At 38.4% G+C, this 72,089-nt stretch overlaps 4 protein-coding genes across 7 annotated transcripts; 2 read left to right on the top strand and 2 right to left on the bottom strand.

Moving 5' to 3' along the window:
• Positions 1–2,519: 2,519 nt before the first annotated feature.
• LOC105057527 (ethylene-responsive transcription factor FZP) lies at positions 2,520–3,852 on the bottom strand. The gene is given in 2 exon segments (XM_010940177.4): positions 2,520–3,625; positions 3,628–3,852. Coding segments are annotated over 2 exon segments (1,092 nt in total). The 5' UTR covers positions 3,770–3,852; the 3' UTR covers positions 2,520–2,675.
• Positions 3,853–27,592: 23,740 nt separating this feature from the next.
• Positions 27,593–38,362, top strand: LOC105057524 (zinc finger CCCH domain-containing protein 5). Its single transcript, XM_010940176.4, has 7 exons — positions 27,593–27,957; positions 28,154–28,299; positions 28,563–28,628; positions 28,778–28,897; positions 29,032–29,316; positions 29,425–29,745; positions 37,279–38,362. Exons 1-7 carry the CDS (start codon positions 27,891–27,893, stop codon positions 37,663–37,665), a joined length of 1,392 nt encoding a protein of 463 aa, XP_010938478.2. The 5' UTR covers positions 27,593–27,890; the 3' UTR covers positions 37,666–38,362.
• A 3,166-nt stretch (positions 38,363–41,528) lies between these two features.
• Positions 41,529–51,904, top strand: LOC105057523 (uncharacterized). Of its 3 annotated transcripts, XM_010940172.4 has the most exons (15): positions 41,531–41,783; positions 42,156–42,228; positions 42,415–42,436; positions 42,798–42,876; positions 43,132–43,164; positions 43,420–43,568; positions 43,658–43,814; positions 43,955–44,195; positions 44,712–44,953; positions 47,821–48,084; positions 48,186–48,296; positions 50,066–50,290; positions 50,392–50,595; positions 51,189–51,365; positions 51,523–51,904. In XM_010940172.4, the coding sequence occupies exons 1-15, from the start codon at positions 41,553–41,555 to the stop codon at positions 51,730–51,732; spliced, it is 2,418 nt and encodes an 805-aa protein (XP_010938474.2). In that variant the 5' UTR covers positions 41,531–41,552; the 3' UTR covers positions 51,733–51,904. The 3 variants fall into 3 exon arrangements, with proteins under 3 accessions (XP_010938475.2, XP_010938474.2, XP_010938477.2); XM_010940173.4 differs by lacking the exon at positions 48,186–48,296 and having other exon boundaries at positions 41,529–41,783; XM_010940175.4 differs by lacking the exons at positions 41,531–41,783; positions 42,156–42,228; positions 42,415–42,436 and adding an exon at positions 42,491–42,674.
• A 995-nt stretch (positions 51,905–52,899) lies between these two features.
• Positions 52,900–56,726, bottom strand: LOC105057522 (uncharacterized). 2 transcript variants are annotated; one of them, XR_834002.4, is made up of 7 exons: positions 56,572–56,726; positions 54,887–55,047; positions 53,679–53,740; positions 53,531–53,608; positions 53,392–53,460; positions 53,204–53,332; positions 52,900–53,143 (listed from the first exon to the last, which is right to left on the bottom strand). XR_834002.4 is itself a non-coding variant. In XM_010940169.4 (6 exons), the coding sequence occupies exons 1-6, from the start codon at positions 56,679–56,681 to the stop codon at positions 53,297–53,299; spliced, it is 516 nt and encodes a 171-aa protein (XP_010938471.1). In that variant the 5' UTR covers positions 56,682–56,726; the 3' UTR covers positions 52,900–53,296. The 2 variants fall into 2 exon arrangements, 1 of the variants encoding a protein (XP_010938471.1); XM_010940169.4 differs by having other exon boundaries at positions 52,900–53,332.
• Positions 56,727–72,089: the final 15,363 nt, after the last annotated feature.

Raw genomic sequence — 72,089 nt, forward strand, 5'->3', positions numbered from 1 at the left:
TAATTTTATCGTAAATAATAAGTATTTATGATAAATTTTTTTCATCACAAATATGAAGCTATTTGCGATGAAAACTAATTTTTATTGTAAATATTTTATTATTAGCGACGAATTTAATTTTTCATCGTAAATAGTCTTATTAACGGTGAAAATATTTTCATCGTCAATAAATTCATCGTAAAAATTTTATTTTCTTATAGTGATTCCATCAAGAATACAGCAGAAAATTGACTAACATGGCAATATAGTAAATCATATTTCTATACCAAATAGACCACATCATTTTGCATATGAAGAAAATAAAATTTTTCGCATACCTCTACTTTGATCAAGCCTCCTCACTGCAACGAACGACCCGTTCTATAGCTCCGGGGTCCCGCCATCATCCGCCACCGTCGATGGCCACCGTTGAATTTGCCACTGGCCACTGCTGATATTCGGATTTCTAGTTTGATCGTGATCGCATTGAGAGAGATAAGGAGGTGGAAGTGGAGGAGGAGGAGTAGGGGTCCTCAGACTCGGAGAACACTTGGGCGACAGAGGCCGGAGCCTCGTCGATTGGCAATGCTCACCGATCAGGTAGGCAAGAGCCAAAGGGAGAGGAGGAGGAGCTGGCGAGCGTCGAGGCGAGTAGGGGTAAGTCGGAAAGAAGTAAAAGCAAATTTTGGAAAGCAAAAAAAATTTATTTTCCACGTAAAGCAAATATTTTTGATTTTTAATTTTTACTTTTTAAATTATTATCAAATACTATTTTTTGATTTTTATTTTTTAAAAATTAAAAAATAGAAAAAAATATTTTTTTAGGAGCTAACCAAATGCATCCTTGATCAGACGTTCAATCATAATGAAAAAGGATGTGAAGTTTAGAAGAACGATAGATTTGCGCGCGTGCGTGTGTGTCTATATATATATATATATATATATATATATATATATATATATATATATATATATATATATATATATATATATATATATATATGGAAACACTTCACATTTGATGTACATGTAAACTTCACCTAATGGTCATGTACTTGCAGCTCATTGGTGTAAGCATAACCAAATACTTGGAATATCCTTAACTATAATGTAGTTGTATCCATAACCAAATATTTGCATTAAGATTATATGATGTAGTTATATCCTTAACTATAATGTTGCTCCTAGAGGTTAAGTCTCATAAATCCCAGAACTTAAAAAACCTAATCAGCAATGCCATCCAGAGAAACCATGCAGAACAACAAGAATGCTATGGTTTGCGGGGGGGGGAGGCGAGAGGGGAAGAAAAAGAGAAGAAAAAATATACATGTTTCTTGGACGTACCATATAGATTCTTTAAACTAAATGATCAGGTATAGGCATGCAATATTTTACCTGCTTAATCACTTTCATCTACTCCACTATGTTTCCACATGACCTATGGTTGAAGATGGTCAAAGATTAGCATATATTGAATTTCAAGCCTCAATGTTTGGTTTTGGTAGCAAGGTGACTGCTACTACATCAAGAAAAGATCAAGTTTAAAAGTGTTAGTAAACTTTCAAGCTGTTTTTTTTTTTTTTTTAAAATACATTAAGAATTTAAGATAATATATGTTGGAGTTTTATTCAAAAAAAAAAATTATCTCTAAATTTTAGTTGTTTAAAAATCTTAAAACTCCTTTTATTGTGATACCTCTTTCTAAAGAGTTGGGATGTTTGGAAAAGAATATTGATTTTTGAATAAATATAATATTTCTAAAATATCATATTTCTTCAACCTTCTCGGTCATCCAAACAGTGTCAATAAATAGGGTGCGAATCTAACTATTTTAGGCTTATTTAAAATATTTTTTTTTCTTTCTACTTATTGGTATTGTATTCTGGGAGATTTTTTTTTCTTTATTTTTTTGATTTTTTTTCTTTTTTGGGCATCCTAAAGTTTGGGTGCGATTCGAAATTGATTTTCTGCTCCAGCCTTGATGCTAATTATCAGGTCAGACATTTGGCCCATATGCTGGCCCCCTTGAAAACTTATGACTATTTGTTACGCGCAAGGTAGTCATGTGAGTCAAGTGATCGTTCTCATTAAATGAAGATCAGAGCCAGTTTTTGTTTTATCTTAAGGACGAGATTGCTATAGACCCACATGAAGGAACAAATCACGTTCTTAAGATAGTATTTTTATAGCCTCGATTCAGGTAAGTTCTTTTGATTTTCAGATTTTTGTCATGAGCAGTTTAATTCTTTATAATCTTGGTTGAATATCATTATATAAACAACATAAGAATTATCTAGGAAAGTCAATCAATTTCGAGCAATATATGCTTGTAATAAGACCTTAAGATGGTCCAGTAGCTGAACCTACACCATATTAATAGTGTGATGTGATCCTGTGTTTTTGGTAGACTAGGACGCGATCCTCTGTTTCCCTGCAATGAAGCCTTAAGCAAGAACGAAATATCTCAAGACTCCAAGATACACATAGAGATTTTAAAAGGCCACTCAGTTCAAAGGGAAAATTAAGTTACCAAGGCAACGGCTAATACATACTACGATCCTGAACAGCTAAGCCTTTCTCAGGGATCATGATTTGCATGGAATCAAAATAAAAAGAGAACAAAATACGGCCCAGAGATGTCTAATGCCAGTAAAGACCTAAGGTTTAAGCCACAAAGCAAGCATCTCCCAAGGCATTTAGTACCTAATGCTCTCAATAAGGGAGTAGCCTAAGTCAAAAACATTAGATAGTGAGGAAGTTGATGGAGAGTACGACTCTGAAGCCTGAGGCAATGACACACAAGCTGGACCTTGCATCAAAGAAGTGCTAAGATCCCCCATGCTGCTAGCATTGCTGGCAGGGAACTCACATGCACTAAGTTCCCATAATGGCTCATCCACCCAGAAATCACTGTTCATTTCTGTGAAGCAAGAGAAGTCCTCTGAGCTCATTGCACCCACTCCACCATAGGCATCAAAAAATGCCCCATTTGTTGCAGAATAAGAGGAGGCACTACTTGATCCATGACTCTTAACTTGGTTAGGAGGGGAAAGGATTGGAGCATTCAACTCACACGAGATGTTGTTATGCTGGCTGGGGGAAGAGTGTCTTGGGGAGGACCTGAGGCAGCTCTCAGGGATTATACTGCTCAAGTAACCAGACCTACTGTCGTCGGAGAATAGGAAGTCTTTATCGATGCCGGTCTCCACCGATGAACCGAAGGCAGGGGTGGTGCTACTGCCGCCACTCGGTTGGAAGGTGAAGCGGCTCATTTGGCTGTGGCTTGGCATACTCTGATTGGTAGTTTGCATGGATGCAGTGCCAATGAGGTGGTGTGGTTGGGTTGGAGGTGGTGGCATTGGTGGTGGAACGAAGGTTTGTGAGTGGAAAGGAGTGAGGAGGGAATGGAAGGTGGAGATGTGGGTGTCAGTATAGATGAAGTTGGTCCTGGCTTGGATGCCTTTCATGGAGAGGGCAGCCCTGTCGTAGGCCAGGGCAGCCTCTTGGGCAGTGTCAAAGGTCCCAAGCCAGTGCCTTTCCTTGGTCGTGGGGTCCCTTATCTCAGCAGCATACCTCCCCCAAGGTCTCCTTCTCACACCAAGGAACCTCCCTGGCTCTGTGGGCTTCCTCCTCCCTCTCCTCTCAGTGGGGAGGTGACTGTGGTTGGTGGTGATGATGAGGAGGAGGAGGATGGTGAGTGTGATGGCTTAGCTTGACAGGAGCCCACTAGGGGTGGGTTGTGGCCTTGAGATATCTGTGCTGTTGAGTCTAAGGTTTTTGAGGAAGACATTGGTTGGAAAGGTGAGGAGAAGAAGAGAGGGAGAGAGAGAGGGGGAGGGAGCTAAAGAAAGGCAGAGGTGGTTATGAGTGAGTTTGTTTGGGTTTGGAAATGGGGTGTGGAGGTGAGAGAGGTCCAGGGGATTTAAATTGGGTGCTGTTGGATGTGTTGGGAGGGAAAAGGACACTGTAGATGGAATGAGAGATGTCATGGATTCATGACCAACTTCACCAATTAAATTAATACTTTTACACTGTGCTCTTCTTGGTTTTTGTTTTCTTTTTTATCTTTCTTTCTTCTTCTAGTTGTTATGAATCCAAAATTAAAAGGAAAAAAATAGTCTTACGATCTCCAAATTTACTAGATTTTTGTCAGCTAATATTCTTCATTTGTTCTATTCAAGTAAACTGGCAGTTCCCCTATTCAGAGTTCTTAAATTAATCTTTCTACTGCACATGGACATACCATGCTTTGGAGTGTAAAAGATAGCATAGGATTTTTGTGGGTCCTCCACCTATTAGCTGCTTCACATTTTTAATTTTGTATTACAAGTTTCCTGAAATGATCAATATAGTATCATTGGATATCCTGCAGTACCTAATTTCCTTGTGTAATAATCAGATTGAGGTTAGATTTACCTGGGATTATATTTCTATGAGAGTTTTAATCTATAACCAAGATTTCTATGTATATAATTGCAGTCCTATAATATATGAACAACGTGATGTGAATAAAATTGTCATCAAGCCAAGTAGAGAAGGTGGAGATTGATATTTTAATCATAAGATTTGCATTCTTATGGCCATGTGGCATCCATCTCTCAACATTTGAATTTAAAATCATAGTCTTACCAAATGTTCTTTTCCGACGTAAGATTTGCCATAAGCTTCCGCATTTTAAGCAAAGATACAAACGGATCAAATTGCTGAGGAGCATCTTGTCTGCTCCAAAGTTTTCAAATGGAGCAGTTAGGATGGTCTTAAAACTAATATTGAAAATTCTCAACCAATCAAGACATTCTTTCCAGTAGGACTGTCTTGTTATGTGGGGGCAATCTATAGCTTAAGTGAGTGTCACATGAGAGGGATCCTTAGTAGGCCCCATGAGTCTCCTCCCTTTGACTCACCTTCTGTTTGTCTGCTTCATGTGCTTCAAACTCAAGTGAATTATTATCATTGTCCCTCCAAGCCTATAGGATTATGAACTTAGATTATAAGAAAAGATTAGTGCATGGGTGCGGGCTCGTTTAAGTCCTAACTACAACAGTTCAAGAGAATCATATCAAACTTAGTTAAAGAAAGAGAACTATAGATTTCATGTCTTTTCAAAAGTAATTTGGAAAGGCAATGAGGAAATTGAGGGGTCAAAAAGAAAGAAAGTATCAGCACATATTTGCTTAATCCAACAACAGAGACTATTTAGTGGGTCACATATGAATTTGATTAGTAGAATAATAACAAGTGGAAACAGGGGTGTGTCCATTGCATCCTTTTTGCTTAATCTCATCAAACCTTAGGTCTTGACAACACCATACTCCAAATTCAATCCAACGGCCGTACTACATCTTCTTCTAGTTTTTGGCAATCCATAACCAAAGAAACCTAATGCCCCACCAGTCACTACCACAGTCTTAGTCTCATTACAGAAGAACATCATACTAATATATTACATCAGAAAAAGAAGAACAAACATCAAGAGGCTTACCTGAGGTTGCACAAATAATTATAAGTCCATTGGATTTAAAATCGCTTGTGACACGACATGGTCGGTCTTGGAATCTATGACCCTTGACTTCTCCACTTAAGGTTTTATTTCCTTTGATTCATATGATAAGGTTCTTTTTATCCTCTTCAATGTTAGAAAAAAGGAGCAGGCTCCACCATAGAAGAAGTTTATGAGAAGTTACCCTTCTTCTGTGCCTAGTCTACTAAAGAAGCATTTCAGGCACTGCTCCAGCCTTAGCATTGTCTGCCTACTCTTTAGTAACAGAACAAAAGCGTCCACAAGCTAGGAGTTTCTAACAATGCATAACAAACTACAAGAAGGTTGATCTTTTCCTTGGGATTATATAAGCTGGATAAAATTTTGATCATATTCACTTCTATGAGATTGGTAATATAAATTGGTAAATGTAGAAAATAATAGCTACAGCAGGAGAATCATGCTCATCTAAAAAGGTGTGAGGAAAGGTAGTCAATGTGGGGATATAATGTGATTGAATAAGAGAAGAAAATAATGAGGGTGGAGGGACTCATTAAAGGGGTGTGAGATAATAAAATTTAAGTGGGGAGTAAGTTTTTCTTTACCAAATTGTAGTAGAAATGGAACTGGGCACAACACCCAAAACTCATGCTTTTGTCCACACCATAGGTCGCCCGGGATTTGGGGGATGTCTTTATTCTACTTTGACTTTAGGTTATAATAGGGGGGAAGCAGTGTGGGGAGAGAGACATGGTTGGTGGTTGCCCACCTTAATCTCCTTAATTAATTAACATGATGAAACAAATACTATAAATTATAATGGGGGAAAGAAGTAGAGAGAGATGGCTGGTGACTGCCCATCTTAATCTCCTTAATCAATTAACATGATGAAACAAATACTATCAAAAAAGGGTAACGAGGGATATTGTTGCATGTTCATGGCTTCACGCATCTCAAAGTCTCAAAGGGCATGGGTTGCCTTCGGTAGGTCATGGATGCTCTCTCTCTCTCTCAAAATTAACTTGGCCAGGCCAAATTAATTCAGCCCAAGCTATGCTTCCGATCAGTATCAGACCAATCTTGAAATGAAGTAGGTAAGAATGGCTAGGACTTAGGGTGAAGTATTTTAGGCCTTGCTTTATGTACTGATAAGTTCAGGGGACACACATGGCTCAGTCAAAATATAGTACATGATAAAAGGAATCCATAAGTTGTTTGGATTTTAGTATTTGTCAGATATCATGTGTTACAACGTAATTGACCTTAATTTAGCACCAGGATGTTTAATGACGACGTTGCCTATCAAAAGATTAAAAAAAAAATAATGGTTATTGGAGACCAATATCACATTCATTAGCAAACTAATTGAAGTTTATCAAAAGCAGCCAATATAGGCCCAGCACTACTTCAAGTTTCCATGAGCCTGCTTTGAAACCAGTTCATTCAGTCCATTATCCTGCAAGCTATTAGTTGGTGAAAAATTTGCTCATTCCATAAACTCGCCTAGGGAATGGTAGTTATTTATTAATACATGAACATATTCTCGTGTTAACTAGATTTCTGTGTCGATTGCCGTCTTTCTGAGCAAAAAGTCTCATCAATCTGTGAGCAGGGCACGAGTTAAAAACAAATTAGTTGCCAGATCCATTTGATTCGAGATAATCTGATATTAAAAAATATATTTTTTATCAAATTATTATATTTAATATAAATAATAATAATAAAATAATGAGTTCTATGTCTATATTTTGGAGAGATAAGATAAAATAAATATTATAGGAGCATTACGGATGTAAACTACTAGTAGAAAAAGTCATAAAAAAAAATTGACCCATATATTTATATATTAAACTACTAGTAGAAAAAGCCATGAAAAAAGTTAAAATTGACCCCACAACATAAGAAAAAGTTAAAATTGATCCTACTAATTTTATGAATTGATTCCATATCTCATATATAATTTAAAAAAAAAAAAAAAAAAAAAAACATCAAAAAAGTAATTATGACCTACATGTTTTTCTTTAATGACTCACATATCCTATCTCCTTTTTCTTCTCTCTTTCTCTCACACCACTTTGACATCTCTCCTTCTTTCTCTTTTTTATTAATTATTTTTTATTTATCTTTTAATACCCCATCTATCCATCTCTTATATTTAAACCCATATCAATTTATTTTTATATTCTAAAAGGATCACATTTATTTTTTATTATAAAAGATATTTAAGGTATTGTATATTATCATATTTTATATATTTTATTATTTTTTAAAAATAATATTTTATTATTATTTTTTTCTTTCTTTTTTCATGGCTTCTCAGCTTCTTTTATTATATTGACCCCACAAAATAAAATTTCTGAATCCGCCATTGCATAAGAGGTTGATATTTTATGAATTTTCGAATGATAGTAATCCATACTTGATAAAAATACTCCTAATAAAGATATATATGTAATCATTAAATTTATTTGATATCTTTTCAAATTTATTCAATAAAAAATTTTTACAAAAAAAATTAAGATAGGGATGACACTATATAAAGGGCTATGTGATTATAATCATTATATAAAAACTAAAAGAAAATAATAATGCTATCCTAGTATTAAAAAAATATTTTTAATTGAAGAATATATTTGTAAATTTGATCGTATTCCTATATAGATTTACCTCTAACCAAACATAATAATCTTTTTCTATTATTATTTTTTGAAATAATTTTTTCACCAACCAAGCATAATAAAAATTATTTTTTTTTGCAATTATTTTTCTAAATAAATAATTTTTAAAAATTATCAAATTATCTCATAATCTGACATTACCCAACCAAACGGATATTCAGCTATAAGAAGTTTAAAATCTTAGAAAACCATGAATATAGAGAATTTGTTCGATAATTTAGATTTTTATGCTCTTCTCATGTGGATTGAAATAAAAGATGGTAGAACTGGCTTCAAAGAAATTCTTTTCTCCAACTCATATAACCGTTATATATTTTAATGTGTATTAAGTGTCAAATTATTCACAATGCTACTTAGGGGTGGTTTCTATTGTAACTTCTGCCCATTGAGAGCTCTGAGACAGGAAATATGATCAAAATACAGTCAGCTAAAGGTGTACTCAAAGGTAATAATATCAGCATCTTGTTTAGCATTTGGCTGTCCATGCCATTTGAAGAATTCATTTAACAAATGCATGATATATATGCCCATCTTGCGAGATGCATAGCAACTAGCTGATGCATTCTATCATACAAAAAATAAGAGCAAAGGTAAAATAAATTATAAGCCTAATAAGCAGTACTTAAAATAAGATTAGGTATTTAATAAAATCTCCACAAATATGTGGTGCTCATACTGCAGTTTCTTTGAAGTTGTAAGGTTAATTTACTTTATTGTTATAGTTGCATAACATTTTTCACAAATTAAACACACACCATGCATATGATGCATGACTAGTTGAAAAGATGCGTACGTATTGTTGGATTAACAACATGAAACTACTTTGTCATGCTTTGAACTCTCTTTATAACAACAGTTAACATTCATGATATGAACGTTTATGAAACTACTACTCAGTAACCATATATCCTCAATTATTTCAACAAACTCCTCACTATTGTTCTCATTACAACTGCAACTCTCTCTCTCTCTCTCTCTCTTCTTCTCTCACAAACACGTACACGCACATAGAATTGGCTCACTGGAAGAAGTGTGATCCATCATCCAAAGGAAGTGCTGAGGAAAGAAAGAAACAATGGAGGAATGGAACAGTGGAGAGGAGGAGATGAGCAACGACTGCAATGCTCGATCTCCTACTAGATCGTCCGTAGGTACGTGGAGTGGGAGATCTGGAAGGCGTACGTACGATTTCGATCTCCACCGAGGTAGGGGAGGGTTCTCGATTACGCTTGCTACAGGGAGAAACGGCGACCGAGCTTTGATATTTTATATAGAGTAGAGATAGCTCACAGAGAGAAAAGGAGATCTTTGTGGCCGGGTCTCCAGGATTTGACGTGTCCCATAATCCCCTTAGTGGCAGGAGGAATGGTTGCAGTCTTAACTAGAATATCCTCTCTTCTCTTCCCGTATAAATGCGAATGAAAGAAAGGTGTCACTGTTCCGGTTCTACGTACTCCCTAGCTTTTTTTAAGACTGGCTGTTGGACCGCAGGACTTGTTTGACTTTGTACCATGGGTCTTGCACGAAGAATATATAGAATTTGACAAAGAAAAATGGTTATTGACCCTTTTCTCTCTCTCCCTGTCGTCTTTTAAATATTAATTAGTCAATGTAAAGTAGGCTTCATATTAGGTTGAGTGATTGTAATAATTCAGAGCGCAAGATTTTCTGCTGTGCGCATCGTATATCATTTATCGTATGATGAACGATTATAAATGAATAAAAATTATACAATATCTATCACATGCAGTCACATGCAGCCGTCCATCATATGATGGACGGTGCATGTGATGCACCATACCATATAATATATTACGGATATCGCAAAAAATCGGCACTCATTAATTTCTTATATAGCACATTTGTAAATTAACTAGATTAATTGTTCATTGCTCGACTAAACATGGTCTTCACTCTTCATCATGGATGAGGAATTGGAATAATATGTGTCAAATGTATCTAGAGATTTTGGCTAATGTGATGTATAGATTGGTCAAGATTTCTAATATTTTTATATTTAATGTTACTGCAGTAATTAATTAATCTTGTTCCCAAGTGATATTTTGATATCTTGATCATCATATTGATTGAGATGTGGGACTATCTTGATTCTATTACAATTTTTCTAGTCCTCCATCTCGACCAAGACAAATCAATATCTTGTTGATCTTGATATCATTCAATCTTCAAGACAGCTATGATATTGGCCTTTGAAAACCTTGGGCAAGCTCAGGCTACATAATGTTCTCTAACTTGCACTCAAGCTAGCTTTAGCCCTATTTTTGTAGGCCCATTTTTAGTAGATAATTGACTAACATGCATGGCCTCTTTAATAAAGAAAATCTAAGTTAATTTAATGTACCAAACATTAGATGTTGCCCTTGTGCTTATATATAGATTATATATTAATTGAAAGCAAGGGACAAAAGATCGCATCAATTATCTGATGAATATGACCATATGAATGGTTGTGACAACATACAAGAGAGCATTGACGGCTATGATTGTTATCTTACATTTGATAATCACACTATTGACTTAGCTGTTGCACTTTTGTCTCTCTCCTGTAAGCCAATCTGGAACTAAATACATCGTCGTCAAAAAAGGTATGTGTGGGCTGCCTCATTAACTGCCAGTGGAAAATGGGGACTCTCAGGGACCATGCATCAAGGATGAGAATAACTTACGCTGTAACTAGCATGGTGGCCAATGCTCGAACTTATTGATTTTATAAATATAAAAAAATAACTATCATAATAATAAATTTTAATATAAAATAAATTATAAATATAATAATTTAATTTGTAATTGAATTGGAGTAAACAAGAAAATAAATCAAACATTCAAAATAATAGTTTAGATCAAAATGAACTGAACCAGTAAAATTTTTAAAAATTAATAATTTATAGTGTTTAGAATGTAGTAGATATGGTAAACTATAGAGCATAATCTTAGAATCTTAACATATAATGCTTTATTTCAAATTATTCAATCTTCATCAAAAATATGATTACGTTCTTAGTTATTTGAATGTAGTTGATGAGTGTCATATAATCCTACCATCAAAGAGTACAGAAGATATCTCATATGATCAACTATCATTCACAAACTTCAATAACAATGGAGTACCTATGTCGATTTAAAGCATGCTAAATGATAGGCACAGATACTTTTATCAAAAAAAAATGGTAGGCACAAATACAATTTACATTAACCTTCACAAACTTGTAAGTTTCAAAAAATAGAATGAACCTATATGCTTAAAAGAAATGCAATATGTTAGTACAAGCAAACATGCTAACTAACAACAGTGATAAGTACATCTGAGATATCTGATAGAAATTTTTGCTTTCTTTTCCATATTTTCATCCAAGGATTCTCGCTAAATCATCAAAAGATTCGTCTCAGATAACATAATAAAATAAAACAATTGCACATCTATGCATTCCATAAAAAAAATCAGATATATCATTGTCGCCCACTATATCTACATGCTCTGTATAAATAATATAAAACAAAATACAACATGCAAAAAAGTAATTTGAGTAAGCCATATATATAATAAGTAACATGCATGGTGATATATCAACAACTAATTTATTTCCATCTTTCCTTTATTTTCGTTGATTTTTCCTTTGTTTTTCCTCATTTTTCATCTATTTTTTCCATTCTCTCTCAAGTGCAACTCAAAAGCCCATCTTCAAAGATGACTCCAAGATCCACAAGAAGCACCGTTGGTGGTGGAAGTCCGCCCTCCACTTTTGGAAGCATGCCAAGGCCAGCGGCGGTGACCATGACCCCGATGATCTACTCCACTTGCCTCTTGTATCCTTACTAGATGGAGTCCCGACCATTGTGCACGATGGAAAGCGCAGGGTCGAGTACCCACTATCGCACCAGTTGGTCGAGCTCAAGGGTTGGGGCGGTATCGATCTCGTATCTTTGCCTCTGGGATCTCAACCTCATAGATGGCCCCTAGGTCTCCACCTCTGCAGCCCCATGCCAATGCCTACATTGTTCTCTTTCTTATCCAAAGTTGCCGACTGCCTCATCCTTTGTTCGGTTGCTTCTGGATCCGCTTCAAGAGGATCAAACCCATCGAAGACCCCGAAACCTGATGTTGGAGGCTTCAAAGACCTCGTATTCAGTGGTGAGGAAGTGAAATAAATGAGGAGTTCTGTAGAGAACCGTTCACCAGATCCCTCCACCCCACTTCCACATCCTCGAAGCTCATCCTCTCTCACTCCTTTCTTAAATCCTCCTCCAAAAATGAAGAAGAAAAAGAAAATCAATACAAAACCTAACCCTAACACAAAGAAAGGAAATACTTGCCTCTAGAGCCTTCGCGTCCTCTCCGTCTCCAATAACTTCTCCCCTCTTTCTGATCGATGAGGGATCTCGTCGTGCTAACTCCCAACTTCATCCTTTTCTTGTCGTGGCCTTCCATCCGATCGAGATTTCAAAAAGGAAAAAAAAAAAAGAAGTGTTAAGAAACCAAACTCGATGGTGGAACAAAATTTCCAACACAAAACCCCAACCATCGTCCCAACATCCCTTTCGGCCGCTCCAAGCCTCTCATCCAATTAAGACTCATAAAACTTCTTGACATGTGGCATTATAGAAATTAACCTATAATCCTACATGTCAATATGAAATGTCGCCTTATAACCTGATGATCATTTTACTATTATTGTATAGATGACAAAGCAAAAAAAGACTAGTTAAGCAATGTTTGATCGAAAACCTATCGGGCCCAGGTTGTCACATAGGCCCACCCAAGATGCTATGGGCTTGTTATTTCTCAATCAAGGGCAGGCTGATCTTGCCTTTGCTACTTGCTAGAAAAGCTAGGAAGGCTTTGGGCTAGATTAGTTATATTACCATCACTCGTTGGTAACTCCACGTACTGCATTTTGAGCATAATTATTTTTTAAAAAAATGGGCTAGATTAGTTTATTATATTATCATCTACTCGATTTTTAGACTAAAACTCACACTACAACAAAATATGATATTAGCGATGAAAAAAATTCATTGCTAATAACTGATTTTCATCGCTAATACTTATTAGCGATGAAATTTTGGTCGCTAATATTTAGTCGCAAATAATGCCATCGTTGATAATTTTTTACGACGAAAAAAATTTTCATCTTAATAATCAATATTACCGATGAAAAATTTTTATCGTTAAAAAAATTATTTTTTTCAAAAACTATTTACAACGAAAAATTTAGTTATAAAAAAAATAATAAGCAATAAAATTACTTATTTATGATGAATTTTATTCATCACTATTAATTTAATTAAATATTTTTATAAAATCAAATTTAAAAAAGTATTAGCTATATAAATTTTTCATCGTAAATATCATAATTTCTGACGTAAATTTTTATCGCTAATAAATATTAAATTAATAGCGATAAAATATTTTCATCGCTATCAATTTAAATAAAAATTTTTATGAAACTTAAATTTTAAAAAAAATTAGCGACGCAAATTTTTCATCGCAAATATGGTTATTTACGATAAAAATATTTTCATTACTATTAATTTAATTAAAATTTTTATAAAATCAAATTTAAAAAATATTAACGACTAAATTTTTCATCATAATATATTATTTATGATGAAAATATTTTATGCTATTAATTTAATTAAATTTTTATAATAATTAAATTTAAAAAAATATTAGTGACATAAATTTTACGTCGTAAATATTTCAATTTTTGATGTAAAATTTTATCATAATAAATTTTTAATTATTTATGATAAAAATATTTTATTATTATTAATTTAATATAAAATTTTAATATTTTTAAATTTATTGAAAAAATTTATTTATAATCAATTTTTTATCGCTAATATATTTTTTGATGACTAATATTTTGTCAAGAATAATTCCATCGCTAATAATTTATAATTTTTTTAAAAATAATTTATGAATATATATATTTAATTTATATTTATAATATTTTTTATAAATTAAAATAAAAATTTACATAATAAATTATAAATAAATTTTATTATTTTATTATATTAAATTAAAATTATAAGAGGTCTAAAATAAAAATAAAAAGCTACACAAATAGGCCGTCAAGTGTCGGCATCTGTAGAAGGAGAACGACTGGGAAGGGAAGTGCTCGGATGAGCTCGAACCGACTGTGCTGTCTCATCAGCTGATTATTGCTCATCTGCGTCATCCACTCCATCATCTAGATCTGGAGCCGCTGATACTTATCGACGCGTGCAGTTAACTTATCAGCTCGCTGCTCAGTCTGTCTCTGCACCTCCATAGTCGAGCATCACAGGTAGAATGGATGTCAGCCCTGGATGAGCATGAGGATGAGAGAGCAATGATCCCATGCCTTAGACTCCTAAATAATAGGATCTTGTACGAAGTACCTGATCACAGATCTCATCATCTATGGGTGCGATCGAGCCCTCAGGGTAAGCTGAGATCTGATGTCTATCATACGATCCTAAAAATTAAAGTTATAGTTTTTTTAATTTGTACTAAAATTCAAATCGTGAATAAAAAAATAATTGAAAAAATTTACAAACAGCTCCTGGCTCTCCGTCATCCACTCTCCTGACTGTCGCTGGTGGGTCTGCTGGTAGATATCGATCATATCAGGAAGCTCACCACTCTTAGCATCTTCTATAATTTGAGAACAATTAATTAAAAAATTTTAAATAGTTAAAAATTATATACTAATTAAAAATTACTTACCATCTGCTCCATGTGACGAGCGAATGACCTCAACCCCCACAATATGATATGGTCTGTTTAACCTGATTCGCAGTGTTCTGGCACATCTTCTCTGTACAGTTAGCAGTCAAATTAGTAGGTAACAAAATGAATTTAAGAATAAATGATTCAATCATTAAACTCTAACAAAAAAGAAGTTTACATGTTAACATGATATGTCAGATCCTCGTAATACCGCATATAACATCCAATCATCCATAGTGATGCTGTCATAGGCCGCTGCCGCGCTGCCTCCACTCCATGATCCTACATCACATGATACCAATGCTGATGGATGTGGTGGCGATACTCTTTGAAACGTAAAATAAATGAGCATCCACACTCGCCGCACAATCCTCCTTAAAATCAATAATATCAAATACATCCTGTCAATAAAAATATTAGAAGAATATCGTACAAATTAAATATTCACAGTATAATTTATTTTACTTAACTAGATGTAGAAAATCTCTCTCTGAGCCGTACAATGTGACGTCAATCAAAAGTATCAAGGAGCATAGCTGCGGCATATAATGCCCAGCTCATCTGCCACAGCTTGCACCATCCCTAATGGTCTGGTATAGCCGATGGTATCTCGATACGAAGACACTGTCCCAATGCTCGCACTCCAACGCTCTAAAGCGAGGTTCTTCGATGGACTTCACCCTCACCTCACTACTAGTGGAGACAGGTCTGAAAAATAATAAATAAATCATTATATAATAGATATCCAAATAAAAAAAATCAAATTTTATTATATAAAAAGTATAATAATACCATTTGGATCTGCCTCACTGGGACCTGCCAGTGCAGGATCCTCTGACGGAACTGTGCAATAATGAAAATCGGTGAAGTGCCTCAGCCCTCGGAGTAGACTGTGAATGCGAACATCGTCGTCCGTCTCTGGTATAAATTAATATATTCTAATGAATAGAATTATATCGCATACCATTATAATGCAAAGAATATAGATCTACTTATCAAAATTGTATCTTTCTCGATAGTAGATCCTCCTCCGAATCACAATAATCGACAAATGTGTAAATCTAATCCCAAGAACCCGATGATTTTTTATTTTTTTTAAATATTTTTTATTTAAAAATAATAAATATTTTTTATATTTTTTAAAAATATTTTTTACTTAAAAATATTTTTTTAAATATTTTTCTCCTAAACGAGCTCCGGACTTGACCTCCCACGATGCTGGCGCCGTCACACATCCCGCACCACTCGAACTCGACCCAGCAACCCCCACTCCAGTGGCATCACTGCCGTCACCCACCCCTCGCGAGCCACCCCTCGCGATGCCACCGCCCTCTCCACCCCCTGCGATCTAAATTCCAACTCGGATCCTAATCAGATCCCGATCTAGATCCCAATCTGAATCGGGTCTTGACCCAATCCCGACCTCGACCCAATTCGGATCGTGATCCAAATTTAATTTTTATTAATCAAAAAATAAAATATTTGATTAATATTTTATTTTTTTTTATTTTTTTTTTATTTTTTTTATTTTTTTTTTTTTTTTTTTTTTTTTTTTCCCTCACCGTTCTCTCTTTCCTTCCTCCCTCCGTGCCGTCACCCACCCCTCCCCGACCAACCACCTCCCCCACCCACCACTCCCCGACCACCCCTCCCCGACCGACCCACTCCGCGGCCCCATGGCACTGTCGTGTCGCGGCCAACCCATCCCCGCCCCATTTCCCCCGGCGCCCCTCGACCTCGTCTCTGCTAGCCAACCCCGACCTCATGGCACCGGCGGCTACCCACAGCCACCTCCCTGCCCCCGTCTCACCCCGATTGCCCCCCAACCCCATCCCCACCCCTGTTTCGCCTTCGACTGCCCCAGCGGACGAACCTTACCTCCAGCAGACAGCAATGGTGCGAATGGTAGATGGCGGTGGCGATGGTGGAGATGGGCTCGCCGGTGGGAATAGAGTGGGGGAGAGAACGGAGAGGGAGAGGGGAGAGCATAAAGAGGAGAGGGGAGAGCTCGGGAGAGGGGAGAGCTCAGGGAGAGCACGAAAAAGGAGCGGGAGATGAGAGAGGAGAGGAGAGAGGGAGGGGGGAAGAGGTTTCTCGCGAAGGGACATCGAGTTGAGTACATTGAATGCAGAACTATTAGAGACAAAAATTTTTGTCGCTAATAAAAATATTATTAACGATAAAAAATATTTTTATCTCTAATAATTTTCGTCAAAAAAAATTTATTAAAAAATTTTTCATCAAAAAAAATATTTGCAACAAAAATTTGAATTTCATTAATAATATTATTAGCAACGAAAATTTAATTTTCATCGTCAATAATTTTTATCAAAAAAAATTTCTATTAAAAAAATATTCCAACATAAAAAAATTATTGACAATAAAATAAATAATTCATCATTAATAAATTTATTAGCAATGAAAATTCAAAATTCATCGTCAACAATTCTCATCAAAAAAAAATCTCCACTAAAAAAATTTTTCATCTAAAAAAAATATTGACGATGAAAAAAAAATTAGTTGTTAATATGATTATTAGCAACGAAAATTTAGTTTTCACCGTCAATAATTTCTATCAAAAAAAATTTCCTACTAAAAAATTTTTTTTAAAAAAATTTCGTAAAAAAATTATTGGTGATGAAAATATAAAATTTCATCGTTAATAAGCTTATTAGCAACGTAAATTCAATTTTTGTCACCAATAATTAATTTTTTTACTAATTTTTTTTTCAAAATTTAAAGACTATTAGTGACGAAAATTTATTTTACGTCGCTAATAATTAAATATCTTTTCAATAATAATTTCATAAAATATTAATTTTAGATTTTTTTCATCAAAAAATTTTCATCCAAAAAATTTAACAATAAAAAATGACATTAAAAAAATATTCATAATAAAAAATAAAATTATTTTTTTAATATAAAAAATTTTGATTTATAAATTTTTTTAAAATAATTTTATCAAAAAAAATAGTTTTTTAGTAATAAAAAATTTATATAAATAGTTAATTTATAATTTTTTTAAAAAAAATTACTTACATAAAAAATATAATTTCGATGAAAATTTAATTTACGTTACTAATAATTATTATTAGAACAGCTCTTCAACTTCCACAATAGAATGGGTACTATGGGAGATCGATAGCTTTGAGATCTTCGACCTCCAAGGAACTTGTCTTCTTCTTAGAGTCTTCGTTTCGAAAGTTGGAGTACGAGAATATCGTAAAATTATGTGAGTATCAAAGATATAGTAATTAACCAAAATCAAAGTAGATATATGGGTAGTGCAAGTTATGTAATAAAACACAAGCTCATATTTATTTTTTTCATTACTGGAAAGATGAGTGCTCGTATTGTTTATCTTCTCGTGATTGGAACTCTTATAGAGATACATTTGAGCGTCAATCAATGCAGAAAGTGATCGTGGAGGCTCCTTTCATGCAGCTTAAGACAGACACTCCACAGAAAATTCATTGATATCACTAGTAACAGTGATAGTGATTAATAGATGAATTTTACGTCGCAAATAAATGTATAGCTCATTTTATTCAAAAGAATCTATTCATTCTAATTCGCGAATATCACCCACTTTCATATGATTTTTTCATACAAAAAGTTCGATCTGGATCATAATTTACATTTGCTTCTTTACCACGTAAAAGGACAAAAGATATATATAGCTGCTACAAGAAATAGATGCAGTTGCTTTACACAAAATCAAAAATTAAAATTTTATAATTTTTTAAAAATTTTAATTTTTTATATATTGACAATGAAAATAATTTCATCATAAATAATGTTATTTATGGATGAAAAATTTCATCGCAAATAATAAATTTTGATTTTTTTAAAATTTTTTAATTTTTTAAGCATTTGTGACAAAAATATTTTAATCATGAATAATTGAGTATTTATGATGAAAATAAAAATTTTATCATAATTAATTATTATTTATGATGAAAAATTTTCATCGCAAATAATAAGCAACTTTTGATTTTTTTTAAATTTTTAATTTTTTTAAGTATTTATGATGAAAATATTTTTATCATGAATAATTGAGTATTTATGATGAAAATAAAAGTTTCATCATAAATAATTATTATTTATGATAAAAAAATTTTATCACAAATAATAAGTAACTTTTAATTTTTTTTAAATTATTATTTTTTTAAATATTGATGATAAAAATATTTTCATCATAAATAATCGAGTATTTATGATGAAAATAATTTTTGATTGTAAATTCTTAATTATTTATGATGAAATATTTTCATCATAAATAATCTATAGTTTTTAATTTTTTTTAATGTCTTATTTTTTTTTAAAATATTGATGATAAAAATATTTTTTTCATAAATAATCAAGTATTTATGATAAAAAATATTTTTGATCATAAATACTCAATTATTTATGATGAAATATTTTTATCACAAATAATCTGTAATTTATAAATTTTTTATTTTTTTTAAAATATTGATGATGAAAGTATTTTCATCATAAATAATTAAGTATTTATGATAAAAATAATTTTTGATTATAAATACTCGATTATTTATGATGAAATATTTTCATCATAAATTATCTATAATTTTTAAATTTTTAAATTTTTAATTTTTTTCAAAATATTGATGATGAAAATATTTTTACAATAAATAATCGAGTATTTATGATGAAAATTATTTTTAGTCATAAATACTTGATTATTTACATAAAATATTTTCATCACAAATAATCTATATTTTTTAATTTTTTTAAATTTTTTATTTTTTTAAAATATTGATAATGAAAATATTTTTATTATAAATAATTAAGTATTTATGATGAAAATTATTTTTGATCATAAATACTTGATTATTTATAATGGAATAGCTTTATCACAAATAATCTATAATTTTTAAATTTTTTAAATTTTTTATTTTTTTGAAATATTGATGATGAAATTTTTTATCATAAATAATCAAGTATTTATGATAAAAATAAATTTTCATCATAAATAACTAATTATTTATGATGTAATATTTTTATCATAAATAATCTCTAATTTTTAAATTTTTTAAATTTATTATTTTTTTTGAAATATTGGCGATAAATTTTTTCATAAATAATTGGATATTTATGATGAAAATATATTTTTATCATAAATACTCGATGATTTATGATAAAAAAAATTTATCATAAATAATCTTTATTTTTTAAATTTTTTATTTTTTTTAAATATTGACGATAAAATATTTTCATTGGGAATAAGATTATTACTAGTGAAAATATATTTTCTATCATAAATACTTAAATTATTTATGATGAAAACTTTTCATCATAAATAATCTTTAATTGTAAAATTTTTTATTTTTTTACAAATATTGGTGACGAAATAATTTTGTTGGGATTAAGATTATTGTCGATGAAAATATATTTTCATCATAAATATTTAAATTATTTATGATGAAAATATTTTTATCTTGAATATTTAAAAGTTTAAAATTAAAATAAATGATATATTATTTATGATAAAAATATTCATCATAAATATTTGGTATTTACGATAGAATTTTTTTTTCATCGTAATATTAAAGTATTTACGATGAAAAATTATTTTTATCTTAAATATATTATTATTTATGATGAATTTAATTTTTTATTATAAATACTATTATTGGTAGCTAAAATTATTTTTATTGTAAATAATTCTGTCGTAAAAATATCTTTTCTTGTAGTGTCAGTTCACGATGAGCTCTTCAATGCACTCAAGTCATTAATCATTTGATTAAAGGATGGTAACTTTGTTGAGGAAAATGTCTCATGATCTGGTCTACAATAAGTCTAGAATGAGTTTCAGGATGATGAACGAAATCCAACAAGTCCAAAAAATAATCCAAACGAAGTCCAGATGAAAGAGATACACACAATAGAAGGCCAGCATAGAGGCTGGCACGGCCCACAGGATGGCGAAGGCCGGCGGCGGGCCGACAGCGGCGCAGCTAGGCCCAACGGACGTGCATGCACGCGGCCCAGCATGCTGGTGGGCCTAGTGCGGGGGAGCACGTGGGCCAACACGGGCGTGCGCAAGCACTGCCCAGCATGGGCCCGATCCCGAGCGCAGGTGCGCATCCCACTTTCTCATGCAGTCCATGCATGGCCGTGGATCAAGAGCATTTCCCACTTCATTTCTTGCGGTCCATAAGGGACTTCTATGAACCGAGTGGCCTGTTGTGCGATCCGACGGCTGATTATGGCTTGCGATCATGATCTGAAGGCTAGGGATGCCGTTTAATGCAATCAAAAGTCCTGAGACATGCAGGACATTGGCTGGACATGATTTTGGGTCTATAATCAACCCTGTGGCAAATCGAGAGCTATGTGGTGGTAGTAGTAGTCGGAAGAATCTGAAGCAATGGATGGCAACAGGCAGCAGCAGCCTGAGAAGAGTTGGTAGAGAGCAGAGATACAGGGATATCTCAGGTAGATTGTCAGATAGTGGTTATTTCAGGGGTTTAAAGGATCTCTTGAGTTCTAGTGAGAGCTTTGTAAGAGTAGCTTCTAGTTGAGAGAGATTGTATATAAGGATTGAGAGTGTGAGGATCTCCTATTGTATTTGTTCCTTTCTTATAATGAAGCTTTGCATGCCCCGTAGAGATGAATCTTGGGCTGATCCATGTACTTGATTTTTTTTTCTTATTTTATATTTATTTTTTCTTCTTTCTTTCTCTAATCTAGTGCAATGCAAGTGGTATCGAAAAAATCTTGTGGTGGTGGTGTTTTGGCTAGACATCTCCAACAACTGATATCAGAGCTTAGGTTGTATTAATGCATGATTGCCCAGATCATGATGGTGTTGATTGAGATTGAAGAAGATGGAGACAACAAGTTCAATCAAGGTGGAGATAAGTCAGTTTGATGGTAAGAGCAATTTCTTCCTCTGACAGTCGAGGGTGAAGGATGTGCTCATCCAGCAGGGGTTGAATCGATACTCTCTTGTATAAAGAGATGCCGACTACCATGGAAGTGATGGTTTGGAAGCAGCTCTAGATGCAGACAGTGAGCACAATCTGCTTGTACTTAATAGATGATGTGGTGATCCATGTGCTTGACGAGACTTCTCGGACGGTGATGTGGTCGAAGCTTAAGGAGTTATATATTGCGAAGTCTCTTACCAACACTCTCTTCCTCTGGAGATAGTTCTACCAGCTGCGAATGTCCGAAGGATAGAGCGTGCAGGAGTATCTAAGCAACTTTCAGAAGATCCTCACCAACCTCCTCAGTATTGGTGAAAAAGTGGAGAAGAAGATCAGGGCATTGGTCTTGCTATCATCCCTTCCTCCCTCTCTCGAGTCCTTAGTAATTGCTTTTCTAATAGGAAAGAGCACTATTAAGATGGAAGAGGCGACTTCTGCACTTCTCCAGAACGAGGTTCTCAGGTGGGAGAACTGGACTTCGAGTCCAGGCGGTGACTCAGTTATGGCAGTGACTGGAGGATGTGGTGGCGGAAGATGAAGCGACAGAAGATCACCAGGTGGGCGATCTAGGGCCAGGATAAAAGACTATAGCAAGATCAAATACTGACAATGTGATGAGTTGGGGTATCATGTCAGAGATTATCCTCAACTCAACAATCGAACGATGGCTACTATGGCGGCGACTAATAGTGACACTGAGATCGTTGGTGCACTTATGATCTCAGATGAGGTATCTACTCTTTTCTAATAGTGGATTTTAGACTCTGCTTATTCTCATCATGTCTGTTGCAAAGAGAAACTGTTTGAGTCCCTGGAGAGTAGTGAGGGCACTATTTGCTTACCAACGGATCGAGCTGTGCGATCAAGGGCATTGGGACGATCAGCATGGAGACACATGACGGAGCAGTGAGGAAGTTAGGTGAGCTCCGATACATATGCAGTTTCAAGAAAAATCTAATTTTTTTGAGCAGACTAGATTCAACCGGCTACAGATGGAGAGTTGATGGAGGAATTCTGAATGTCATGCATGGCAATAAGATCGTGATGAAGGGAAAGCAGTATGGAGGACACTACCTCTTGGTAGAGAGCCTAGTGCAAGGTGGAGCTCCAGAAGTAGATGGATCAGGTATGAGACGGGAGACTCGAAAAGATGACAAACGACATCACAAGATGAAGTTCTTATTACTGCAAGAGACTACCTCGAGCAGGTCTCAGGTCAAAAAGGATACAGCACGTGATAGACATGGGATCGAGCGTTCGGCTTGACTCCTATATTAGTTCATCCATGAGCAGCAGGTGTTTGCTCCAAGACATGGGGGTGAGAGATGAGCTTTAAAAATTATTGTGGAGGCCAAATATCGAGTTGAGATGGATATTATTGAGGAAACACCTCAAGATTCTGTCCACAATAAGCCCAGAATAAGGTCCAGGACGATGAATGAAATCCAACGAGCCCAAAAACAGCCCAAATTGAGTCCAGACAGAGGAGATACGCACGATAGAAGACCAGCACGGAGGCTGGTGGTGGGCCAGCGGATGCACGAGCGCACGCAGGAGTGCATGGCCCAGCACGCTGGTGGGCCCAGCATGTGGGCGCGGCCCAGTGTGGGCATGCATGAGCATCGCCCAGTGCAGGCTCAACCGTGAGTGCAGGTATGCATCCCGCTTTCTTACACAGTCCATACGTGGTTGTGAATCGGGAGCGTTTCCCGCTCCATTTTTTGAGGTCCATGGTGGACCAACGGTGTTTCAGAGTCGTTTCTCATGGTTTATGAGAGACTTCTATGGATCGGGTAGCCTGTTGCGCAATCTGACGGCTGATAATGATTTGTGGTCATGATCTGAAGGCTAGGGACGCTGTTTGATGCGATCAAAAGTCTTGAGACATGCAGGACACGGGCTGGATGCAGTTTTGGGGCTATAAACAACCCCATGGCAAACCGAGAGCTATGTGATGGTAGTAGTAGTCGGCAGAACCTGAAGCAGCGGACGGCAGCATGTAGCAGCAGCTTGAGAAGAGTCGGCGGAGAGCAAAGATACAGAGATATCTCGAGCAGACTGTCAGACAATGGTTATTTCATGGGTTCAGAGGATCTCCTGGGTTCTAATAAGAGCTTTGTCATGGTAGCTTCTAGTTGAGAGAGATTGTGTATAGGGGTTGAAAGTGTGAGGATCTCCTCTTATACTTATTTCTTTTTCATAGTGAAGCTTTTCATGCCCCGTGAAAGTAAACCTTGGGCTGATCGATGTACTTGATTTTTTTCTCTTATCTTGTATTTATTTTTTCTTCTTTCTTTCTCTTGTTGATCGAGTGGAATGTGAGTGATGTCAAAAAGATCTTATGATAGTGGTGTCCCGGCCAAACATCTCCAACAAACTTAAGTTTACTAAAAATAAAAAGGATGGTGACTTAAAGTGGTCTACAAAGTCAGCCTTATCACTTCTAACCGGCATGCTTCTCCCTTGGTACCTGCACCGAGGGATGCACAAATGACGGGTTGGATCTCGTTTCGCTGGGCTTACAGCTAGATGTTTAGTAGCCTTCCCATAAGAGCTAGGATTAATTGCATGAGCTTCAGATGCCACATATCTGGTAGATGTTTCACCCTTTGAAGTTTATTAGTCTACATCTCCAACTCGCTTGTTTCAAATTTTAAGAGCTAACCCGAGAAAGTAGACAAAATGTGTGGATCATATTATTTGCAATTTCCATTCAGTCATTTCCCGTAGATTTTACCCTGTGACAGGAATGAAGTGTGTTTCCATTGATCTTGGGTGACATGTTCCAAAGAATGCTACAATTCTACAAGCTTGTTTGACGTAATACATATTTTATCAAAATTGTGAGGGTCCATATGGACATATATATAATTTCACATCAATTATGTATTAAATATATTTTAAATATTTATATAAAATCAAAAAATCAAATAATATCTTCTAATTTATCTTCTGGATAAGATCCTAAATTATTATAAATGATACCAGATCGAGTGGATTTGGTCCATGTAAACCAGAGGACCATGCAACATAGCTCCATCGAGGTAAGGAAGATAAGACTTAAATAGAGAAAAGATGTGGCTATTCATGCAGATATATATTTATCCCATATCAATTATGTATTGGATAAATCTTAGCTACTTATATAGAATTAAAGAATCTAAATAATATCATCTGACTGATCTTTTAGATAAGGTCCTAAAATATTATAAAAAAAAAAATTGATTGGACCTGATTTAGGGTGGACCAAGGATAATTAATATGTTTTCCCTCTTTAACAACATGCACGCATTACCGTATATTTAATACTGTCGCTCCTTCGTAATACATGCTATGATGTATTTAATGCCTTCTAACAAATAAATTACGCTTGGTTCATTGTGAACCAGGTCCAATCAATAATTTCTCATTACAAAAACAGTAATCCAATAGGGCATGCATGATTTGGTTGCCGGTACCGACAATTTTATATATTAGAGCAGGTGCGCACGTGTTGTTGAGAATAATAAACATCTATTGTGATGATCTCGTGGTGGCAAGAACGATAACAATGTAAACACGGCCGCTAGTGTCAAACAACGCGGCCACGAGTGTGATGATCTATTGCGTTGTTTGTCTTGAATTTTTAATTACTTTTTTTTTTTTTTTTTTTTTTTGTGTAAGAACAAGGAGCCTAAACTGTATTAATAAGAAGGTAACAAAACTTTTATGACATAAGATATAAAGAAACCATATCTAAAGTATGTTGTATGATCATATCTATGGATATTCTATAATCATATCCATAGTTTAAAAAAGTAAACTATTTTTTAATATATAATCTGCAATACTTAGAACTAGTTTTAATAGTTTGCAATGCTTCGCCCTAGTTGCACCGAACTTACACAACAAAAGATTAGGTAAAGCATGGCATGGGTGCGTGGATGAGTCCAGTACATGAATTTACTAGACTGACCCAGATTTTAACAAAGTCCAACGTCCTTGGATTATTTATTTCGTAAGAAACTACCAGTTCACATTATTTACTTCATAGGTCACAGTTGCCGAATGAACATCTTATACTACTTAACACGTAGCCCCCAACTGTTGGATCATTTATGTCAGACCAAGGATTTAAAGATGCCCTGGTCATGATCTCTACAAGACAACGATGCCCATTGCCGAGCTTTGTGAAAGCATGGGCTGGCATCTCCCATGCTGAACTCACGTTACATTACTCTTGGATATGGCCAACAGAAGATATATAATTCCACTATTTCGAGGGTGGATATACAAGCGTCCTGCTGCATCCTTTGCTCATGGATATTTGGCGCATGGTTCTCCATTTAGTTCAAAGTAGATTTCTTCTGGCCATGGGCAACCATACAATTAGAGAGTATTATGGTGGAGAAGAAAAAATATTATTAATTCTATATTAATTATGAATCAAAAAAAAATTTGATTTATATAGAAAGATATGGTTCGTGAGATATTTTTTAAAAAGATAAAATTGTGAGCTTATAAATGAAATTATACTCGTACTTTAAACTATGATTCATATATCGTACCCCCACGCAGAATCTCATGAAGGGTTATGGTTGCACACATTCCTTCACGCCAATTCATTGTTGGATCACCCACTAATTGCTTTGAGATTTGTGCGATGGGCAACCCAACGGTGGATTCCCGCGAAGCAAGTGAGCCCTTCTTTCGCGGGAAAGATGCAAACCTATCCCTCCCTGAATCCACCGACCCTGCGATCCAGAGAGCAGCCATCCACCGCAACTCATCGGTCATCATTCACTACCGCTTCGTGGTCACGACGCTGTCTGACATAGCCAGCAGGGGCAGCCTTATAATCCAATCAGCTCCTAACACGTAAAAATCCACCGGTGGGTCCCACGTGCCCCTTACCCGCTGACAGCAGCTGGTCTTTGTCAAAGGCCGAGGCCTGACCGGGTGGGAGCCCGTGGCCTTCCCGGTGCAAGTCAAGAACCAAGTCTTCCCCCGCTGACCGGCTGCTCCCGGTGAACAGGCCCCCCTCCTTTCCCTTCTTAACCCTCGGCCCCGTCCAGCGGTGTTTCCCGGTTGCACGCTTTTACTCCCGGCGACCACCCACCGACTCGTCACCTCCAAACCATCAATGCCGAACGAGACTCCATCCCAACCGTCCATGACCTCCTCCTGAACCGGCCGGTCCATCTCTGGAACGGACTACCGGGTCCCATCTCTCCCTCAGGTGTCCACGCCCATTTAATCCGTAGTCCACACCCGCGTCCGTATGCGTCGGGCCAGCGTCATCCTCCCCATCTCTCTCCGACACGCCAAATGACCAAAATATCTCTCTACCACCCCTAATCCACCAACCTACCCCTCTACAGTACTTCACTGCCGAAGCCCCAAGTTACCAAAATACCCCTACCGCCGACAGCCTAGTTTCTCAAAGGACGCAGCGGATCCGCTGAGCCCCATAGAGGGTATTGACAACCTCCAACAACGTATCATCATCAGCCACGTATGCTGCCCGACACAGGCGCATCCGACCCGTGCTCCACGAGGCGAATCATTCCTGACAGCATCCACCGGCTCAAAGATGCATGCCGCGTCAGCAACGAGGGTAATTCCGTCTTATGGGAAATCGAGCAGTCAGGGTATTTTGGTAATTGTACATAGGGTAAGCCTAGTTTTTTATTTTTTTTTTTGAGAAATTACCGTTCGAGAAGGGCAATTAACAAATACCGATTTTCCCCTTTCCTTGGCGGGTATTAAACACAAGAGGCGAGAAGGACCGATGGAGAGAGCGAGAAAGATCAGAGCGCTTTGACAACAGGGAGGAAAGAAGCTGCGAGTGGAAAGAGAGAGAGGGAGAGAGAAAACAAAAACCAGAAAAAAAAAAAAAAAAGGGAAAAAAAGAAAAAAAAGAGAGAAAAAGGGGGAAAAATCGGTGAACACGATCCGAAGACGAGGGGAATCGATCCTTTTTAAGGCGTTAATCTCTCTTCATTCGGCCAATCGCGCTCGATCGGGGCGCTCCAGAACATTCGGGAGGCTTCTAGAAGACCAGCACGCACGTCCATCCGCGTCCTGGCATGGAGCTGTACGGACGGAGCCCCGCAGCGGAGGGCGCCTACCCGGATCCCGACACCGGTTTGGAAGGTAGTTGCTACTTCTTTTCTTAGATATTTTCCCTGATTTTTTTCCCCTATTCTTTTTGGATTTTTTTTCCTTTGTTTTTTGGGGTGTAGTGGGGTGGAAAGGTGGGGGAGTAGTTAGGGTTTAGAGTGAGGGGATTGGGAGTGGAATTGGGCTGATGAGAGATGGTGGTTTTCTCTTGTGTTGATCTCTGTGGTAGAATCCATGTGGAGGTTGGGATTGGCCGGCGGCGACTTACCGTACCCGGAGCGGCCCGGGGAGCCCGACTGCGCCTACTACATCCGTACCGGATCGTGTGGTTATGGCGAGAGGTGCCGCTACAATCATCCCCCCGATCGTGGAGCGGTAGGAATCCTTGGACCTTCCCCTTTCAATTGATTCAACTAGGTCTCACTGTAGTCTTTTCAATATTATAAGTTATGTTGCTTGCAATGTGGGTGGTTTTATCGCTTTTGAGTTAATTTGACAGTAGGTTTAGTTCTTTGATTACACTTTTTATTTTTGAGCTATTGAATCCAGCAAGATGTGAAATTTCCATGCTTCATAGCTTTTGCAAACAATTGGGTAATCTTTTGCTGAATTTATGGTATGTATGATGCCTTATCTAGCTAGCCAGATCTGGAAGGACTGGAGTAGTGGAGTATCCCGAGCATGTGGGACAACCTGTATGTGAGGTAGGCATTATATTGTTTTCAATTGTGGAACTTGGCATGTTAGCTTAATCTCAAACACCATAATTCAGTAAAACAAATTGAAATTGGACCATTATGAAGGTGAAATTTGTGGTTTAGTGGATGCCAACCTTTTACATGATGTTTTGCAGTACTACATGAAGACTGGAACTTGCAAATTTGGTTCTACATGCAAGTACCACCACCCGAGACAAGGTGGTGGATCTGAGCAGCCAGTGTTGTTAAATTATTGTGGATACCCATTACGGCCGGTTGGTGATTTTTTTTGTTTTCATTCTAGATTTTTGTTGATTGCTTTATTCTTTGATTAGCGGGTGTTATTTCATTATTTTCATTTAGTTTGGTCTTACATTGCTGATCTTGGTAGTGGGGTTACAAAATGTAGGGTGAGAAAGAATGCTCCTACTATATGAAGACAGGACAATGCAAGTTTGGTTCAACCTGTAAATTCCATCATCCACAACTTGGTGGTGCCTCAATGCCTCCTGCATCTATGTTTTATCCGACGGTGCAGCCTCCTTCAATTCCTTCACCTCATCAGTATCCACCTTTGGCCAGTTGGGAAGTTGGAAGGCCTTCAGTGTTGCCTGGAACATACATGCCAGGATCTTATGGTCCCATGTTGCTTTCTCCTGGAGTTGTTCCAGTTCAGGGTTGGGGTCCCTATCCGGTTTGTAAAATTCTCTTGCTGCATAAGTTTGCCTTCTGCTTATTACCATGTAAAGTGATAAGAGAGTGAACTTGAGGTATCTTACAGTGTGCTCTTCTATATGAGCAGGCGCCTTTAAGTTCAGTAGTCTCTCCAGGTGGGCAACAAACTGTTCAAACAGGACCTTTGTATGGGCCGCCTAACCAGGTAAATACTTCAGTCCCTGCCTACCAAGTGCCATATACCTCGTTCTCTTCCTCAGCTGGGCCTTCAAGCAGTAGTGAGAGAGAACAAATGTTTCCAGAGCGACCTGGCCAACCTGAGTGCCAGTTCTACATGAGGACAGGGGACTGTAAATATGGAGTGACATGTAAATACCATCATCCACGAGACTGGAGCATACCAAAAACAAACTGTGTGCTCAGCCCTCTAGGCCTCCCTCTTCGTCCGGTATGCATCTCCACCTGTTGTTAGTCTCTTTTGCAACATAAAATATTGGGCTGGTTCCCTAATATCTAGAATTGAAAATGTTATCTTTTATTTTAAAATATACTGACTGGGATGTGCAGGCCTATTTGATACTTGCATTTGTAAGAGTGCTTAAGCTAAAAGTTGTAGTACAACGTGTAACTTTTATTAAATCTTGAGCAGGCTGAGAATTCGTTATTTTCCTAGTACTCTGCATAAAAGTTTCTGGGGTATTAAACATAAATCAATTTCCTCGTGGAACTTATTTCCTTTAGAACATCTAAAACTTATCATGATCAAGGGGTATGCTATTAGGTAATATGAATAATGTACCTACTATCTAGTAAGAGGAAATGCTTGAGGCACATATGCGCATCTAGGCATTTAAATTCTCATTTCAGTTTGACTTCATTCCCTTCCATTATTGCTTCACTCTGAAGGTTAAATTAGGTCCATTTGTAGGGGGAATCCTATCATTTCTATAACTGATAAAATTCTTGTTTTCAAGAATTTTGAATTGCATTATATTTTTCTTATACGGACAGTTCTTCCTCAGCTACCTCTAACTAATAAGCTCAAATTTGTGAAAGGACACATATAAATTGGCGAAGGAATGCAAAATTTTGTGATAAGAGACATAATTTGGAGAATGATTGTCTTCTTATAACCAGAGCATTTGTTTATTGCTTTGCATCCTTTGAAAAACTCGTAGGTTTGACTTGAAAGTGGTGATTAGGAATTTAAATGAGAGTAACAGTACATATGAGAGTTCTAAATCATATTATCTTGGATGATTTAAATGAGATTTTCACTGGGAGATGACCCTGTGAATATTTGGCTTTAAAAATGGATAGGCATGCAATACCAAATCACTTGTGTGAGATGGCCAGTGGGAAAGGAACCCTATTTGTGTTCATAAATTTGAGATAAAAAGCATAAGGACTTTGTAGATGAAGAGGTGTTTAGAGGAATTGTTGGTTTCTCTGGGATCTTAACTAATAATGGTGAACTTGCTGACATGAGATGCTGGACTTAGCTTAATTAATTACTAATAGGGTGGAAGAGAGGTGTTTTATCTGTCTGAAGCTACAGGGAGTTCCGTGATGTGAACAAAGAGAGATTTAAAATGAAGTGGAGAAGTCTGAATTAGGGGGATTTAATTTGCATTTTAGTTAATGACTTGGCACGTTATCAAGGACTATGCAACCAAAAATTTATGGATTTCTTTATGATTGAACATCCTTAAAAGGAGCAAGTCGGCAAACCATTCTTGTTGCTATCATTTGTAGAGCAGGCAAATACATTTTAGGATTTAAGACCCTTTAGCATTATAAATGTATTTCTAGAAATCATAGCGTTTTTATTCAGTGAATGTTTATCAATACTGTCATTCTTATTTCTTTCAACCATCAATACTCCAAGAAAGTCTTAGTTTGTCTAACAAGGTGACTTGAAAATTTTGTATGACATTGTGAACTAGAAGCACCTTTAGTGTATTGCGACCCAGATGGGTTTGAGGAAGTTCAGCTGGTTGAATAAAATATTTGTTGTCATTGTCAATTCTATGCTTAATCTTTATAGACATGCAACAGCATGTAAAACCAAGTTTTTCTTGGAGATCAGTCTTGATGTTATTTACTTGCTAAACCAGGTATGAAGATTGAGCTAATTATATAGAAGATATTGTCAAACATGTCCTTGTGAATTTGGTGTATCGTTCTCTTTGATTGAAGGGAATCTAACACCATTCCCAACCTTGGTGTTGCCCAAACCAAAGGAAAAAAAAAGGGAACTCATGAAAAATTCAATAAATTTAAAAGTAAGCGACTGATTTATATGGGGTTTTTAGTGATATAATGAGGAAAATTCATTTGAACTTGAGGGATTTCAGGTAGTTAAATCATATCATTGCTTTTTATGAGAAAGAATAATGTTAATTGAAGATTGCTTTCATGTGTCATACTAGAAGCGAATATGTGAAATGCCAAAGCTTAAGCTAGGCATTTCTCTTGTTATGAGGCAGCTCCTAACTGCATAGGAGAGAAATATAACTCAATGCACTCAAGTAATTCCAAGAAAGTTGAATTCTTATGGCATGCCACATAGATGATTATAATAATTTTCATTATTTTGTCCCAATACTTGTGCACAAAAAGTTAACAAGAATTCCTTTCATGTTAACTTGTTTTAGCTAATGATACTTCCATATTGATAAAACATGGAGATGTTAAACTTAAAAGTCAAGGCTCTCAAATGAGTGGTTTGTCTGTGAGCATCTTATGCTGGCTCAAAATTTTGCTTGCATAAGTTTGAAATAGGAATAAATTATATTGTATATTAAAAAAAAATTATTGTGAAATTTTATTTTTAGTTATAGTTAATTAAAAAGTTGATATGATTTATATAAAACGAATACATTTCAACCACTACTAAAATATAAACATAGAAATTAGCTCAATATATATATGTGCATGTCTATATGTATGTGCATATGCATGTCTATGTTTATGTTTTTGATAGTCATGTGGGATGCCATTCTCTCATTAGATCTCTTAAATGAGCTGTTTGTGAGCTGCTCAACTGTGGCTTGGAACTCATTGAGTCGGCTTGTTCTCAACTTTACAAAATGAGTTGTGCTTCAGCTAGGCCTAGTTTGCTCAATCTTGGCTTGTTTACAGAGCTATTAGAAGCCCTTTGGTTAGTAAAGCTGGTAAATTAATAGTGCATCTATGATTGTTTTAATGAATAATAGTGCCATACATTGCATGATATAGCAAAATATTTGTCAAGAATTACACATTCCTAGACAAGAGGAGAAAGCAAATTTTACAACAAATAAAGATGGCCCTATCAATGAAGAATGGGCCATATAATTTCTTAGGGACTTTTAACATGAGCTGTGTGAGTTGGAACAGTAGAAGATGGTCACAATCAAGGTGTGAGTACTGGTTTTGGTACCCATACCGGCACCCAACCAGTATAGGCTGTAGTGAGTAACAATACATTGCATTCCTTAGTAACTTGGTACAGGGTGCGCACCACTTACCAATTTCCTGGTATTCCAGTGTGGTAATTAAGGTAAGGAATGGTACCCAAAGACTTAGTCTCCATCAAACCCAATGGAATGTGTGGATCCAAAGCGCAGTACTAATTAATGGAACAAGCTATGATTTTCTGCTAGCAGATATCACACAAGCATGAATAAATTATGGAGCATATAATATTCTTTCAAAAATCATGGAGCAGATACAACATGCACCTAAAATCAGCCCATTTTTGAAAGACTAAATAAGATATTTTTTAATATAAGTGGTTGTGCAAACTATGGTTTGAGCTAGAAGTTTTTGTTTAAGGCTCGAAGGTGCTGTACCTGCTTTCTAATCTCTTCAGTATCCTGCTACTGTACATGCTTCCTATGTGGGTTTTTTAATTTAATATTTTTTGAGAACCTTGCTTTGCCTACTCCCACACCTGCATATGCTTTTGCAGCCCCTTCTTGTTTAGGTAATAAAGCTTTATCAAATGCAACTAGTTGAAGCTTCATCTTCCAAGTTGCTGTTTCCAGTGGATTAATAAGATGCTGTTGTATTGTCACATAATTTTTCTTGTAGCATGCACAGATTTCACAAAATATCTCATCTGCATTCTCCACTATCCCTAATCATTTGCTTCTGCCATATCTGACATTTCTTGTCCTGCTTCCCGATAATAGATGGTACTAGTACGCATTCTTATGTCCTGAGACCTATGAATTCTTGTTACCTTGCTTAAGAAATCTGGATATATGACTTGCTTATTGACTGAAGCCTTTCCGTTATGTTAATAATATGTTCAATATCCTACTTGTTAATGTAGTCTTTATTGGTGAATTCTGAAGCAAGGTTTGGCATTTCGGTATCAGACCACATACCAGTACCATACTAGCATCATGTCGGTACACACTGTATAGGGTGGGCTCAGCATACTAAGACTCAGTATACCTCCTGTATCGAGTATCGATTTGGTACCAATATGGTACGGTATGCTCAGTAGAGGATGTTATACACCAGTATGGCAAACCTTGTGAATTTAAAGTATAATGGACTTACATATTGTTGATTAAGTATGATATGGCATGCTTGAAAGAATTTTTTTTTTTCATGAAAATTAGATAATGCCATTTTAGTTAGATCTAGGGATTCTTAGTAAGATGCATTTGCTTATTACAAGTAAAGAAGAATATCTTATGTCGTTCCACTGCTAATTACAGCCATAAATCAACCTGTTGCCACATCAGTCATTTCATGGTAATGCTGACCAATTACTCTTGCAACACATCACAGGGTACAGTTCTAGCTTCATTGACTAAACAGCTATTTCATTTTGATATCATCTGCATCTGGTTCAATCTTTTTTTTTTCTCTCTTTTAACAATCTCTGCTGTCGAGAAATTTTTTTCTAACCTTAATTTTATAATCAGTGGCTAGAGCTTTCATTTGGGGCTTTGTGATCGAACAATACCTGGTTAATCCAGTACTCTTTTTTTTTTTTTTTTTTTTATTGTGTGCACCATTTGCTCGTTTGCAAATTGTTGGCATCTATCATGGCATCTGATTATAAATTTGAAAATCCTTGAAATTTCCTGTGAGATTAAAAGATTCAAGATGGATTACCTGTTGTTAATGGGTTACTGCCTCATGTAAGAAGTAAATTGTTTATGCTCTGCACTCCATTGATGACCTTTGTGGATGTGATTAGATTTGTCAGGTCAAATAAAAATTGATGCCTTTTTTAACCGAATAAAACTCAACTAATTGATGTGGTCGAAGCAGCATTGTACAACTGAAAATTTCATGTCATTTGAATGTTTGTTTTCTGTTATTCTGATTGATGGATATAAAATACACACTCTCTAAGAGAGAGATTGTACACATGGCAAAACCACCTTTCTTGCAAAAAAGTATGCCTCCACATAGGTCATCCGGTTGAACCAGGTTGTCTAGTTCAAAACACTGAAGTAGGGGCATTGATCTTTTGGGCTTGCTCGACTGTTGGATCCTATGCTTTAACATGAACTTCTGCCTGTTGGATGCTAGCAATTCATGTTAAGATTGGACACAGCTACATTGCAGTATAAAGGGCTTTATCTAATCCCCAACCATCTCTTTGAAGAAAACCTTCAATTCTCTGCTCTTTTAAGTTTCTCTCTTGTCAGCCCCTAGAATGCTCTCCTCTCTTACTATGTTTTATCTCGAGGCTATACTGGCTAGGGAGCAGGCTGGTCGACAATGAAGTGTTGAAGTCTCTCCCTCTATGTACCTTAAATTGCAATAATGACTGAAGGCACACTGTCACTTTTCTTAATGAAAATTGCATAGCAAATAAATCTATAAATTGTAACTTGTCTTCAGAATTTTAATCCATGGGAAAAATTTCACAGTTAATTTTTCGGGCTTTTGTGGAAATTTCAGATTATTAAGCATGTATACTCAGGATCTTCATGATAGTATGTTTGTGATTTTTGGAGAGCTCTCTCCCCTTTCTCTCCCTATCTCTCTCCTCCCCTCTTCTCCATATAATCTTGTTCATGACAGTAACAACATTTACATGCGTGGGCTAGCTAGCTTGAGTCTGGTTTCAGGTTAGCTCTGGGCCATGTTGGAGCCCAATATTTGAAGACTGGATGATTGTAGGACCAGGTTTGAACTTTATAATTGCAGGACAAATGGGGGTAGAATCAGGCTCAAATGAATGCTTATAGTTCTAGGTTAGGCATGGTCAAACTGTGGCTTAAGCCTGGCTTAACCAGTTGGCACACATTCAATGGAGACATCCTTTATGCAGGTTGCAATACTATTATTTTGTGAATCATATATGAATGTCATACTTTATCGATTCATATCTTTTTATGATTTTTTTTTTTTTGAAAATTTTGAGGTGTTCAGGAAGACTGATTTCTCTACAAACTATATTGCCTGAAGTATTTAAGGTGAAAGAAGATCCCTTTTTCCATGTAGAAAGTAAATTGGTGAACAATATTAGCAAACTTATGAAATATCCAAGCTTTTATTGAAATAGCAATGTCTAACACATTCTTTATTATCTTGAAGCTTTTCACTATTTGCTTCCACAGGGATTTATTTACTATGAAAGAATAGGTGATCCTGGCTACTATTTTTTGGTTCATTATATCTATACCCACAAAAATTATCTCAGTTTTCAGTTTCTGGGACGGAAAAATAATGCACTTCAACAATTTTCTATTTATTGTGTTCTATTGAAAGTTTTATCCTTGTTTGGGCATGATGGAAGACAAATATGATCCCAAACAAATAGTAGGATGAGAAACTTGAGACTATGAATCAGATCTCTTTTTTTTATTTTCTTCTTGTGTGAAGAAGAACAACTATTTAGTTCATATTATTTTTCCAATTTGTTTTATATTGTTTCCTGTCTTTTAATTTTATTTAGTTTCTTTGAAGGTTTGAAGTTTTTGTTCAAAAGTATAAATTTTCCATTTCATTTAGTTTTAGGTGATCTTGAGCTCCTACAGATGGCGATTGCTAAAAAAAATGAATACAGAAACATGATATTTAGAATGAAATATGCTAGAAATTTTTCAGCATAAGCTGCATCGATTGTGTAGGTTAAGAAACGTTAGCGTGATATGATGTTATATACTAGTGTTTCATATAGTAGTGAACATAAGCAATTTAAACAATTAATGATCCATTTATAGCAAGCTCTATGTCACCAAAGAAAAGAAATCAATAACATACCGCAAGCTTCTGTTATACTGCCTCTAAATGCAGGTGAAGTTTCTCACTTGACCATTTGTTTTGCATGAAACATGTATACTGAAATTGTATGTTGGGCAACATTTTCCTGGATAAGTTGTTATTTCCTCTATTCTGAATTCATTGTAATGTATTTCCCATATCCTTGTGTGCGAGCAATTATCTAGTTTATTTTAGTAAAGCGAGTAACAGAAGTTGTGTAGCTCCTGTAGCAAAATCTATTACTTGATACAAGAGCAAAGAGAGCTTGGAGAGTAGCTTAAAAATAAGTGCAGTGATTGTTCTTTCAAACTTCTAATGTCATGCTTAGAATCCTCTTAGGCGAGAGAACATTTTCTGTAATTCTTGCATCAATGAATCCTATCTGTTTAGATGCTTAATTTGCTCTCTGACAATTGCACTATTATTTTGCATTGGCAAGATCTTACAGAGTGAAGATAGAAAAAGGTAACGAAGAATGTGAAAATAAATTGTCAACAACAATAGTATAAAGTCCTGCATCAAAACATCCCTTCTTTTGTCTTTCAGAAAATAAGGTTCCTTTATGTATGACTTCTATAAAATAATCTGTTCCCATTTGAAGTGTTTATTGGTGCTAGAATTTTCTTTATTATGACAATAGAGTTATTCTCTTTATTATGACAACAGATTTATCATACCTTTTTTTATTTTGTTGTCATTATTAACTGAGGGTTGTAATAGTTTCATAATTGTAATGAATGTCTGATTGTTTTGACAGGGGGCTCAGATTTGTGCGTTCTATGCTCAACATGGAGTATGCAAGTTTGGGCCGACTTGCAAATTTGATCATCCAGTTGGAACGTTGAGCTACAGTCCCTCTGCATCTTCCCTTTCTGATATGCCTGTTGCTCCCTACCCAATTGGATTCTCTGTAGCGACTTTGGCTCCATCCTCATCATCTTCAGATCTACGGCATGAATTCATTTCTAGCAAGGAGTCTTTCTCTAGCCAAATGCCACTATTTGATAACACATCTAGTGGTTCTGTTGGTTCAATTTTTTCAAGGTCGAGTTTCCTACCCCACACCCTCATTCAACCACAGGCTTCTATGTCGAGCAGCAGCAGCAACACAGCTCATGGTGGTGAGATCTCTAGTTCAAGCTGAGAAGATCTGAAGCATATTCTTTTCAAATTTTTCTTCAAGACTAGTTTGGAACTCCAACACGTTTTACATTGTTCTTGACACGAGTGAAGATGCAATATATTCATGTATTGTTTCTTCAGGCTCTCCATTTCAATTCTTCCTTGTTTCTATCATCTCTTCCAGTTCTATCCCATGCTCTGAATAGCCCTTGTTCATACAATCTTTATCAGCCCAACAACCTTTCCCACTCAAATAAGCTATAGCCAACATAGAAGAGGCATAGCAGAATACTAGGGTCTTCCACCTTTCCTTCCAATAACTGCAACAGGAAGCCCTTTGATAAATTAGATGCCAATTCTGTCTGCTTGCTGTTGTCATTCATGCTTTGATCTTTTTGAAATGAAAAAGGATCATACATGTCATGGCTTCTCCCCTACCCTACTTTCGTCAACAGTTCCAGCTTCATCTCCTTTTGGTTATATAATTCTTCACAGCAGGCTACCAGTTTCTGGCTTTTAAGCAGGTCTGCATGTGTAGGGCTGCCAGGTTTTGCCTCTTCCGGTTGACCAGGTTCTTTGTATCTTTTTCATATTTATTTGGAGCGGAACTTTATAGACTTGAATGTAATCATATGATTGCTGCCTACCTGAGGGACAGTGTTGACATGAGAAATTCTGAATGCTTAATTTAATCAGCCACGGAAAATCCTATCCATTTCTATGTTGTGTTTGGATGTATAGATCGATCTTGATCGGATTTTAGACATGATCAGCTCTGTATTTGGGTTTGTTTCATGCTTTTTGATCAGGATTTTTTGGATTTGGGCATGTTATTTAATAATAAATAGCTCCATAATGTAATTCCATCTTTTAAATGTACTTGAAATAAAATAACTTTTATCCAGTGGATTTTTCAATTTCATAATTAAATTGTTCATTTTTTCCACAGTCGGATTTGGTGGCTAATTTTCTCAGCTGCAATCACTCACTCTGGCACTTTTTTGTTCTTTTATTTTTTTTATTTTTTAATGGAAAAATTACGGGTGCAAAGTCGAGTAGCCATAGGAACTGCATGTGACCAGACTAGGGGGCTTAGGGTTTTCCTTTTCTTTTTTCGTCCTTCCCAAAAAAATTCTCGTGACCCAACTACTACTTTTTGACCAGAAAAAATGTTCGATCAGATCAATTGAGTCAATATCAGTGGTCAATAAATAGAGAAATGGGCCTATTGAGTCAAAATATTTAATACTTTAAACCTACCATCAGTAACCCAAGTTGACATTTGTAATCTATTTGGGATTATAAAAGATAGAAGGACCGGCCATCATAGAGCCAACTCAAGCCAATCATCTTCCAAGGTAAATAATGTTAGCCAAATCCGGCCCTTTGGATATCTGATTCAATTTATTCTGATTAAAATTTAAAGTGGATATGAATTTTAAAAGAAAAATCCGAAGTTGATATAGGTCGGATATGGTTAATAGTATATTCTATTTTGAATTTGACTCATGTCATGTTCATTCATCCAATATCCAACATAAAATCTTAGCTATTTGAGCTTTTCGTATTCGGTCACTCCAAGCCTTCCAATCAATTAGAACTCTTAAAGATGAAGAAAATAAAAAAAAATTGAAAAAAAAACTCTCCTTAAGTTTTCCTATTCAGTCACTTCAAATCTCCCATCCAATTGGGATTTTTGAGGATGGAAAAAACAGAGGAAAAATGAGGAGAAAACGATGAAAAAATGAAGATAAACAAAGAAAAATTGGAAAAAATTGGAAGGTAAGATCGTTTTTCACATAGATTGTCACTTTTTTTTTTGCCTCTTTTTTTTCATTTCATTTTTTTTTTGAGATTTGTGGGAAAGAGAGCACCGATAGGAGATTAGGGGTTTCTTAAGTCCAAGTGGGATTTTTTTTATATTGGGCTACTCCAATCCTCCCATCCGATAGGGACTCTTGAGGATGGAAAAAAAATAAAGAAAAAATTAGGAGAAAATGAAAAAATATCAAAAAAAATATCAAAAAAGTAGAAAAAAAAAAAGGTAAGATCACATAGATTGTCATTTTTTTTTCTTTTTTTTCTTTTTATTCTCTTTTTTCGGAGATCTATAGGAAAGGAGAGCACGTGTGGGAGATCGGAGGGATTTCTTAAGTTTTGGGATTTTTTAAGATAATTTGGTTCTTGAGGTTTTAAGAACTTAATCTTAATAGAAGCACGATTGTTTGTAGGATTTAGAAATTTTTTTAGATCCGAACTGATCCAATCTGATTCAATCTCTATTTTTTATTCTACTTGATCCGATCCAATCCAAAATGGATATGGATGAATATAGATATAGATTTTTCTATGATAGGATGAATATAACAGGACTGATATGAATATTGATCAATCCGATCCGAACTCGATCTATTGCCATCTCTAGCCAGATCAAGACTCTAACTCCAAACATACAACCACATATAAGCGGATTGGCCTCTTTATGCCAAAGCGAGCTCTTCTAATTTTGTGTAAAATTTGTACTATGTTGGCAGAGCAGGTTCATGATTGCCTTCCTTAATTGAAGCTGCTTATAAAAATAATCCTAGCGACACAATCTAGTTAATTAACCTTATCCAAGGGTCTGATAAAATGTGATTGGGATGGCAACTAGTACAATTTTAACATGTGTTCTCATTGAATCATAACTCAAGTTACCTCTTTGTTTTTTTTTTTTGTTTTTTTGTTTTTTTTTTTTTTTAATGAATTACGACCTTTACCATATATGATAAGAGCATAGCTATTAATGAATCACATGCCGGATTATTTTACTTTAGCACCGGCTACATGGATGACCAGATTTTCAAGTTGAAGTATCTTTAAATTTATATGAAATGAAAATATACTCATCCTCATCTCTTACAGCCATAGTACATTAGATATATTGCAATCACAAGCAAGTCACGTGTACAGGACATGTCAAGCAACAATTTTTATGGTAGACAACCAAAATATACCATGATGACGAGAAAATAAAAGAAAAGCATCAAATATTAAATTATAAAAAAATTTAGATAAAAATTATAAGTAAAAATTAAACTATTGATATGCAAGAGATATTATCTAATATATATATATATATATAAGTAGAAATTGAGAGAAAATCCATTAGCAAGTTAAGTTGTCCATATAAACAATACATTTTCACATATGAATACTATTTGAGTTAAAATCAACCTACAATGTCATGTATCGGAACTCTTGTATCTAATAATCCTGAAAGCATTATGTTATTAGAAGATGGCATTGAAGCCCATTTTAAAATATTGAATAAAAGTATTATATGATTAAAGAATGATATTGAAGCTCATTTACAAGTATTAAATTAGATTATAAAGCCTTCTGATAACAAAAATTTGAATAGTCGTTATGTTACTATTCATAATTTTTTTTAATAAATAATCAATTATCTAACATAGAATCCACACGCAATACGTATATGCAGGCCCAAAACTAGTTAAGAAATATAAAAAAAAATAGCAAACGCACTGATTAATCTAGTATATAAAAACTGATTTGGTTAATAAACCAAAAGCACATTATTTTTTAAAAATCATTTTTATATTGTAAATTGAGCTATAAGAAAAATAAAAGGCAATTAATCAATAGCAGATTCCAAGAAGTACCCAGAAAATTCTGAGAGCAACCAATCCATTTTCTGCATAAAAGCGACGTGTAACGCACATACAAGACTCGAGTCAGGACAAGTTGGAGCCTCTGCATAAACATCACTTGCATGGCACGTGAGATATAGTGGTTTGGATAAAGCCCTCCTGTTGGCACGTGCGTCCGGCACGAGTCCGGACGGTTGGGAAATGGGGCGGTGCGGTGACTCACCTGCCCCACCGCTCTCCGAACTCCAAAGTCCAGATGGCGCTCGCCCGAGCCACCGTCTCCCTCATCCCTCCCCACGCTTGGCTCCGCCTCCGTCCCTTCTCGATCCCTCGACGACTCCCGCTCTCCTCCTCTTCGCCTCCTCGCTCCCTTCTCGCTGCCAGGGTCGTGGCCATGGCCGGATCGAGCACTGCCGCCGCGCACCGCCACACCAACCGCCTCGCCTCCGAGCACAGCCCCTACCTCCTCCAGCACGCCCACAACCCGGTATCTAATCCGATCTGGTCTCGACCTTGTGTCCTGAATTCATTTCTTTTGACCATTTCATCGAGCTGGTCATTGGCGAAAGTGGGGGTTCAGTCTGAATTTGAGTTTTGTTTGGTGTTGCAAATCTACTTGCGATGAGAAGTAGTTGTTTTATTTGAAGTATCGATGATTTCTATTATTCTTTGACATTTTTTTCGATCTTTGTGTCGGTCTTCGTGTGATCTCTCTTTCAATTGGTCGGTTGCAACTTAGTAACTAAGTTGAGGCGGTGTTTCGATTAGTTTGTTTATATCTTTCTCAAAAAAAGGTGTTTGTTTTTCTTTTCTTTTAATGTTGCTTATTCGCTTCCTCTTTCCTCTGTTGGTGCTGAAGGTTGATTGGTATCCATGGGGAGACGAAGCTTTCGATCAAGCTCGCAAAAGAGATGTTCCTATCTTTCTATCAAGTGCGTCAGCTCTTCAATTCTTTAACTTTTTGAATTTTAATGGTTATTTTATTGCTTGTTACCGTTGCTGTGCTAATTGGAAACATTCTTTTACCCGTTTTGATCTTGCTGTGAAATTTTTCTTTGTGCTGGATGCTTGTTGATGTATTGGTCTACTTGGTCTGGATGTGGCTCGGTGTTATGTAGTTGGATACAGCACATGCCATTGGTGAGTGTATTTAGTCTTTATGTTTGTTTTTCTTTTTTCGAGCAATTCCATGCATGTTCACCAAATAAATATGTTGACACATCCACATATATTTATTGAGTAGAAAATCCGTGTTTGCTTATGCATTTTCTCCATTCCTTGAAACATTGATGGGAAATCTCTCTCACATGCTTCTGCCATGACGGTTGAATTGATACTAAAACAAGAATAAACTGCTTCCTTGATGACCTGCCGCAGTGTAAATTTTATATTTTTCTTTTTGTTTGATTTTAAGTCAGCTAGGAAGTTTAGATATTCAGAGTGTACCTGTTATTGTGCTGGTGATATGAGACCATTTTCTTTTATTGGTTGATAATTATAGGTGCCATGTCATGGAGGTGGAGTCATTTGAGAATGAAGAGATTGCAAAAATGTTAAATGAGTGGTTTGTTAGCATCAAGGTGATCTTCTGTTACTACCGTTATAAGCATTAATAGCTGTCTTTGATGTTAACATTTATGGTCAAATAAAATCAATTCTGTTCCTTTCAGTCATTTTTGATTGCTTATTTATCCTGTGTAGGATATGCCATGACAGAAGTGCATTGCCCTTCCACATAATAGTCTTTTTTTTTTTCTTTTTCTTTTTTTTTAAAATATAAATCTCCACTAAATCTATTATATTCTCTCATTGGTTCTGATTATTAGTCTTAACAGGTGGATCGAGAGGAGCGACCTGATGTTGATAAGGTAAGATAGAGGCACATGGTGAAGTTTCTTTCCTTTATTCTATTATGCACAGTTCTAATTGACTTCTCAAAATCTTCTAAAAGATTAAGTATTTCCCTTATAAATGCTCTTGCCTTAGTCTAAGCAGTTGGCTCAATTGATTTCTTTTATTCACTGACATATGCAGCTTAAGTGATATGAGGTTTCATGTATTTTGGTGGTAATGCTGTCTTAAGCTGCCGTTTTCATTCCTAAGAACAACAATTGTTTCTGCAGGTATATATGACATATGTACAGGCACTTTATGGTGGTGGTGGTTGGCCACTGAGTGTCTTTCTCTCAACCAATCTCAAGCCCTTGATGGGTGGAACATACTTTCCCCCGGATGACAAGTATGGGAGACCAGGTTTCAAAACAGTCCTGAGGTGCAAAACATATATTGTTGGTATTAATAGTTGCATTGATCTCAAAGTTCATTTTACTTATCTGTTTTTCTCCACTAAACATTTCTCAGAAGGGTGAAGGAAGCTTGGGATACTAAACAAGAGATGCTTGAGAAGGGTGGGAGTTTTGCAATTGAACAACTTTCTGAAGCATTGTCGGCAACTGCTTCTTCTCATAGATTATCGGATGAGCTAGCACAAAATTCATTAAAATCATGCGTTAAACAGGTAACTGTCTGAATCAGGTTTCATCTATTTACCAATGAGAATTGGTAGGGTTTTAAGTTATTTATTCCTTCTATAACCTTTTGTACTTTTTTGTAGTTATTGAATGTTGACCTTAAATTTTGAATTTGTGATTTCCATAGCTGGGGAATAGTTACGACCCGAAGTTTGGTGGATTTGGTTCTGCTCCAAAGTTTCCAAGACCAGTTGAAGTCTACCTTATGCTTTATGCATCAAAAAAGCTGATGGAAACTGGGAGGGAAAGTGAGGCCAACAATGCTATGCAAATGGTCTGTCATACCTTGCAGTGCATGGCTAGAGGTGGAATCCATGATCATGTTGGAGGTGGTTTTCATAGATATAGTGTGGATGAGTGTTGGCATGGTGAGTTTTGACAGTGTGCAAGGCTGTTATTCACCAGTTCTTTTGTTCACTGCCTCTATGGTATAGGAATAACTGGTTTGTATTTGATCAATTTCATTAATATTACTAGTAAAGTGTAAATGTTGCCATGGAAGAGGACTAATAAATAATCAGTCATTTCTCTGTGATGGTGTGGTGGTGGTCTTATTGTTATTTGCATTAAAGAAGCAAGGAATTTAACAATATAGAGTCAGTATAAAATAACTGTATAAACTGTTGAAAGCTAGAAACGCTTGAAGTAAAAATGTCTAATAAGAACTTCAAGGTGTAAGTCTTGGTGGTAGTCAGAGGTTTGTTTGTGCCATTTTGGCTTAATGAACATTGGGATGTATTGTAGATGCTGTTATTCAAATATATTATTTTGCTAAGAGGACTGATTTCTGCTTTGCCGACTTATGCTAAGAGAAGTTATGCACATGTTATAAGTTTATAATATCCTTCTGCTATTGTTGATGGTAAGGTTGTCTTCTATTGCAGTTCCACATTTTGAAAAAATGTTGTACGATCAGGGGCAGCTTGCTAATGTATATTTGGATACATTTGCAATTAAAAGAGACACCTTCTATTCATCTGTTGCTCGTGATATTCTTGACTATTTGAAGAGAGACATGATTGGAGAATCCGGTGAAATATATTCAGCTGAAGATGCTGATAGTGCTGAATATGAAGGTTCTCCAAGAAAAAAAGAAGGAGCATTCTATGTATGGACAAGCAAAGAGGTTTGTGCACATCCAATCCTTAATCATTTGAATGGGTCGTTAGATTTATGATTTTTTTCTAATTCCATGGTGACCATCTGAACTTTTCTGTGAATCCACTTATACGGTTAGTATGTGGACCAAGAATTTTGTAGTATACATAAATCAAGTATGCTTTAGCCCACAATGTGTTGCACCATTTCAAAAAATCCTGATGCTTGGATTTTTGAGGGATCTTGTTTATCAACAATGATCATATAACATAGAAGTTGTTCAGCCCTGCCCTAAAAAGAGTTGTCATATTATCTTTTCTGAAGTATTTTTCATTACACATTGATGTGATTCTAATTCTTCCTCAATCTTCCTAATATCTCATACACAAATCAATGTTCTTTTCCATATGAGTGCCTCCTCAATCCTATAATCGTGGAGATTGGCTCAGTCAGGATTTTGAATGGAAGCAGGATCAACAGAATCCTAGCTGAGCTGAAAATGGATCACCAAGTAGCATCTTAGCTGGCACATTAAGTCTGGAAACTTCTTCAAGCTTTCTGCAATATGGTAGTTTGCACATTCGGTTGTTCTAGTTGAAAGTTTTGCAAGTTGGTCTCTTGAGTTCAAAGTCCACTAGGAGTTTCTATATAGTAGTCAAAACTTTGTTTGTCAGCTTTAGTCTAGGAAATGTCCTTCTCTTTTTGAAACTTGAGTAGGAAACAGATGACCCAAAGGCTATCAAAGGGTCTTGAGAGCTGTACCACAGAGTCCATGAACTAGAACTAGGCTACACAACAAAGGGTAACCCTCTGCAAATAGGCCCACCAGGCCACCATGTACTTGCACCAGCAAACTATGCCATACTCCATGTCATCTTGAATTTGCATTCCAGTATGATAATCAAAACAAGATATATAATTTGTCGATATCAGTCTAAGGAACAATGAGCCAACCATATATGAGGATAGCCTAGGGCTTTCACTGCATTCAATGAGCAAATCACCAAAAAATAGCTCAATTCCCATTTCTAAGGCAACGTGAAGAGCCAGGATTCTGACCTTTAAAAAGCACATTGAGCAAGAAGCCTCTAACTGATTAAAACATTATGCTGAAACACCCACAACTTTCAGTTTTTCTAGATGACCACCAGGTAGCAATCAGATACAAAATATATTTTTTCCTGTCTGAGGTCAAACTTCTTGAATTTGAACTGATGAGTATGGTTGTTGATCTCCCCCAAGATTATCATGTGGTAGCATGAAGTTTTTGGGTGAAGATTGCTGGTCGCAATTTGACATATGAAACAGCATGGCCCAGACTTCAATTTGTTAACATTATGGTGAACATTATTATTGATAAGCTAATTTTGAGGACCTTTTCCATGGATGCACTTGGTAACGAGATGCTTGTGATTGAAAGGACAACTATGGAATCTCAGCATTCAAGTGGATATCACTTTGTTCATTTTATGATAAGTTCATTGATGTCCTTATTAAGTGAAGCTCATTCAAGTTCAAAGATGTGACAGATAATGGCTAGCCAAAATTCACTGTCAAGATGAATGTGCAGGCATCTGCTTGCCATGAGAAGATGTAGGAAAGCAGGGGAAGATTGAAATTTTATGAAACGTAGAAGATGAAGAAAACTTTTGAATTAGCTGTTTTATCCCCAACATGTACATAATGCACTCTGACCTTGTAGACTCCAGAACAGCAATCTACTGATGAATATGCAAAGGAGTTCAACCAAGTTGTCAGAAAGATTTGTCAAATATAAGCATATATTAAAACTTCCTAAGTTGTATGGCTGTATATATCATATGACTGCTTGTCGTTTCCATCAAGTATTAAAGATATGTTGAATTGCAAATATAAGTTCAGAAACATTTAGAGCAACAAAGCAAGGTGAAGCTTTGGAATCATGAGCGGTAGTGGTAAGGAGCTTCCAAAGTTATGGTAACTGCAGATGCTATGTATATCTAGAAAAAATATCTGAATTTGCTGTAACTAGCTTTCTATCTCTTTATTTTTATTTGTTTTCTTTGGATTGTTTTTCTTTCTGCCAGGGGGTAGAAAGAGGACCCGTTGGCAATAGGCTACATAATGGAGGTAGCGCTCCCATAGAAATCCTCCCTGAAACCTGGTAAACGTGGGACTTGAAGCCAGGTCTTTGGTACAACCACCAAATCAGTTTGGCAGCAAGATAAGCTTTCTTCTTGTTCTGAACAGCCTGAAAGGGGTCAGAACTATGATAACCATCTGACTTCCTATGTCAATTAGGTAGATTAAACCATTCTGAATGTTTTTCTTCCAGATGAAAGTTCAAATTACAACCTTGAGGTATCATGCATTACTCGAGAATATTGCTCCTGTATTTGCATCTTGTTCCATGATTCTCCAGGCCCCTCTTCCATTAACCATAACCCATTATTCCCAAGATACATGAAAACCATTTATGTTATTTAATAATATAAATTTTATGGTTTGCTATTTGTTCAATCTTCATTTTTAAATAGACAGTCTGTGTTGTATTACAATACTTGGTACAATGTGGTGCTCTAATTTCATTTAAACCATTGTTTTAAGTGATAGCTTAACACCTTAAACCTAATCATAGTTTCCTAAGTGCATGCATACAAAAGATCATCATACTTATGATGCTTCATATCTTAAGGAGATCAGGCACTTTTTCAATGGGAACTTGCAGATATAGATCTTTTGAGGGAGCGTTCATTTATAATGTAGCTCTTGCTTTTTATAAGATCAGACTTTTTTTTATTAAAAAAGGAAAAATCAAATGTAAGATGCTTCTACATTCTTTTGCAGTTTATGTTGGCATATTCCAATAATTTTGGCTTGATGCGGCGCTAATTTTCTGTTTGATTTCTGCTGAAGATTGAAGAGATACTTGGAGACTATGCAACTCTGTTCAAGGACCATTATTATGTCAAATCTTCAGGAAATTGTGACCTTTCTTCGATGAGTGATCCTCATAATGAATTCAAAGGAAAAAATGTGCTCATAGAGAGAAAAGATATTTCTTCCATGGCATCAAAGTTGGGCATGTCAGTGGATGAATATTCTCAAATTTTGGGTTTATGTCGACAAAAGCTGTTCAATGCACGGTCAAGACGGCCAAGGCCTCATTTGGATGACAAGGTTTCTACCTTCTATATGCTTTTTCAAGCATTTTTTCAAATTATCTTGGAATAATCGTTTGTCTTAGTGCAAACTTGTTAACAAACCAGGCGCTTCCTTAGGTAATTGTTTCATGGAATGGACTTGCAATATCCTCTTTTGCTAGAGCTTCTAAAATTCTCAAGGCAGAAGTGAAAGAAACTAAGTTCTATTTTCCTGTAGTTGGATACAATGTAAGATACTTTATCTACCTTAGCATTCTGAATTTTCAATTCTATTATTTATGTAAATAATATTATATTAAAATTAGTATGCAGTGTTTGTCTATTCTTTATTTGGAGATCAAAAAGTCACTGCATTGCATTAAAATGTTTGGTTCCTGTGGTGCCATTAGCGACAAAAGTAGTTGGCATACTTGTGCTATCGCCGCAGTTGGAGGTCTGATCATTTGGTGCTTAGTGTCATATAGGAAATCTTGTACATGGTAGCTGAAAATTTAAAACCTTATGCATCTTATGTGAAGTTCATTCTGTTTCTTGGCATCTAATTGCTTCTGAAATTACTAAAAGTGACATGTATTTGCTTCTGAAGCTACTGAAGATATTAAGTTTGGATGGTTATGCACTTCCATTTGAATACCATACTTTTCCTATAGTTAGTGGAATTATATTCAAGCTAAATGGAGAAATGAAAAGCTCGATGCAAGATAAATAGATCTGCTTGACAAGAACATGCTTAAAGGAAATAAGTCCTGGTTTCAATTTTTCATTTGATGAAACTGTTTGTAGGTTAAAGCTAAATCCCTGGCACAAGGATAGATGGTATTCAATATGTTTGGCTCATCTCTTAGTAAGCATGGTAGTTTTAAAATTTAGTGCCAGAGATTTCTTCTGGGATAAGTGTATGCTAATTCATGTAGAAACAGTTTCTACCATGTTGCTATAGTTTTCCCCTTTTGTGCAGATCATAAGTGCATCAAACATAATTGTCATAGATTTTATCTGAACTTCCAGTCCCATATGTACTCACTTACCACAACACTTGAAGTATGGACTGGGGAGAAGGCCTGGCTTCTGTCATAAACAATTGAAGTATTATTTAGTACATTATTTATGCATGGTATGAATCATACTTGGTGATGAATCAGCATGAATATGGGGAGGTGTGCAAAATAGGATACTGAACTGACAAATGCATTAAGGCACAAGCGTAATTTACACCTGGCTACTGATTTTACTAGTCATGCAAATTACTCTCTTAAATTGTATATTACTATTACAAATTTTTTATAGGATTTCATATGATATTCACTGTAAAGTTTGTGTTGCTTTTTCGTTTTTTGAACTATAGAATCGTGGATAATTCTAATGTATGTTAAGCTTCATTAACTAATATACATTGCCTGTTTAGAACCCATTTACAGCTATCATCATGTATTTCAAGTATTTCTTGTGATGATAGATCCATATAGATTGGTGAAAAAACATGATATGAATTTTTTAGAACTTGTCAGTTCCCTATAAAATGTATTTCAAAGTAATCTAGTTGCAAAAATGAAAAGTAGCTCTCTTGAAATGTCCTAGCACGTCCAGTAGTGTCATTCCTTTTCCCCCTTGTCAGTGAGCGTAAAGTGCTGACAGATAATGATAAAGAATGCATAACGAATGGCTCTCAACTGACCTAGGAAAAATAACAGCAATTTAAGGCCTTGATTCTCTAGTTCAATTACCAGATATGAGGTTAGAACCTGATCATTTAGTTAAGATAAGCATCGTATTAGTCCACGATGCAAAATGTACACATGTTTTAATTTTTTTAAGAATGACTAGATGTGTCTCAAATTCTGGCTTGAAAATTATACAGTTCTTTTCATCAGAATTAGTAATATCAAAATGATAGGCTTGTCCGTCATGAATTATTATGCTTGTCATGAATTATTATGCTTATCGATAAAAATGTTCTCTATGTAATTATTTTGTAAAAATGTTTCCATCATTTGCAGCCAAGTACATACCTGGAAGTTGCTGAAAAGGCAGCATTCTTTATTAAGAGTAGACTCTATGACAAGCCAGCACGTAGGCTGCAACGTAGCTTCCGAAATGGTCCATCAAAAGCACCTGGTTTTCTAGATGACTATGCCTTCTTAATCTCAGGATTGCTGGACCTTTATGAATGTGGTGGTGGAACTGATTGGCTATCATGGGCAATTGATCTGCAAGCTACTCAGGCAAGAACTAGCATTGTCTTGTTAATTCTTTCTTTCTTATGGAGCATTGTTGGTAAACCCTTTTTTCCCCCACATAAGCATGTATAATGTATCTTTCACAGGATGAGTTGTTTCTTGATGGAGAAGGGGGAGGCTATTTTAATACGCCAGGAGAAGACCCTTCAGTCCTACTTCGTGTAAAAGAGGATCATGATGGAGCAGAGCCATCTGGGAACTCAGTGTCAGCTATGAATCTGATTAGATTGTCATCCATGGTTGCTGGTGCGAGGTCTGAAAATTACAGAAGTACTGCAGAGCACCTTCTGGTATGTTCTTTCTTCTGGAATTAACAGTAATGGTTATAGAAATGTTGTTTCTCCCTTCAGGGTAAGATGACGATATTAGATTCCCAAAGTATCTTATATATAATCTAGCCATGAAACTTAGCAATTCTTGTGGCAAAATGATCTATTCTTGTCTGCTTGCAAGGCATAACCTGAAGATTGAGTTTCTGAACATTGGCCGCTGTTCTGTGTTTAGTGAGGAAAGAGAGAGGAGTTAGGTTTTGGCTGTTTGCTTTCTTATCAATACAATAGAGTTCATTCTGATAAAGTCAGTCAAGTCCATATTGAGCATAACTGCATATGGACAAATATTGATGATGTAGACATTTCACAAGTCCGAAGATATTCTTATCTACTCGACAAAGTTGTGACTGGAAGGACTAGTGCCTGCTACAGAACCTCCGAGTTTAGGAATATGAACATAATTGAAACTGTATGTGTGTAAATGTATGCTCATGCATATGCTAGAGCAGGTGCATGTCGGTTCAAAGAGACATGCTGCAAAACTGGGTCAAACTTCAGGTGGTTTCTGTCCACAGTTACTCACGTTTTCTCTATACAATCTCTCTCCACAGGCAGTATTTGAGTCAAGGTTGAAAGATCAAAGCATGGCTGTTCCACTTATGTGCAGTGCAGCAGATATGCTTTCTGTCCCATCCAGGAAGCAGGTGGTGCTGGTTGGAGACAAAACATCAGCAGAATTCAATGACATGGCCACCGCCGTTTTTGCATCATATGATCCAAACAGAACTGTGAGTGTTGTTGTTTTATCCTACTGCTTTATTTCCTCCATTATTTTTGATTCAAGGTTGTTATATTCTATTAGTGTTACAAAGGAATTTATGAGCAATATTTCTCTTAATGGATTCTCATTGGCTTTGTGGTGTTTCTGGTGTATTGACTATATAGGTGATCCAAATAGACACTAGCAACACAGAAGATATGGAGTTCTGGGAAAGTCAGAACCAAAATATATTCCAAATGGCAAAGAGTAGCCCCGTGGACAAGCTGGCTGTGGCTCATGTGTGCCAAAATTTTGTATGCAGCCCACCTGTCAGCAGTCCAGATGCTCTAAGCACATTGTTAGATAAAACATATGTCGCCACATCATCGGCCTAAGACCTGTTTCTTATGAGGATGAATGCTTGTAAATGCCCTTTATAACCTGGGTTATGTTTACTTTTCGTTCTGTAATGCTTGGTATTGTGAATGAGTGGAAGGTGCTGTCGCTTGACATTGTTGACACTATACACTCAGAGGCTAAAGATTCAAGGACGAAGAAGGTGGGTTATCTTGTGATCATCTTGGTGGGGAATGTAATAGCAAAGCTCTTTGGGCAATAGTGATCGTTGATGGTATAGCTTCTATCCTAAATAGAAGAAATCTAGAGAGTAGCAAGCAAGGTTTTGTCCAACCTATTGCAGAGATTCTTACTTTATGGTTTAGGAGGACGATATTATGATAACATTTTGATCATCCCCTTGGGTCTTCCATCCTACAAAAGATAGCTCACCTGGTCGTATCAGAATCTTTTGGCTAAATCACCTTAAAATAGTGTACTTTGGATTAGGTAGCACCATGTTTCTCTTTGTTACCCATAGTTGACAACCAAATTGATTCAATTGATTTAAGCTTCCTAACTTCTGTCTTCAGCTTGCAACTTCTAAAATACTATTTGGAGCGTTTAGATTCATGAACCAAACAAGGCTAACAAGTAGGTTTGCCTAGCTAGCGGGTAGGCTTCAACTGAAGTCGCCAACCACCAACTCACATGTGGTGCTCACTTCTTAAACTACATAATTATCTGCCTTGCCTGCATCACCATAACGAGTAGCGGCCAAGGATTCAAGTGACACATCCCATACCGTAGTGCACAGTTGGAAGGAGTTGGATTAAACCACTTATACGATTGGCTGTCGCTATATAGAGAATAATGCGCCCTTTTAAACGTTTTTTTTTTTTTTTTTTTATTCAGGAAGCTGTCAGGAAAAAAAAAATGGCACTTTTTTTTTGGAAGAAAAAAAAAATGGCACTTGGCCGCAGAATGATACACTAAAACCCGGAAATGGTTTTGTGCAAGCATAACAAGTCATCCTTTGCTGTATTAACACTAACCTTCAAGAGCATGTACTCTTATAGTGAGCTTTTCTTTTTTCCAGGAGAAGTCAAGCTCGTAGATTTGGAGAGGAAAACGTCAAATAACTTGTATTAAATAAAGTTATTGGCTTAGAACGGTTCTACTCAAATTGCTTAAAAGAATGATCAACAAGTAGGGGCGAAGTCAACTCTTACCAAGAATCATAAACTTCTTCTCTATGAGATAATCCAAAGCTCATATATTGTGTTCTTGTCCAGCTGAGCAAGTTATCAACTAAAACTGGTTGTCATAAGTTTAAAGACACTGAACGCATCAAAATGAGTCAAAACCAACAGATATTGCATTTCAAGTCGCCATGAAATTGTTCAGCCCATACTTCCAACAGCTGCTATTACTCCAACCAAGGTCCAACAAGGACTCAAAATCAGCCACCTACAATGTTGAACCAATGCTTGCTTCACTCTAGCGTTGAAGGTTATGGAAATCAGCCACCTACAATGTTGAACCAATGCTTGCTTCACTCTAGCGTTGAAGGTTATGGAATCGTCATTCCATTTTTAAAGCACAAACTTGAGGAACAAATAATCATGATTTATTGTGACTTTTGGGGCTTTGCACCACCTGCAATTAAAAAGGCATCAGCAGAAACCAAAGAGGAAACTAAAAGAGGATTGGACTACCTTTTTTTTCTTCTTTTTCCTTTTCTTTTGCTTTGGCTTTACTTCTCTAGCTAGATATTCTCCAGAATCCTGCAAGACCATATACTGTCAATAACAGGGCCTTGCCAACTTTCCAAAAGAAAATGCTCAACTGTATTACCTCAGAGGAGTCCAATTTCTTCTTTTTCCTCTTCTTTTGCTTTGGCTTTTCTTCTTTATCTTGATCTTGTCCAGAATCCTGAAAGAGTTAATATTGTCTATAATCACACCTTGCCAACTGTTTGAAAGAAAATGCTCATCGGTATTACCTCAGAGGAGTCCCCAAAGGAAGAAACATGTCGTATCATTCTTCCAGAGGCTGAAGACCCTTCTGTGATGGAGAAAAGGTCGGGTGTTATTTATTTTCATTCTACTCATGAGATCATATTCTGTGGAAGCACAAGTGGAGGGAGAAAACAGCCTCAGTTATTAGCTGTCTCTGACATCTCAAACATCTAGTAGGCAGTGTATTTACTAGAAAACATATTGATCTTTCAGTTCAACAGGCAGTAACAAGAAAATATATGGGTGGTAAAACTCATTAGCAGTTAGACAAGAAAAACCCACAAAAAGCACAAGAACACCCTTAAATAAACTTTAGGTGCACAACAATAGAAACATGTGAGATAAGAGGCCAATTTGGATGATCCATTTACGAAAGGTCGTGGTTGGAGCATGCAAGAAATTCCATGGAAAAAACATAAATGCGCATGCATGTAAATATATACTAGACAGTAAATTAAATCATATATGAGATAGTGCATAAGTGGGTTTATAAATGCATCTCCATGTTACCTGGACATGACACATTAATCTAACTATGTTTATCTTGAGACTAGATGAGTCTCTTATAAAAATAATACTTGTATTTCAGTACTATGTCCACATAAAGGCCCAGCAGCAAGTCAAGAGCTTGCTGTTATATCAGTACGCAAGTTTATGTGTGTGCATCTAGTTGAACTCCAAGTAAAGAAACATAGAAGATAGGATGATGTGGAAAGAAAAGATTTATGTATAAAGGCGATCTTAACTTAAGCTGCCAAACCTGAAAAGATTTATGTATAAATTTATGGAATCTTGGATATCTATGTTCCAACAATTAGTAAAATTAACCAAGATGAATGTCTTAATTTAAATAGTAAAAGTATCTACATTTTCTAACTTAGGAAGCAGAATTCAAAGAGGCCTCTTGAATCTATAGATTTGTTAAAAATTTGAAAAAAAAAAAAAACTTGGAACATTTCCCATCATCATATTTGTTAACAAATTCTGCTGACAGAAAAACAAAGTGGATAATGAGAAAAAATACAAAACCTATAACCAAAAAACATGAAATGACTAGAAGAGTTTATTACTGACTCTGAAAATTTTTACCTCTGCAAATATCATGAATGATTGATCTATCTAAATACATTTGCAGCAAACAAAATGTACAAACAGTCAGAATGGAAAAAGGATTTTGCAATGAACATTATACCATTACTAGCATGCACAGTTGCCTTTGCATTTTTCACGGCCACTTCCAGAAGATTTGGATCTATAGACTTCAATCCATCTGGTTGTTGAAGCTTTCGTTCAAGAAACCTTGCTAAAGCTGCAGCTTTGTTTGTTGTCACTGGTCCACCTGGGTGAGCCACCCTTTTTCATAGAGGAGAAAAATGTCAGGAATGATATGCAGTGATGACTTACAGAGGCAAAATAGAGCCTAGTAGGTATTATTTCATCTATATTACATCATCCGTATGAACTATTATCATAGCTAGCCTTGTTCTTCTATTTATCAAATTAAACTTTATGGTAATGGTCTGTTACTCATTCTTACAAAGGTTATCAACATATTCTTCCTCAAATCATTTCTCTATATACATTCACTTAAAACTTTATGGCAATGATCTATTACTCATTCTTACAAAGGCTATCAACATATTCCTCCTCAAGTCATTTCTCTATATACATCCACTTTAGTCTTCATACTTTGTTTTCTTTTCAAAATCTTTAAACCCAATTGAGCCCTTCACTTTACCAAATCATCATAAACTGGAAGAAACAAAGCCTTAATATGCATCCTCTATCACTATATATACTAAAAAAACCATAAATACAATTGTATGAGTTCATACCATAGAGTAACAAAATAGCCTAACTTCAAAATCATGATTAAGAACATAAAAAATAAAAAAAACAATAGGGGCAAATCATACGATTGGGACCAAGGTTAGCTTGCCGAGTCTCATTATGCAAAACCAACCTCCATACGGGCTTGTACATGGTCTGATAACGAGATGGCGAACCAATACTATAACAACATGTTACCAGTACAAGGTCCGATACTGAGACGGCAGACCTTGACTGCTACATATTTTATTATTGAAGTTCAAAAAAATATTAAAGGAGCCGAAGTAAAAACAGACCTTTTGTAGGATTAGATGGTTTCTAGAAGATTTGATGATCCCCTTAATTTTAAGCCATTCAGAAATTATGACACCAAACACGGCTCTCTGGCCATGCCTATGGTTATGGTTTCTACCATGTTGATCAATATTTATATACAAAGAACAGAATAAATTCCATGAACAACATGTAAAGCTTCTTTCATGATCAGCCCAGTTTACCTCATTCTTTCATTAGCAAACAGCTCACTGCATTACAATATATAAGCAACTAAGCAAGATTTCAAATTGGCACGAATAACTGTTCCAAGACTTAAAAATGCTGACCCCAAAGAGGACAGGATTCATTAGCTTATACTCCTTTCTTCATATTTTCAACTGAAAATACTTTGCAAACACACATGGTCTGCAACAAGATTACTCCTTTTTCAACCGAAATCTTAGATTCATTCATAAAGTTCAAATTTTGCACGGTCTTTCCTGTTATATTCTTCATGTCTTCTTGTAAACCTTTTTCATATTAGCTTTTCAAACTTGTTAGATCGGTGAAATAAACGCCTGATAAAGCGGAACAGAACTCGAATAATTCCAATTAACCAATTCACTGCTATTGATAATAACCCTAACCGTCGAAATAGATTGACCTGAGACCAATTCCTCATTCCATTCGAATCCATATCAAGAAGTAAGGGAGAAAGGACGAACAAAACCCTAGAGAAGGATCAACGAAGACGAGAAAAAAGGAGGAAGAAGGAGAGGAGAAAGAAGAGACCTGGGCTGGGCTCGAGCAGGTGCGGGCGCCGGGAGCGGCGCGAATTTGCTCCCACGGAGCGCCCGCCGCTCGTCTTCTGTCAAAGCTTGGGAGGGCTCCTCCTTCACCATCTCTCAAATCGTCCTTTCCCTCTCACGGTCAACAAAAATAGCAAACGTTGAATACCGATATCTCGGGTACGATACGGGTGTGTATCGTTGATATGGTATATTTAAATTTTATAATTATCATTATTTTATTAAATATAAATTTATATAAATAATTTTTTATCTGTTTATTATATTCTTAAATAGTGAGACTGTTGTGGTTTTAATAATGTGAAAGGCACCAATAGTCCCACATCGATTGTTAGTCAAGGGAGACTCATACTTATAAGAAAGAAAAAATTTTTCTCACGTAAGGTGTTTTTTAAAGGGCAAAATCGTGAGTCTCATAGATCGAAATGGATAATACCTCACATGACGGGTTGAATCTTTGTCCGCAACAATGACACCTCAAGTAGGGGTTGAGGTCCGCCTCGGCTAACTGTGGGGCATGATCAGTCTAATGATTCGACTACAGTTCAGAGATCAAGACTAAAGATCTTTATGAGCTTTATAGAGGCATTCTTTGAAAGGTGGCCTAAGGTTAGTAGCTCACATGCTTTTCAGTGTCCAGTAGCTCGTTAGATTTTATCCGATTAGTGATGCTAGTGGATACCTTTCTTGCTTATCTCAAGAGGTGTATCGGCGGAAATATAGATAGATCTCGAAGTCTTTGATGTGTTTATCTAGCTTACTATGAGTTATTATCGGTAGCCAAGATTCATCCTGAAGAAAATATTTATACATGCAGCTGAAATCATACAGTCGCACATCATAGGAGAGCCCTTGACAACTCAGAACATATGAGACTCTTCTTTAGCTCTTGTAGCGACCGGGATGGTCTTTATTATCCAAGAGCCCCCATCCCCAAGTTTCCTTAAGATGAACTTCAATGGTAGTGTGTTTGGTGGTGGTCATAGATGTGGATTTGAATTTATAATTAGAGGCTCTAACACTTTTATTGCTGCTGGACATGTGCATCGAGTCAGGCAGCCCATTATACAGCCCAATCCGATATGAATTGGATCGTGTCTGATATGACTCACTTGCTACAATAATGGGATATGCCAGACACGATACATAGAAGGGGGCCGACTGGACTGGGGCTTTTATAGCCCACGGCTCCAACCTAGCATGGCCCATAAGGGCTTGGACCAGGCACGGCCCAGCCCGCATGCCAGCCTGGCCCCCTTAAGATAAGGCACGACCCATTTATATCCGTCATAAGCTCCTAGTTGTGGCCTTTGTGTGAAATAAGATTCTTAATTTCTCATCATGTTTCTAAATCATTTGATTCTTTTAATAATTTTAAGAAAAAGTTATTTTCATGTTTTTAATTTTAAAAAAATTCATCATTCATTAATTTTTTTTTCAATTTTTTTAATTTAATTTTAACATATATTAATATTATGAATATTAATAAATTGAAGATGTAATTTTTCTATTTTATATCTCTCCTATCTCTCATATACTTTTATTATTTAATATTTTTTAATTTTTACATTATAAAAATAAAAATAGCCTATTAGGCCCATCAGGCTTGCAGGCCTAACGGACCAACAAGTCATGCCCGGTATGGCCCGCCACCCTTAGGCCTAGGATCGTGCTAGGCTAGGAGTTTTGTTTACACGGACCGTGCCGAGCATGGCCTATTTACTACATGGGTCGTGCCTGGCATAGCCAATTAAATCTTCGGCTTGGTGGGTCTGGGCCGTGTCGTGCTAGGCACTGCTCATTTCCTATCTCTAATTGCTATTGGGGGCAACAACAGTATACATGACAAGAACGTCCCTGATGCCGATCTAAGGGCTACCGGGGTTAGTATGATTTATGTTAAACTTTGTTTATAGGCAGAGTACATTCATCTAGAGGGAGACTACTCTATAATGATTAGATTGATCCAGCGGCATCAAGTGCAATGATTTGGCACTCTTTATTTTTTTTTTTAATATAGAAAAAAAAATTGGAGGAGCGCAATCCGACACAACTATCTCTCCTAGGCATGATCGTAGAGCCCCATCCCTCACTAGAAAATGTTCGATTTAGGACCGAGTTTGGATGAATAGATGGCCTCCTCTCCATCATATATAGATGAATTCAATGGATGAGTATATCATCCCAACATCATCAAAGATCAGAAGGTCAATTATCACTTCTAGACCCCATATCCAGACCATCAGGACACGCTCCTTCCCGATTATTTATTCTCTGGCGTTTAATCGGAACCTGCCAGGATTTGGCACCTCCTGCTTTAAAACATCTAGTAGCTTGTGAATGGTTGCACAGCATTCCAGACCAATTATGCCTACTGAGAGGAGAGCAGAGCTGCAGCTTGAATAGCCTTATTCGTTGAGCATTCCGAAGATCATTTTGGATTGATCTTCGGATTGACTACTCAGCTCTACCCAGACCCTTTCATGACATTTTGTTTGCTGATATTGTTGAATATATTTATACTAGACTAGACTGGTATGATTCATTCGTCTTATCCAAAAAAAATGCCTTAAATTTTAAAACTGTTAGTACACGCCAGTCAGATCTCTAATGCCTGATTTGATTTTTAATATTTTATCTTGATCTAAAAATTTAGGTACGATCATACGAGGAAATATGTTTTGTTTAACAATGCAATAGTATAGGGATTAAAAAAAATTTATAGTACATTTGGTTAGTCGTTAAAAAAATATTTTTTTATTTTTTTAATTTTTAAAAAATAAAAATTAAAAAATAATATTTAATAACATCATAAAAAATAAAAAAAATTAAAATAATTATTTTATATATAAAATAAAATTTTTTTATTTTTTAAAATTTATATTATTTTTTTTACTTTTGTACCTCTAAAACGTCAAATCAAAGAGTAAAGAGTCTGAACTCTTCTCTCTCGTCGAACTCTTCACCTTCCCACCCCATTCTTCCTTCCTTTTTAAATCTTTTTCTCTTGTCGAGCCCTTCACCTGTCGTCTTCAAATATTGCTTTTTGCTTTATAACAACGTTGTTATCAAACATATTTTTTATTTTTTTATTTTTATTTAATAATAAATATTAAAAATATTAAAAATATTTTTTAAAAATTAAAAATTAAAAAATATAATCAAATGCACCTTTAAATTTCATGTCAAATAGATCAGACCGTGTTTGCTTGATTAAGATTGACTCAAGACGAACTTAGCAAGTCCATATTTTAAGATATCACAGCAAGTAAAGTTTGCAAATGCACTTAAATTATTATTCATCACATTTATTTCCAATAAATTTAATAAAAATATGAAGGCTACGTTGTGAATTATTATTTTATTTATTCTAAGTATTTAATATCATGATGTAAGATATCAATTCTGAGTAAAAAATATAAGAGCCAACTAGTTCAATTGTTTGCATAGAAAAAGATAGAAAAAGCAGTATAGATTAGAATTCAAGGACGAGCAACCGCGCGAGTATGCCTCACATGATTCCACAAGTTTGCATTGTGTTGTTTGACAATTCTCTATGGATAATGGTGTTCTTTAACAACTCTCTATGGATTTTTTTTTTTTTTTTTGATAGAATTCTCTATGGATATTGGAAACAAAAAGAAACAAGGAACATAACCAAGTAGTACCTTCCACGAGATCCAAAAAGTTTGCAAATATAATAACATTATCTTTTCTGGTTAACAAATATTCGATGTTCACTACTTCTCTTAAAAAATAATATTCAATCTTTATTCATCCTGTATGAATAATAAAAATCCAAAGCAATGATGCGTTGTCTTTTTCTTTTTTTTTTTAAAAAAGAGAAAACTTAGATACATCAGTCATACATTATAATTCTCAAAAGAAAAAGAATCACATAGGACACTTATTTTCAATTCTACCATACATTTTGGTAGATGGAGGCAGATTCATGATAGAAGAAAAAGGAAAATATTAAATTTGGATAGGCTATTTATCAAATAAGCTTGATACATCCAAGCTAAACTACATCCAACCTGTTGGGTATAAAACACCCTCAGCCGAAGTTCTCAGCAGGATTGATCCTCCCAAGACTCATCCGACTTTCGACTGCAGATGATATCTCTCCGGACTTCTCCAACAGCCGGATTTCCACGGTGCTGACTGAACTCCCCCGACAGATGAACTCCCACTGCACCACCCCAAACTCTTTCAACACAAGTTCCTCCAGTCGTCTATCAAGCCGCCCCAAGCGCTCACTAAGCTCTGCCGCCAGCCGACCTCCTACGGCCGTCGGCTGCTCCCCAAATCCCTTCCAGACCTCTTCCAACCAGGTTCAACCCCAACCCGAACCGCCTCGGACCTCACCAACAATCGAACTTCACCGACGGCAGATTTCTACAACTGCTGGACTCCTACGGGAGCTGAATCTCGTCTCCAACTCCAGCTACGGGCAGACTCCGTCCGGACTCCTACGGGAGCCGGACCTCGTCTCCGACTCCGACCACGGGAAAACTCCGTCCGGACTCCTACGGGAGCCGGACTTCGTCCCCGACTTTGACTACTGGTAAATTTCATCCGGACTCCCAAGGGAGCCGGACTTCATTCCTGACTTTGATTGCGGGTAGACTTCGACCGAACTTCTACGGGAGCCGGATCTTGTCTCCAACTCCAGCTACGGGCAGACTCCGTCCGGACTCCTACGGGAGCCGGACCTCGTCTCCGACTCCGGCCACGGGGAAACTCCGTCCGGACTCCTACGGGAGCCGAACTTCGTCCCCAACTTTGACTACTGGTAAATTTCGTCCGGACTCCCAAGGGAGCCGGACTTCATTCCTGACTTTGATTGTAGGTAGACTTCGACCGAACTCCTACGGGAGCCGGATCTCGTCTCCAACTCCAACTACGGGCGGACTCCGTCCAGACTCCTACGGGGGCCGGACCTCGTCTCCGACTCCGGCCACGGGGAAACTCCGTCCGGACTCCTACGGGAGCCGGACTTCATCCCCGACTTTGACTACTGGTAAATTTCGTCCGGACTCCCAAGGGAGCCGGACTTCATTCCTGACTTTGATTGCAGGTAGACTTCGACCGGACTCCTACGGGAGCCAGATCTCGTCTCCGACTCCAGCTACAGGCAGACTCAGCCCGGACTCCTACGGGAGCCGAACTTCATTCCTAGCCTCGACTGCTGGAAGGCTTCGCCCAGACTCCCATGGGAGCCGGGCTCCGTCCTCGACCTCGACTGCGGGAAGGCTTCCCCCGGACTCCTACGGGAGCCGGGCTCCGCCCACGACTTCGCTTACAGGTAAACTTCGTCCGGACTCTTAAGGGAGCCGAACTTCGTCCCTGACTTTAATTGCAGGTAGACTTCGATCGGACTCCTACGGGAGCCAGATCTCGTCTCCGACTCCAACTACAGGCAGACTCAGCCCGGACTCCTACGGGAGCCGAATTTCGTCCCTAGCCTCGACTGCTGGAAGGCTTCGCCCGGACTCTCATGGGAGCCGAGCTTCGTCCTCAACCTCGACTGTGGGAAGGCTTCGCCCGGACTCCTACGGGAGCCGGGCTCTACCCACGACTTCGTTTACAGGTAAACTTCGTCCGGACTCTTAAGGGAGCCAAACTTCGTCCCTGACTTTAATTGCAGGTAGACTTCGACCGGACTCCTACAGGAGCCGGATCTCATCTCCAACTCCAGCTACAGGCAGACTTCGTCCGGACTCCTACGAGAACCAGACTCCATCCCCAACCTCAACTGCTGGAAGGCTTCGCCCGAACTCCCATGGGAGCCGGGCTCCGTCCTCGACCTCGACTGCGGGAAGGCTTCGCTCGGACTCCAACGGGAGCCGGGCTCCGCCCACGACCCCGGCTACGGACGAACTTCGTCCGGACTCCTACGGGAGCCGGATTTCGCCCCCAACTTCGACCGTAGGAAGACCTCGTCCGAGCTCCTACAGGAACCGGACTTCGCTTCCGACTCCAGCTACAGACTCCAACCGAACTTCAGCCGACAAGTCTGGACCCCCTGGCAGGCCGTAGTAACGGCCACGACTCTGCTCCACTCCCTGCGGCGGATCCTATGCGGCTCCATTACTCCCTGACAGGCCGTAGTAACGGCCACGATTCTGCTCCACTCCCTGTGGCGGATCTTACGTGGCTCCATCACTCCCTGGCAGGCCGCAATAACGGCCACAGCGCTGCTCCACTTTCTGCAACAGATACCGCACGATTCTTCCATCCTATGGCAAGTCGCGACAACAGACGCCGCTCCATTCCCCCACGGCAGACTCCACGTGGCATGCCCCGGGGATAACCACGGGTCCACTCCACTACTCTTCGCAACAAACTCCACCTGATCCTGGGCAGCCCACTATCAGACGGTTACAGATATCGCTATCGGTCTGCTGCCCCTCCGCCTATAAAAGGGGGCCCCAGATACGTTATTCTCTAAGATCTCATTTTCTTACCCAAAACTCTGCTAAAATTTTTGTTAGAGCACTCCATTCTTGTTGAGGCAGAGAACTGACTTGAGCGTCGGAGGGTCTTGCCGGAGCAACCCCACCTCCGGTTTAGACTTCTTTTGTAGGTCCCGACGGCGACCGCGACTCCCTCGACTCCAACTTCTCCGACGCAAGTGGATTTTTGCACCAACAGGATTGGCGCTAGAGGAAGGGGTGTGTCTTCACGGTACCCTTGTTCTTAAAGGAGCGCTCAACGGGACCACCTCTGGTCATCTTCTCCGACATCTACTCCTCCTTCCCCTCACTGGATCCTCGCCCGATGCCTCCCTGCAGAGCGTCCACACGGCGACCCTTGGCCTCCGGAGCCAAGTCCCAGGCTCCGACCCCGCCTCCAGTTTCCCAGACCCCGTGCCCTCCGGCGGCAGTGGCTGGCAGGGAACGGTCGGACAACCGGCCTCCGATAGATTTCGCCAACACCATCTCGGGAGGATCCCGACAGGAGGCAATCAACGTACTGGCCGTATCCCCCAAGCGACCAAAGATTGAGGAGCCCATAATCTTTACTGAAGAAGACGCCCAGGGAGTCCAATTCCCTCATAACGATGCGGTTGTGGTTTCCTTGAATATAGCAAACTACGACGTCCGCCGCATTCTTGTCGACAATGGAAGTTCGGCCGATATTTTATTCTACGACGTCTTTTCGAGAATGTCCATCCTTGACAGCTATTTGAGGCCGATTACCTCCCCCCTAGTAGGGTTTACCGACGATGCTGTCCCGGTGGAGGGAATAGTGACTTTGACAGTAGCTGCGAGTCGATATCCAAGACAATCCAGGGCTCTGGTGAATTTCCTGATGGTGAAGGCGCCGTCAGCCTACAACGCAATCCTTGGCCGACCTGGCCTCAATGCTCTCCGAGCCGTCGTGTCAACCTACCATTTGAAGTTAAAATTTCCCACCAGCCAGGGGATCGGGGAGGTCCGAGGAGACCAAGCCCTGGCCAGACACTGCTACAACATAGCCTTGCAAAGAAGCGACCAATCCAACCCCTGTCCAGTCGATGGGCTGGATACTCGCGACGACCTCACTGAAGAGAGGGGCGGTCCAATTGAAGATCTGGTACCGATCCCTTTGAACGATGGGAATGCGGAGCATGTGGCAATGATTGGCTCCAACCTGGGGGAAGAGGTGCGGATGCGTCTCATCGATTTTCTACGGAAGAATGCGGACGTCTTCGCTTGAATCCCGATGGACATGCCGGGGATTGACACAGAAGTTATGGAACACCGCTTGACCGTTGATTCCAAGCATCGACCGACGAAAGAAAAAATCCGAGATCATGCATCAAAGAGGCAGAAGGCGATAGCCGAGGAAGTGGACAAGCTCCTTAAGGCCGGATTCATTAGGGAAGTCAACTACCCTGATTGAATTTCCAACGTCGTCTTAGTCAAAAAGATGAACGGCAAGTGGAGGATGTGCATAGACTTTAAAAAGCTGAATAAGGCCTGCCCAAAGGACAGCTATCCCCTTCTCAGAATCGATCAACTGGTGGATGCGACCTCGGGCCATGAGCTCCTCACCTTCATGGATGCATTCTCCGGCTATAATCAAATCAGGATGGCACCGAAAGACGAAGAAAAGACCGCTTTCATTACTAACCGTGGCCTTTACTGTTACAGGATCATGCCTTTCGGCCTCAAAAATGCAGGCGCAACCTACCAGCGGTTGGTGAACAAAATCTTCAAGGAGCAGATCGACCGCAACATGAAGGTCTACGTCGACGACATGCTCGTAAAAAGCAAATCTTTCATGGACCACATCGCCGACCTCGAGGAAACCTTCGACACCCTCCGAAAATATAAAATGAAACTAAACCTGACTAAATGCGCTTTCGGAGTGACCTTGGGAAAGTTCCTGGGCTTCATAGTGTCGGAGCGCGGGATTGAGGCCAATCCAGAAAAAATTCACGCCATTCAGGAGATGACCGCCCCAAGGTCGATAAAAGAGGTTCAGCACCTCACGGGAGAGTAGCAGCCCTGAATCGCTTTGTCGCGAGGTCAGTCGAACGGTGCTTATCCTTTTTCCAAACTCTCAAGCAATCGAAGAACTTCTATTGGACCCTTGAGTGCCAACAAGCATTCGAAGAGCTAAAGAGCTACCTCGGCTCACCCTCGCTGTTGGCGAAGCCAGAGCCTGAAGAGGAACTATTTTTGTACCTGGCAGTCTCTCCCATGGCCATTGCGGCAGTCCTTGTCAAAGAAGAAGCAAAAGTCCAGCGACCGATCTACTACGTCAGTCGCACGTTGAGAGACGCTGAGACCAGGTATACCAAATTAGAAAAACTGACTTACGCCTTGTTGATTGCAGCCCAGAGGCTCTGACCCTACTTTCAAGGGCACACCGTAACGCTGCTCACCGACCAACCAATCAAGGCGGTTCTGCACCGGACGGATGCCTCCGGAAGGATGGCCAAATGGGCGATCGAGCTCACAGAATTTGACATCCACTATCGACCCAGGCCAATAGTGAAAGCCCAGATATTGGCAGATTTTGTAGTGGAGTGTACTATCCCTGAGGAAGCCGCACCTGAACAAGACGAAATTGTCGACCTGAAGCCCCCACCGAGCTCCCCCAAAGAAGAGGCAGATCCCTCTGACTGCTCTTGGGCCCTCTGCGTGGACGGGTCTTCCAACATGTCAGGCGCAGGTGCGGGCCTGGTCTTGACCAGTCCGGACGGAATCGTCGCGGAGTACGCTCTGTGCTTCGAGTTCCCCGCAATGAACAACGGAGCGGAATATGAAGCTCTGATCGCAGGATTGAGGATCGCCAAAGAGTTGGGAATCGATCAGCTTCGAGTTCACAGCGACTCTCAACTAGTAGTGGGACAAGTCAACGAAAACTACGAAGCACGGAAGGACAGCATGGCTAAGTATCTCGAAAAGGTGAAGGAGCTCGTCTCCGCCTTCAGCAGCTTTGACATCAGGCAGGTTTCGAGGTTAGAAAATACCAAGGCCGACCTCCTCTCCAAGCTGGCAACGCTGGCCCCGGTCGAATTACCCAAAGGTGTTCTTTTTGAAGTGCTCAAGTACCTAAGTACGGAGGAATCACGGCCCGTGCTGGAAATTGACCATGAGCCCAGCTGGATCGACCCACTGATAACCTATCTCAGAGACGGGGTTCTCCCCCAGGATGCGAAAGAGGCTCGGAAGCTCAGAAATCAAGTCTCCCGATACATCCTTTATGAGGTTAAGTTGTACAAGAGATCATACTCTCTGCCCCTTTTGAAATGCCTTCGGCCTTCGAAAGCTGACTACGCCTTGTGGGAAGTGCATGAAAAAATTTACGGAAGCCATCTGGGGGCTAGATCTTTATCCCACAAGTTGCTCCGCCAAGGATATTACTGGCCGACAATGCATCGTGATTCGATTGAATATGTCAGAAAGTGTGATCGATGCCAGAGATATGCCAATATCCAGAGACAGTCCGCCACCGAGCTTACGCCCTTGAGTGCCCCGTGGCCTTTTGCGCAATGGGGGATGGACATCTTTGGACCCTTTTTCGTGGCGTCGGGACAGAGGAAGTTCCTCCTGGTAGCAATTGATTACTTCACCAAGTGGGTCGAAGCCGAACTACTGGCGAAAATCACAGAGGCCAAAGTGCAAAATTTCATCTGGAAGTCAATCGTTTGTAGGTTCGGTCTGTCAAGAACCCTAATCACTGATAATGGATGGCAATTCGCGGGAGCAAGATTCGCCGAATTCTGTAAAGATCTAAACATCTCCCACAACTTCATATCAGTAGCCCATCCTCAGGCGAACGGTGAAGCTGAGGTGACTAACAGAACCCTTCTGCAGGGGATCAAGACAAGGCTTGAAAAGGCGGAGGAAACTTGGACGGACGAACTTTATCATGTGCTGTGGGCGTATCGAACTACCCAAAGACTGCCCACGGGAGAGACCCCCTTTGCTTTAGCCTTCGGAACGGAGGCCGTCATCCCAATTGAGCTTAAACTCCCGTCGGCACGAGTCGTGGCATTCGACGAACATCAAAATTTGCAAGGTCTTAAAGCCAACCTCGACCTACTGGAAGAAAGGCGGGAGGTAGCTCAAGTCCGAATGACGGCCTACAGACAGAAGGTCGCTCGCTATTTCAACTCCCGGATCAAGAACAAAGTCTTTAGAGCAGGAGATCTAGTGCTTCGACGAGCCGCTGTCTCGCAACCTCAGGATCAAGGGAAGCTCGTCCCAAACTGGGAAGGCCCGTATGAGGTCAAGGAAGTAGTCCGGCCCGAAACTTATTACCTTAAGGAGCTCGGAGGAGCAGACCTCCCACGACCATGGAGCTCGAAAAACTTACGGATGTACTACCAATAACTTTATTTCAATTAAAGGTTGTATGTCTACCTGTCTCCCCTCTTTTGCACTATCTTACATCGACAGAGCAGTCAAAACAAACTGCATCGAAAACAAGAGGGGAACTTCGTCTCGACAAAGTTGAAGGCCCGATTCTCTTTAGACCAGATAGGGGGAGAGGCCCTGCAACGCCCACATGCGCCCCCACAGCCTTGTTAGGGACAGGAGGAGAACCTCGCCCTAACTTGAGCAAAGTCGAAGGCCCGATTCTCTTTAGACCGGATGGGGGGAGAGGCCCTGCAACGCCCACATGCGCCCCCACAGCCCTGTTAGGAACAGGAGGAGAACCTCATCCTAACTTGAGCAAAGTCGAAGGTCCGATTCTCTTTAGACCGGATGGGGGAGAGGCCCGGCAACACCCACATGCGCCCCCACAGCCCTATTAGGGACAGGAGGAGAACCTCGCCCTAACTTGAGCAAAGTCGAAGGCCCGGTTCTCTTTAGATCGGATGGGGGGAGAGGCCCTGCAACGCCCATATGTGCCCCCACAGTCCTGTTAGGGACAGGAGGAGAACCTCGCCCTAACTCGAGCAAAGTCGAAGGCCCGTTCTCTTTAGACCGGATGGGGGGAGAGGCCCTGCAACGCCCATATGCGCCCCCACAGCCCTGTTAGGGACAGGAGGAGAACCTCGTCCTAACTTGAGCAAAGTCGAAGGCCCGATTCTCTTTAGAATGGAAGGAAGGAAGGGCCCAGCGATGCCCATATGTACGCCTACGGCCGCGTTGGAGACAAGAGGAGGGCCTCGTCCTAACCAGAGCTGAAACCTGTTACGACAGAAATAGGGAAAGAACCTCGTTCCGGCATCAATTAAAGTCTGGTCGTTCAAGACCAGAAGAGAAAAAAGGGGGACCTTTTCCGGCGGCCCCTTCGCAATAAGACCCCATCCTGACCCCTACGGGGGCCGGACTCTGCCTCCAACCTCAACTACGGGAGGACTTTGCCCGGACTCCTACGAGGGCCGAGCTCCACCCACGACTTCACTTATGGGTAAACTCCGTTCGGACTCCCATGGGATCCGGACTTCGTCCCTGACCTTGACTGCAGGTGGACTTCGGTCGGACTCCTACGGGAGCCAGATCTCGCCTACGACTTCGCTTACAGGAGCCGAACTCCCGCAGCCCCGCCAAGAGCGGAGGAAAAATTCCAAACAAAAAAGGGAGGAGGGGCTAAAAAGGAAGGCGATGGACCATGTCAGTGACGAATGGAAGGCAAACAGCGTTGAAGATGCAGAAAACCCCGTCTCAGCAAGGGTTGGGGTCCTTATCAAGGACCCCAGCTCTCAAGGAAGTTCTCAGCACGAGCCCGGGATGAGACTTCCTCGGGGTGACGAAAGATCAGACCTCCGAGCCCGAGTCCTGATGGGGGGCACCAGACCCGAGCGGCCCCAGACAAATCTGCAGCCATGGGCGAAAACGACGGATCGATACGATGGCAATCAGGTACCTCCGAACGACGTGAAGATCAAAAAGAAACTAGGCAAACGATAATTCAACACGTGAGTATAAGAGGTAGCGGAAATTTTTCTTCTTATATTATTCATCCAATACACATTACAGAGCTATTGGTTGAAAGAGAAGGACAACTGAAAGGCGAGCCGACGTGACCGCTACCAGCAACCTACGGACGACGTTAAAAAAAAAAAAAGGGGGAAAAAGAGTGAAAGAAGAAGAGAAGCAAAGAGAAGGGAATGCAACAACAGCGACAGTAAAGAAAGGAAGTTCGGCAGACAACAACTTGATGCAAAGTGCAAACGAAGTAACAAAATCTCCTTCTCATTTCTCGATGTATGTTACAAGACCTGGGGGGCCAGAAAAGGAAAACGTTGTTACAAGACTCGAAAGGGATACACCGGAGGCTACTTCGAGTTGTAAACTTCTCTTCCCGATTCTGTCCTTCCCACCAGCATTTTCCAGTACGTGTGACAAGCCTCTCGGCTCTCGCCCCTCGCCTCATTCCGCTCCACCTCCGAAATCCCAACCCTAGGGGGAAAAGGATGGGATAGGTTCCAGGGGGCAGCAAGGGCAACGACAGTGGCGACGATGACCTGTTTCAAGAAGAACCAGGGTTACCCCGAAGGCAGCGATGGCGCCGGAGATATGCGCCACCACCGTGCGCTCCGTGACTACCTCCACCCCAGGTGTTCCGGCAAGGTCGGCATGCGCTACTTCCACCATCCCCGCAACAAGTTCTACTGCCCCACCGTCGGCGCCGACTGCTTCTGGTCCCGCGGCCCCGACGCCGTCAAGGATCCCGCCATGGCTTGTGACGAAAGCTCTGCCCCCTTTACCGATGTCGCCCCATCCGGCTACTCCGAAGTTCTCAGGCAGAACGCCTTCACCGGTTGTCCCCGTTATTAAACCCCTGTTGTTGAGGAAATTCCCCCTTGGGCCCCATTTAAGGCGGCAGGAACCCGCAGCAGCAGTCTGACAACCAGAGAACTCGCGGACTGCTGTTCTCCTCCTTGCACTCTTCTTAGTCCGTGGCATCGCCTTAAAATTGACCTCTGGGGCGGAGGCCTCGGCAGGGGAATCCCTTGGAGAGACTCTGGGGACTGAAAATGGCAGAGAACCTGCGGAAATGGCAGAGATCGATGCGAAGGACGCTCGGAGTCAGAGGAGGCACCGATGGAGTGGCTGAGTGATTAAGCCCTCAGGCGAAAGAAAGATGTCATGAAGCCCCTGGAGGAAAGGCGGGGGCTTAAATAGGCAACGGAGCCTGGCGCAGTTATGGTGGCAGGTGTCCCTGGGCCAACCGGTGCCCACCACGTGTCCCGCGTGTCTCGCTCGTCGTGACCCAGGGTTGACCGTTCGCGGACTTTCATGGCGTGACGCTTAGGATCACATCTTGGTGGGAGTTCCAAAAAGGCTTTTCAGGTCACCCTAATCGGAAAAGGGCTCCGGCATGCACGTATTAAATGCCAAGATTTTTGAGGGCAGTCATGTGCAGAATTCAAGGGAGCAACTTCGGCTGTGACAATCTTTCTGTACTTCATTCGAAATTTGAACTCGGAAGTAGGGGGACTGGTGTTGGATATAAAACACCCTCAGCTGAAGTTCTCAGCAGGATTGATCCTCCCAAGACTCATCCGGCTTTCGACTGCAGATGATACCTCTCCGGACTTCTCCAACAGTCGGATTTTCACGGTGCTGACTGAACTCCCCCGACAGACGAACTCCCACTGCATCACCCCAAACTCTTTCAACATGAGTTCCTCCAGTCATCTATCAAGCCGCCCCAAGCGCTCACTAAGCTCTGCCCCAACCGACCTCCTACGGCCGTCGGCTGCTCCCCAAATCCCTTCCAGACCTCTTCCAGCCAGGTTCAACCCCAACCCGATCCGCCTCGGACCTCACCAACAGCCGAACTTCACCGACGGCAGATTTCTACAACTGCCGGACTCCAAGAAAAAGCAATGGATGAAACGAACCAAACTAAACAGCATGCCTTGCAATAGATCGCGACCTTGACCCTCTAACCATGTGAACTCTTCTCCAGTAGATGTTGCAGGGAATTTCATCGTTGCAGGGAATTTTCGTCATGTTCCATGCAGCAACAAGAAAGGAAATTGTAGTATAGGGTGATCCATGGCATCCGGTGTACTTTAACTCACCTGCGATCAGATCCGTCGGACATAGTCTTGCTCTATTATCCATCTACATGATAAAATAGAAAAAATAGGTTTAAAGATTTATTTTCATCGCAGTTTGAATGCTCACTACAATAAAAAATAAAATTTTTGACGAAAATAGTCGTCCTCCAAAAAATTAATTTCATCATCAAAAAATTTTGGTGACAAAAAAAAAATTATCACATCGCTCATCATAAAAAGTACATCGCTAAAAGTGAAAGGCGACAATAGCAATATTTTATCATCAAATATTTATTAATTATGATAAAATTATATTCATCACCAAATAATATAATATTTAATGATGATTTATTCCGTTATAAGAAATTAAAAATTTAATCATGATATGACGTATTTTTCATCACTAAAGATTAATCTTTAGTGACATAGATAAATTCGTCATCAAATATATTATATTTTTATGACAAACTTATTTGTCGTGAAATGTTTTAAAATTTCATCACCAAAAAATATATCATTGTCACTAAAAAATTCGATAAGGAGTCATTTATAAAGTGATGTGATGCAATAGCTTGGATTTGGTGATGAAAATTTTTTGTCATTAAAGATTATTGTAATTTTGACGAGCAAGATTATTGTAATTTTGACGAGCGAGATTTTATCATAAATTGTTGAATTTGATGATGAATAAACTTCGTCACTAAAACATCGCTATTTTATGTTCATAAAGTGGCAATTTTTTTTGTCATAGAATATTATAGTGATTTTGTGATGAGTCAAATTATGTTATTAAATATTAAATTTAGTTAAAAAAAATTCATCACATGGATACTATATCTGTGGTAAATATATGGTGATAAAAATATTTTATCATCGAATATAATGATAATTTTTTAATGCATCAAATTTCGTCACCAACTGTTATATTTTTAAGTCTAAAATTCATCACCAAAGTTATCACAATTATGATAAAAAATGACAAAATTTTTTTATCACCAAATATTAATATAATTCCTGATAAATTAAATTTTACTATA

This window comes from Elaeis guineensis, chromosome 14 (genome assembly GCF_000442705.2).
Source record: "Elaeis guineensis isolate ETL-2024a chromosome 14, EG11, whole genome shotgun sequence".
NCBI classification, from domain to species: domain Eukaryota; kingdom Viridiplantae; phylum Streptophyta; class Magnoliopsida; order Arecales; family Arecaceae; genus Elaeis; species Elaeis guineensis.

Bases quoted from the DNA above. Each gene is read 5' to 3' on its own strand.
- LOC105057524 (XM_010940176.4), top strand. From the start codon at position 27,891: ATGGAGCTGTACGGACGGAGCCCCGCAGCGGAGGGCGCCTACCCGGAT. The intron at 27,958-28,153 runs GTAGTTGCTACT...TCTCTGTGGTAG, and splicing joins TCCCGACACCGGTTTGGAAG to AATCCATGTGGAGGTTGGGA. The intron at 29,746-37,278 runs GTATGCATCTCC...TTGTTTTGACAG, and splicing joins TAGGCCTCCCTCTTCGTCCG to GGGGCTCAGATTTGTGCGTT.
- LOC105057523 (XM_010940172.4), top strand. From the start codon at position 41,553: ATGGCGCTCGCCCGAGCCACCGTCTCCCTCATCCCTCCCCACGCTTGG. The intron at 42,437-42,797 runs GTGAGTGTATTT...TGATAATTATAG, and splicing joins GGATACAGCACATGCCATTG to GTGCCATGTCATGGAGGTGG. The intron at 51,366-51,522 runs GTGAGTGTTGTT...TTGACTATATAG, and splicing joins CATATGATCCAAACAGAACT to GTGATCCAAATAGACACTAG.
- LOC105057522 (XM_010940169.4), bottom strand. From the start codon at position 56,681: ATGGTGAAGGAGGAGCCCTCCCAAGCTTTGACAGAAGACGAGCGGCGG. The intron at 53,741-54,886 runs GTATAATGTTCA...TCTCCATCACAG, and splicing joins AACTGTGCATGCTAGTAATG to AAGGGTCTTCAGCCTCTGGA. The intron at 53,609-53,678 runs GTAATACCGATG...TAACTCTTTCAG, and splicing joins CCTTTGGGGACTCCTCTGAG to GATTCTGGACAAGATCAAGA.